Below are 70,133 nucleotides of genomic sequence, written 5' to 3' on the forward strand. Positions count from 1 at the left end.
CGTATTGGATTTTGAAAGTGATCATGGGACAGTTTGGAACCTGATCATTATGGCAAAGTTTTCAAGTTGAACGAGACTTGGGCTCCAATCACCTGACAACTGGGCATTAGTTGCCAATGTCCAAATTAAAGTTAGTTTTAATTTGCAATTAGTAATTTTTTTTTTTTAAAAAAAATCGGGTCTTGATTTAAGAGGCACGTCCCATTTTAGGCTTGATGTTATGTAACCAGCTTTGCATTTCAATCCTCCAAAATAAATAAATAAAAAAATAAATAAAACAAAAATAAAAAGAGTAACGGGAAAACCTTTAAAATAGTGCTAAGAATTAATTTATAAGAAAAATAGGACACCCCGTAAAAAAACTTTTAACTTTTAAAACAACTAGAACCCTAGAAGCATGTTCCTTTTTGGCTCCAATTTTGGGCATGCATCAATTGTGAGTAACCTGACAAGAATTGATGGTTTGACTAACGAATTGCACCTGTGAATTTGAAGAAAGCTAAAAGTTTGCAGATTAAATTACAATACAGATAAAGATCAAGAAGTAAGATATTGAATATTTGGCGTAGAAGGAAAAAAGACTGAAAATTGACAAAGAAATATTGGGGACCATCAAAACGCTAATCAGAACAGATAAAAGTATTAAAGAAAACATTTTTCATCACCTGTATGCAAATCTTATCCAACTTGCATTACTCACCTCACCCATAAAATTTAACATGAAAATCTTATCCTTTTTTTATTTCCGTTTAGCCTGTTACATCTAGAAGCCATTTGCATGGCCTGCACCAATTTATTGTCTGAAATTATTTGCATGCTAATTCCTACCCTTCTTAAATTTTCTCCCTTCTTTTTTGTCGGAATTTTTTTATATTGCATCAGAGGTTTGTACCATCATGTACTATAAAACCAATTCCCCAAATTTCTAATGTGCAACTTTAATATCTCACAAATTAGCTTTTGATGCATAATTTCATAGCTTGGGTTTGGTTGAATTTTGTATCTTTCATCGCATAGATATTTATGGAACTGCCCGTACATGTAATCAAATATGAACCGATGGTTCGTGATTCACAGTGTAATCTTTCTTATTTTGTAACACTGTTAAATCTAAGGATTTTTCATATGAGATTTACCGTGGTATGTTCTATATAATTTCTGTCATTAGTGCAGCTTTTTTTGTCAAGTAAATCGTGCTTGACGATTTCCGGCTACTTTACTTCTGTTTTACAAAATTAACTTCCATGATTCGCCTTCGCTCAATATAAAAGTTATAATTAAAAACAAAGTTGTTTAGTTAAAGATAACGTGATGGTTTATTCGCCACACCTAACTGTCAAACTATGTTTAATTTTCCAATTCATAACCGCCGTTCTAATGCCTGCCTCAATCCTACATTAGTTTATCTTTGTTAAAAGTTCCAAGTCGGGATTTCAGAGAAGTATATCCTTAATTCCTCATCAGACAGAACCTCAGTGGAACAACAATTCCAACTGCTCTGATTATTTATAACGATACTGGATTAGTTGGTCTTCGTATTGGAGGTTTTTTTTTTTTTTTTTTTTTTAATTTAAAAAAAGGTCACTCCAGAGTCTAGGGTTTGGTTTCGTTAAGCTGCTAAATCACACATACCACACAACGGGTCTCAAAGTATTCCATACCATTCCTCATATGTACATGTCAGGTTTCTTGATGAAAATCTTGAAGATAGATAATATTAAATGCTTAGGAGGGCAAATTTGATGTATCGTATTTTTTTTTTAACAAAATATATTTTAACGGGAGAAGAGTAAAATTTAAGAAGCAAGAGAAGGAGAGTGGAGAATTAGAATTCAGGTTCTCGAAATGAATTATGAATCCACGCATCGTGTATCAAGCAAAACTTTTAAGCATCAATTGCAAAAATCCACCTTGCTTGAGAATCACATTTGATGAAAACAAATACTTACAAGTCATTATAAAAAAGTTAGTCTTGGAAGCAAACATCTAGAAAGCTATTACTTAGCACACAAGTTGCCAAAAAACGATTTAGTACAATTGAATATTAGGTCTACATGGTAGCAATGTTGATACGAGAACTCCTTTCAGAATCACATCAACTTCTCAAACTTCCAAGTCCCTAACACAAATGTGGAATTAAAATTCCCTATTCTAGCAACTTCTAGCTATCACTTCTTACACCTTGAGCGTTTCTCAATTTGTACTTTGAGCTTAGCGTTCAACTTTTCATATGACTTGGTTGGTAAAAAGCAAATAAGAGAGATCTCTCCACTTTAAAATCCATAAAAGCAATTAAGATTTCATTAAAGAGTGCTAGGTGGGACTTAGGAAGTTAGGTTAAGGAAGTACTCTAAAAGCAAGACAGAATAATAAATGTAAAAAAAAATGTGCAATTTATTTGTAATTCACACATAAAATCACTAGTGTTAAATAAGATTGAGATTCCAAGAGTTCAATTAACTATCATCCACTACGAGTCTATGCTACCTATGTTTTAATTTTCATCATATTATTAGTGACTTATTAGGTATAATGTTGTTGTTTAGTTATAATCTATCTTCATCTATTGATCCCAATATGATTTTGTGTACTCAAATTTTTTTTAAAAAAATTAGTGCCTAGTGAACAGCCCTGTTTGGATTGCCATTTTCTGCCAGAAAATTGCGTTGTTTTTCGTGATCACATTTCCCTATTACCTTTTTCTTTCATATACATTAAATCGCTACAGTAATTTTTCCATGAAAAATGATGGAAAATGCAATCCAAACGGGCCGACGGAAATTTTTTTTTGATACACTACTTAGAAAAAGGAAAGATGAAATAAGATCAAAGGCAAAATCAAATTAATTACCTAAAATTTCTTGCCTACTAGTCCTGGAACGAAAAAAGAAACCATACATTTTCTTTTTTGTGAAGCCATACTTAAGGGAAGTGTTCTCGTCGTCGTCACAATTCAGTTGAGAAAATCTCGGCCCGACCCGCCTGCCGGCCCAGCCACACTTTCCCCCTTTTGTAGTCTCGCCGGTCTCCCTCTCTTAAACCTTTTCCTCACCCCTTCCTTCTTTCGTCTAAATTTTCTCTCACTATACAACGTTTCTCCCTCTAGAAATATATTATAGATTGTGGGTGTGAATTGACAAAATTCAAAATAAATTCTGAAAAATGGCGGAGTCTTCAACCTTGGCATCGACGGCGGCAGCTGCACCGGAGGAGCAAAAAGGCGGCGATAATGAAGAAATGATGCATAAAACTAAAGTCATTCAATTCTTGGGCCGAACAACTCCCATCATTCTTCAAAACGACAATGGCCCCTGCCCTCTGCTTGCCATCTGTAAATTTCTTTATCTCGATTATATATATATATATTTTATTGTTTTTGTGTTTTTTGGGTTAATTCTTCTCCCTCTGTTCACAGAGGGTTTTAGGCTTTACATATTTTTGTGAATTTTATTGGTAATTGTTGCAAGAATATGTTTTTTTTTTGTTCTTTTTCCCGTTTTAGAATGCTGTGTTGTCAAAATTGTGGAACATAGGTCTGAACAATAAGTATGGAATTAATTTTGTTGTTTTCTTCTTCTTTAGAATTTTAACATGTTTGAACTTTAGCTTGGAATTTTTTATTTTTGCCTCAAATGAAATGCATATTTCAAGATTTTGAGATCTTGGTTTACTCGCTGAGTGAGGAAATAATTAGGTTGAATGATAAGTTGCATTATCAATGAAAAAGATTTGGAATTGTATGTGGATAAGTATCAGCTGAGTTGTAGGTTAGTAATTATGGATGCCACTCGTTTTTTGACAGAAGCAACTTATAGGTTACATATAGTTGAAGCAAGAAAAAAATTTTCCCGTTTAGTTGGGTCAAGAATGGCATGTAAGTTTCAAGACTTTGAGACATAGGCATAGGGTTTGAACAAGGAGTTAATTTGATCAATAATATTTCCAGTTTGATTTCTTAACTTGACTTGATGATAGAGGTATTTCTATTTAATTGTAGCTGGAAATAATAGGCCATTGTCTCTATAACTGGAGCCAAGCCTTCCTTTTTTGGTGGAAGAAGAAGATTTTTGGTTCATGTTATCATGAATAAAAATTTTTTGGTGAAAAGTTTTGTAGCATGTCGTTAAGGCGTTTTTTATTTTTTGCTTTTGCATAGCGGTTTCTTTGTGAATGGTCAGTTCTTCTGCGCTGCTATTTTTTATTTGCTTTATGCCATGGTTTCTATTGCACTTCTGTTGGTTAAGTACATGGTTAAGGTGATAAATAAAAAATAGAGCTTGTTCCTATTTTTCAGCCTTTGACAATAGATCCGTGGTTTACTGGTTAGTTATTTTAATCAAGAAAGGTTAGGATACTAAGTCTGTGGATATTCATGATTCTGCCATGAGATTTGAGCAACTTCTTTATAGTGATTCCATGTGTTACATGATTTTCTTCATAGGAGTTAATTTTAGAATGTCTAGCAACTACATCATTCTACTTCTTTGTTGGTTTTTTTCTCCCTTGTTTTTAAAATTTTTTTTTTTAATTTGGGGGAGGGGTGCTTTTGCTTGGAATGTCTTTTTGGTTTTAATGGTTAATTACAAGTTTTGCTGATATAATCTGTATGGCTTGTGTGGTAGGTAATGTTCTTCTCTTAAAGAATAACTTGAGCTTGAGTCCAGATATTCCAGAGGTTTCACAGGAGAAATTGCTTTCGCTTGTTGCTGAGCGATTAATCGACTCAAATTCCAATATCAAAGTAACTTCTTTCTGTTTCATTACATTAATTGCTATTTGTTTACTTTTTAATTGTAACAGCTCCATTACTGTATGATTATGGATAAAAAATTTGGAAATAAATAACTTGACTGAAAAGAATTTTGTGTTCTCTATTTATTGAAGGTTGTTTGTTCTTTTTGTTTCTTATTCTTTATAATCCAAGTGAAACCATACAAATGTAAGTTCTCTCTGTTGGTTTTGGTTCAATTTTTCAGGACAAAGATGCAGGATACGTTGAAAATCAGCAACAAAACATTGCTGATGCCATTGATTTGCTTCCTAGACTAGCAACTGGGATTGATGTAAATATAAAATTCAGGAGGTAAATGATGGCCTTTTTTATGTCTATGTAGGTTTACTTACCTTCTTCTTAATTTTTTTTTTTTAAAAGTTGCACTGTTGTGTAACTAATGCATTTTTATCATTCAGAATTGCTGATTTTGAATTTACTCGGGAATGTGCAATATTTGATCTACTGGACATTCCACTCTACCATGGTTGGATAGTTGATGCCCAGGTATTTGTAGGTGAACTTAAAGCACTTTTTCCTTATATAATTTAAATGTGTATTGTGTGTAATTTGGAAATGCAAAGAGCAGTTTTCATTAGTTTGATTCAAGATAGATTAAAACCTGAAAGTGAGTTTAGACATCAAACTGCTGTTTTGTTAAGAATTTCGGTATATTTGGTACCAATTACATTGAGTGATTAGCTTTAGCGCTAAAGTTAGAAGGTGAAACTTTCCATTAAGTATTCTCCCATGCTGGACATATCTTCTCCTGAAGATTTGGAAACTTTCCAGCCTTCTGTACAAAAAAAAAATGTATGTTTGGAGTTAATTCATTGGAATTGCTGATTCATTTTCTCACATGTACAATCATGGATTGACTGTCACTGTAATACTGATTTCTAAAGTGATTGCACCAATACATTGTAAGATAACTTTGCAAGTATTCAGGGCAAGGAAACTTGATTAATTGTGTCCACATTGCTCCAGGAATGAGCTATGAACAGCAGGGTATTTGTATTATGTGCTTAATCTTTTGAATTATTGCCTTGATCTAGGCTTCTGCTTCTGATTAGTGTAGAAATGGTAGTGTAAGCTTCGTGGATGAGATTTTCTTGCAGATGCTTTTCAATTTTTGAAAAAGGGAAATTAAGAACTTGCTGGATACTAGTTTTCAGTATCAGCACAAAAAATTAATGGTTACTGTACTCAAGGTTATCTTAGTCCAGACATTTATTTCTTTATGGCACTCAAAGTGGACAAAAAGGGCTAGTTGTTCTCTTGGCATGCATTTACCTTTATTCACATCTCGATTTGCTATTAAGCGTGTCTCTGCTCGCTTAATTTTTACATTAAGCTTCTCAATTTTTGCTAACATATTACCCATACTTTCTTTCCTGTCGCTTGTCAGATTGTCTCCTTTCTTTTTAATGCCTTTTGTTTCTGCAGTAACTTACTCCTTTCTATCCTTTCTGGAAGGATTTGTTAAATTAATATCTATGTGAGCTTGAAGCATTGTTTGTTCATGTCTACCAGGATGTTGATACTGCAAATGCAATTGGCTCCAAGTCATATAATACGCTTATGGGGGAGCTTGTTGCCCTTGAGACGCAAAATATGGAGACGCAACATAAGAAAAATTCTGAAGAAGATTGTGTTGATTTTGCTGCTGCGACAACTGCAACTCTTGGAGTTCCATCTCCATGCCTCTCAAGAGGTAGATCATTTGATGATGCTCCTATTTCTCTTCCTGATCACCTCATAGGAAGAAAAGGAGACATTGAAGAAGAACAAGAACTGATGAGAGTCTTGAAATTGTCAGTGTCAGAAGTGCCTACTTCATCAGCTGATGTTCCATCTGCTAATAAGCCAAATTCATCTATTGTTACAGAAGCGAGTTCAGATTTCAAGCAGTCTGGACCAGTTTCTTTAATTGGAACATTAGAAGAAAATGTGTTTGATGGAAGTAAAATGTCTTGTCCTGATGAAGTGACAGTTTCTAGCAATTTTGAGACCTCAAGCAATCACGACTTTGACCCAAGAGGTTCTGAAACAGTTTGGCAGGATGCTGTATGTTTGCCCTCAAAGACAGAGCCGGAGAGATCTTGTATCAAATCAATTTCAGGAGAATCTGAATATAATACTGTGGTTAAAGTTGTTGAAGATTGTGGTAGTAATACCTTGGTCAATATTGGAAGTGAAGCTAATCAATCTTCTTCAAGGGATGCTTCTTCTGCCGCTGGAACTAATGTACATAAACCTGGAAAAGATGAAGACAATCAGACCTTGTCATGTTCCATTTATGAAGTTGATGAAGTAGAAAATGAGCGAAATGGTCGTGAAACTTTTGATCCCTTCAGTTCATTGACTCATGCTCCCTGTACTGATTCATTAAATGACAGAACAGATAATGTAGATGAACATCAAGTTTTTATTTCCAATGTTGATACCAGTGAACCTATTTACGAAGGTGAGGAGAGCATATTGGAGTCAACAGATACAACCCATCAAAACCGAGAACCTATGTACGAGGGTGAGGTGGTCCTTGCAGAACAAGGAGACAGAAGTTCTATAGAAGTTTGTGATGCAAAGAAAGATCAAATTACTACTAAAGAAGGTAATGGAATGCTCCTGACAGATGGAGTGGTCTCAATTTTTATTGCACCACTAAGACATGCATTCTTGTTTCCCTGTTTTGCTTCTGCTCTCCATCCCCTCCCTCTCTCTGTTATGGTGCAGAATATATTTACTTAAGCTCTAATTAATTTTCTTTAGGGGAACTGATTCAGAATTTTTTGAAGAACAGTGCTAGTCAGTTGACTATATATGGGTATGTTGGTTTTGTGGTTTTTTTTTTTAACAGATAATCAATATGTTTTACTTCAATGGAGGTAAGAATTGGAACTTAACTTTGGTCTGATGCATTTTGTGTCTCCTGCAGCCTGTTTTGCTTGCAAGAGGGATTAAAAGAACGTGAGCTTTGTGTTTTCTTCCGGAATAATCATTTCAATACCATGTTCAAGGTCAGTCTTTGATGTTTTTATTGTAATGTCTTTCACTATTACCAATTTCAGCGTACAACAACTTTTATGTGATACTGGAATATAGTTTCCCCTATATAAGTAAATTTGACTATGCTTCTTGACAGTGACATCAGTTGCTCTTGTACCTATAATGATGTAATGTGCAGTTTGAAGGGGAATTATATATTTTGGCTACAGACCAAGGTTACATCAATCAGCCTGATTTGGTTTGGGAAAAGCTGAATGAGGTAGGGGGCTGAGACTGTTAGTAATAAATTTCTTTTTATCTGACTTCATGTCTCATTCTAATCATAGCCTCAAAGATGTAAACGTAAGATAATATTGAATTGAAGTGAACCTTCTTTTGTAATAAAACATTACCTGCTGAGTGACTAGAATACACATAAAATTAACATGCATTAAAATTTTAATTGATTTTTCTTTGTTTTTTAAGACTTGATTTCTAGAATAGCAAATAATACCCTTGTCCTAAAAAGCCGCAAAAATGACCAGATCCCATTCTATTGTTAGTGTTATACTGTAATGTGAGTGAAATAGAACCTGAGTTTGTTATGCCATTACCATATCAAATCTTTTGGTTGACATTGATATGCAAACTGCCATCTAGATGTACCTGCTCCAGTTGCTTTTTAAAGTTACTTGGGCATTGTATCTAGGGTGGAGTACATTTGTTAGTTCTTTTAAGTTGTTCCTAGGAAATAACTTTAGAGCTCTCCTAGATGTATGTAGTGTCTGTGCTTGTGACTAGGAGGAGATCTAATGTCCAGTTTTATACTGGGGAAAGTAGTCAATTATGTCATCATAGTCTCCTCCACCGTCGAGGAAAGCAAAGGATTGAATGTCCTGCAAGCCACCTTCAAGATTAATTCTAATTTTGAGATTAAAGCCTTTACACTCTAAACTGTTCTCTCATGAGATGCATGTGTGCAATAGAAGCAGAAAATAGAGTAATTCATTCTGTGCAAGTACTGGAACTTTTGTCAATTTGCATGTTGTATTTGTATCTTTTCTGAGTTCCAAGTGTTGATTCGATTAGAAACTCTCGAGAGTCCTGACCAAGCTTTTCCTTTTGAGCTTTTATCTGAAAGATCTGTCTGTGCAAAAATCTTTTCACAGAAGCATCACTTGTTTGGTTGTCTGTGATTCCATTATTTAGGTAAATGGGGACACAGTGTACATGACTGGTAACTTCAAGGAGTTCAAGGTGGAGAATCATGGCAACAACTCATGGGATGAACAGAATGCTATGGCCAGTACTGCTGTATGTAGTTTTGCATTCTTGTTCTGTTGATATAGCTTTTGTAGATTGCTGGTGTTTCCTCTATTGACTTCTTTCATCCCTTTCTTTTTCCTAAACTGAATTGTGAATTCTTTTGCAGGACTACCTAGCAAGCATGGACAATTCCATGCAGGCAGATTCAAGTTTCAAGTAATTATCTGAACACCGTACACTTTTTACCTTTTTCCTTCAGAATTCTTAATCATACTTTTGTAGAATAGGTTTAAGTGGACCTTTCACTTGGATGATCTGTCTGTGTGAATATGTGCGAGAGTGGGTATGGTTTGATGGTTGTGTTCTGTATATTTGTGTTTAATTATGCATCTCCTGGGTGATGCTGGACCTTTGCTCCACTTATTTATGCTGATGAATTTGATTGCCATTCCTTTTTCGTTCTTCTATGGTTGTGCCTTAGTTGATTACTACTGTGACTTGATGTTTATCAATTTTGTCCATCCTTGAATTTGGACTTTGAGAATATTGCTTTAAAGGTTTTAGTAATCATGGGACCATTTCTATTTTCCTTGGGAACAACTATAGCAGCATCAAGATTAGGAATTGGTTGACTTTGTGGCATTTTTTTTTTTTTGGGACTAGCGGCTTGAATCTTTTATTGCAGTTGTCATCTTATTTTTCCTGAAATGAAAGGCTTACTGGATTTCTGTAGTGTCTTCTCAAACATGTTGTGGTTAATTGGCTCATGTATCTATTTACTAGGTAAAAGAATTTGTGAGGGTGATATCTTGATCTCAAGGTATATATTTTGCTTTTGACAGTTCCGATTTGCAACTGGCAATTGCCCTCCAGCAACAGGAATTTGAGCAACAGACATCACAGCGGCAAAATAATTCACAACCACCCTCTGTGGGTGGTGGTAGGTTGGTTACTGGACCTCAGGTACATTATGAAATTCTCCTCCTATTTCCTACTCTGAAAAATTTTTTGAAAGAGTTTGTGGTGATTAAGAACTTCTATCTGCTGTTCTAGATTGTGTTGACATGATTTAGCTCAAGTTAATGCTTTGACTTGTGGTCTTCAACTTGTGCCAAAAAGTAAAACAAGCTGCAATAATATGGATTACTGGATTTCCTGCTTCTCCTAGGATTGGAAAACTACTCAGATAATTATGAAGGGATTTGCAGCTATACTTGTCATTTGTTTTTTCACATTTTTGCGCCTTTTCCTTCGTTTTCCTTCTGATCTTATTGGCAGTAATTACCAAATTTTCTAATGAGCTTTGTCCAAAATGTCTCACAAGGTTGTCTTTAACTTCCCTACATGGATCCTCTCTTGCATATTTGCTCTAATTAATGAGTATGTTGATGATTAGATATGAAATCACTTGGTAAAAGGAACTGTTACATGTGGATGGATGATTGTGTCTTGTAGGTTCCAAGGAACAGTGGGAAGTATGCATCTCAATCTCAATCTCAATCTCAATCTCAATCTTCCAGGCAGCAGGAGACAAAGTCATCCAAAGACAAGTGTGTTGTGATGTGAAAATTTGCTAACCGCAGACGACAAGACACTCGTAAATATTTTGTTTTGTAAATACTATAAAAACATGTATTGTCCTTTCAGGTCTAGCTTCTCTCTGTGTCTCTCTCTCTCTCTCTCTCTCTCTCTCCCTTTGTAAGTAAAGTACATGACACCACATTTTTGGTCTCGGCAAACAGAAAATTATTTTTTCTTTTTCTTTTTCTTTTTTTGGGGGGTGGGACCTAAGCAGAACTTCTGTAGAATCCTATTGGCAGATTTACTTTAGATTGAGATTTAGTTAGTTTCATCTGTTACGTATGTTTTGCTGAACCATTCTAATTGCTTTATTAGACTAAACAGATATGTTACTATTTACTGGCTTGCTTACTAGTAATCAAATCCAACTTGCTAGCATCCGGAAAAACAATAAAAAAAAAAAATTCAATGGCTAGTAAAATTAGCCATAAGCAACTAACCCAAGATAATTGTCTGAATTTGGTATCGTCGGTTCCAAAAATCCAATAATAGTTGGGTACAAGTCCATTGCTGAAGAAAAACTTTTTACAGTCAAATCAAAATTTCTTTGAGAAGAAACATAAAATTTTTTTTTTTACACATCTATTTTGAGAGTTTTCAAGAATTTGATCAACCAAAACTTAGGCAAAACACGATTCTAATTCATGTCATCGTGACATAATAATTATGGTATGAGTGCACGGTAAAGTTTTAAGTTTTGCAAACCAATAATATAATGGTTCAATTCATCGAGAGACATAATTGGATGCTAAATTTGAACATCCCAAAACATTGATTCATTGCATCACGACATAATTTTGGATAGAGCTTTTGCATAGATATCGTATTTATTGGAAATTTGCATATTAGGCAATACTATATTATTGTCCCTAATAGGAGTACAGGTTCACTTTCCATATTTGATGAAATTTTCTCAAGGGGGAAAAGATGTTAAAAAGGAAAGGAAGATAAAAAGACAATCTCTTCTTACGGTTGTACCTATATATATATATAGGAGTTGAAGGGTATAATTCTTTCATAACCAAAGATTTTGGACTAGAAAATTCTTGAGGGATTATATAGTATCCCATTTGAAAATGGAAAAACATTTGCCAAGTTTTTGCTTAGTTTTTTTCCTCATATTTTCATCAGGTAAATGTGTTGCTTTCAAAGTTAGAAAACCAACCATTTTTGGTGATAATAGTGAACTCTCTGCAAATATACTTAATGCTCTTTTTTTTTTTTCTTTATAGATATAAGAATTACTTAAATCTGATTAGCTAATATGTCTATTGCTCCGTACTCGAAAAATGTTGCAGTTAGTGGAAGTGTGGAACGCTGGCCATGGAATCAAGTTCTCCAATTACACAAGCAAGAAGATGCAGTTCTGTGGTGGGCATATGCAACTGGGAGTCTGGGAAGGATGCAATTGGACGCGTTGCAATGAGCAATGTAATAATGCATATTCCGGCCGCAATCCCAAAGCTTTTTGCCAACCAGGAGTATGCAGTTGCGAATATGATTGCTGGGATAGTATTCCTCGGATACGACGGGTTTTCGGGTTAGCGGATAATTTTGTCCACCCCTAGTATCCTATATGTAAAATAAAGATGCACTTCTGGTCTGAGGTGCTATCTGCAATGACCAATGTAAGAGTACATGCAGTTGCGAATGTGATTGCTAGGATCGTATTCTTATATGCGCATGAAGATAGAGTATAGATAATATTTATGATTTATTTTGCAAGACAAAGGGTCTATCTCTAACAGTTTTCTCATGTCTTATTTTAAACATCCACAATAAATTGAAAAATACCCAAAATGCATAAAAATACCTTAAGAAATACCTAAATTTAAAACACACCAAACAAACATTGGTGTATCAGAAATGCAATATTTCCCTCATAAAAACAGGCTCTTCCATCCAAAACTGCACCAAGACGACTCCCAAAATCTCAGCCACAAATAACAGAATTATCAAAATCATGCCAACATAAGCGACACCAAGAAAACCAAGAATCACCTTCTTCAGCAAGACACAGATTCAATCGACCACCTTGTAAAACATATCAGCTTGCAATATTATCAGCTTTGTGAACCAGTCTAACGTAGAATTTTCGACTGGAAAACAATCCTTCACCGATACATACTCTTCCTTTTCCATCATTGATTTCTTTGCTGTGGTAGAAATATTATTAGCCATCCCAGCTGCAAGTTGGAATCTTGCTTTATAGTTTGCTGCATACATTTAAAATATGGCCCTGGTATGCAAAATTATTCATTCTAAGTGAGTTGCATTACACGTGAACTATTATAGTGTCATGATTATCAACTGCGTTATTAGTATTCCTGAAGATTGCTCTTGGACATAGTGGAAAATGCTTAAGATTAACACATTATTCACCCCACATAGATTCAATGTACTATGATTCATTTCTGGAATTGAACCTTGTTTTTTGATGCTTCAGGGTCATAAGTTGTATCAATTGAGTAAAAAATGACATTCTATAAGATGTTTATGGTGGGGGCTTCTGCAGTATTGCTACTCCTCATCATTCTGGGAATCATTCCGAAGCATCATCACCAATCTTTTCCACCATCATCGCTGGAAAAACCACGATTGCTGGATAATTATACCATGGCATTAAATAAGGCCCTCTTGTTTTTTGATTCACAACGCTGCAAGTGAATTCTACCTTTTACTTTCTTATCATGTAAAATATTCAATTAAAAATTCCCCTTAGTGCTTCAGTTTTTTATGACAGCTAGTGCTTCCACGCGACAATAACATATCATGGAGGGGGAACTCTTGCACACGGGATGGCCTTACAAGTTACAACAGCTCATAAAAATTTGGTCGGGGGATACTATGATGCAGGTGATGCTGTAAAATTTAATTTTCCTGCATCATTTGCGATGACGATGTTGAGTTGGAGTGTCATCGAGTACAGAGCACAGTATGAGGCTGCTGGTGAGCTTGACCACGTCAAAAACATTATCAAGTGGGGGATTGATTACTTCCTCAAGTGCTTTGCTTCAGAATCTCCTATAGATCATATAGTAGCACAGGTAACTTAGTTTAATTACAGAATTATACACGATAAGGAATATGAATATGAACCGATTCTATTTCTTTGGATTGTATTATCTCTATAAATTTGTCATTTTTTGTTTTACTTTTTCTTTTCCTAACAGGTAGGACTTGGTGGTTTCCCAATGGCACAGCCAATCCCCAATGATCACTACTGCTGGATGCGTCCGGAGGATATCGACTATCCTCGACCAGTCAGTACGTGCCAGAGTTGCTCAGACCTTCCAGCAGAAATGGCAGCTGCATTGGCTTCTGCATCATTGGTTTTCGGGGACAACGTGACATATAGTGAGAAACTCGTTCATGCAGCAAAATCGTTGTTCCAATTCTCCATGGACCATCCTGGAACATACAGTATCCTAGGCTCTGATGCTGCTAAATACTATGATTCTACAAATTTCCATGATGAGTATGTCTGGGGTGCAGCTTGGATGTATTATGCGACAGGTGACCCTTCATACATTGAGTTTGCAACAAAGAAAGACAACGCTGATTTTTCTGGAGAGTTTGGAAGGGTCACAGACTATGCTGGACTTAGCTGGGACAACAAGATTGCCGGGGCTTTAGTAAGTAGATAAATTATTTTTTGTTGCTTTGAAAGATGATGTGCCGAACTGTTATTAAAATGATGTTTTTCTCTTTCTAGGTGCTTCTTAGCCGTTTGAGAATATTTTTGGGCCGTAGTTATAAAGAAGTTCTCAAGGTATATCATGAGCAAGCAAACTTGTTTAATTATGTGCTCATATCTGCCACTCTCTTCCCAGTTTAGTAGAACAAGAGGTATTACAGTCTTACCATTAAACTCGTTCACTTTTTAAAATCATATTTGGATGTTTGACTTAGTTTTATCCATATGTTATTAAGGGGGCCTGATCTTAATTAACCAAGAAGATCCCCATCGTCTTCAGTATGTCGTGAATGCTGCCTTCTTGGCAGCTTTGTATAGTGACTACTTAAAAGTTTCAGAGACACCAGGAATTTTGTGCGGTTCAGATTTTGTCGCCAGCGGGTGTCTTGAGAAACTTCTCCAAAAACCAGGTCAGAATAACTTTGTTTTCTTTTTGTGAGATTCAATGCTTCATACATGTATTAGTAATCAAAGGAGGAGAGTATGGATCCCAAGAAAAAATTTCCTACAACCTCCCAATTTTGTATGTAAAAATCAACAAAAACCCATTTGGTTGATAATGTGCTCCATTATTTATTTGAACAGGTTGATTATATCCTTGGAAAGAATCCTCAGAACATGAGCTATGTTGTTGGTTACGGCATTAAATATCCTTTGCATGTCCATCATAGAGGTGCATCCATCCCTCATAACGGCATTAAGTACAGTTGCACTGGAGGATGGAAATGGAGGGATACACCAAAGGCAAATCCAAATACCATTGTTGGAGCTCTGGTGGCTGGTCCTGACGAGAATGATGGCTTTAAGGACAACCGGAGGATGATGAACTACACGCAGCCCAGACTGGCAGGGAATGCTGGTTTGGTGGGTGCTCTTGTTGCCCTATCGGGTGATGGGAGCATACGAATCAACAAAAGTAGTATGTTCTCATTTGTGCCAGCAGCAAAGTTTCCACCTCCACCACCGCCCCCAACTCCTTGGATTCACTAATAAGTTTAGTGTTGCATTTGTGAAATTGAAGGTCACATTTTATTGGTTTTTGGACTGACCGACCCAATATCATGAAAATCGCAAGCAATTGTTCAATCTTTTTGCCATCACTTTCTTGATATTGCTCCATTAGGATACTATATCTCTAGGATGAAAGAGAAATTACTGCCCGTCACCATTTTTCGACTTAGAAAATTTCTGAAAATAAATTTAGAAAAGGAAGGTTAGTAAAATGTTCTAAACTATAAACCATCCAGATCTGCCAAAGTTCCCAAAATATTGTCTGAAACAAAACGGAAAATGGACAAACTTACACCATTTATATTACTTCTATACTTTTGTCAGTAACCAAAACACTGCAGAAGCTCAACCTATAATTACTCAACAACGCCAGCAAGAATATATGGCACTGGGAAGCAAAAAAATTGTAAACCTAAGGAAACAGCATGAGAAAATGGAAAATGTAATGAAGATTCTCGTTTTATGAAACCAAAAAGAATTATATAAACGTGAAGAAGAAGACTTTGAATAGTCTAAGTACTTGTCTTGAATGATCAAGCACAAAGAATTTGTAGTTCATGTTGATCTCCCATCCCAACCAAGAAGCAGATCTTTAGTCTCTGGAATAGCTGAGTAAAGAGATACATAACATCTTCCATTTCTTTCTTCGTCTGCATATGGGTAGAGGGATAATTTTGTTCAAGTGTGTGTGTGTGTGTGTTGTGTTGCAGGAGGGGGGGCCAGTCATATGAGCTTTAGAATTTAGGTATTACCCACATGTATACATACTGAACAAAAAATGGGGAGAGAAATTAGTAAATGCTAATGACTTCATCCTGAAGCATTTTCAGCAGTTTAATAAGATCATATATTTCACCATAAAGGAATGTGGAATTCAATCTTTAGAAAAGGGGTAATGAACTCAAGCCATTTCTTACCTTCCAAAGTTTCAGAGTCATAATTTATTTGTCCTATTTTTCCCACATTTCACGAAGAAAGGAGAATGATTCAATCTTCAATATGTAATGAGAAGGTGGTTTGTCTTTAAATGATCCCAGAATGCCTGCAAAATAAGCTATCTAAGGCTGCATTGGCAAGACTTGTGGGGTAGAGAAAGGAGCGGAGTAAGGGAGAATTCAGTGAGGAGGACTGGGTGGGACAACAGGCGGATGAAATTTGGTAGGAAGAATTGGAAGAATTCGATGTTTTTGCGGTGGAAGAGAGAAAAAACTATCGCATCTGAACGGAGAACGAGAGGCAGGCCAACCACTATATGGGCCTGAGAAGGATATGTAGCACAAAGGTCACCAAAGTTAGATTGTTCTTGGGCTCGCTACAATTTATTTGTAGTCAATACTAAGCGTTCCGGTGAATGGAATGTTGTGTGTAGAGGATGATATCTGCCTCACCATGTGTATATAGGCCTGTTATTAGAGCCCCTTACATGTCTAGCCTCGTTTACAATTTCTGGTGTTTGCATTGAATAAGAGTGTAAACGAGTCTAATCAAGTCGAACCCTCTAATATTCAAACTTATTTGATTATTTTGATCAATTTCAAATTTTATTCAAATTTGACTTATTTATTTGTTGAACCGAACTAGAACTAGCTTGTTATCGACTTTGATAGGGCTGCAATCGAACTGAACTACTGGCAAATAGCTCGTGAGCAGCTCGGTCAAAAACTTGACTTGAACTCGGGTTAATCGAGTTCGAGTGCCTCGATAAAGTAAGCAAGTCGAGTTCAAGTATCCAGAAGGATTGCTCGAAAGCTCGTCGAGGCTTATCGAGTTTTTTAATTTTAATTCTTTAATATATTATTATTATAAAATTACTCTTATACTCAAAAGAGTTGTTGAATTTACGAAATGTTGCAGGTCGTATAAAAATTTTTAAAGGGAAATAATGTCTTTTCGCTCAAAAATTGTCAAAAAAAATGAAATTTTCTAACTCAAACTCGATAAGGCTCGCATTGACTCGAACCCATGCGTGTCGAGCTCGAGCTCCAATAATACTCGAGCACGTTTCTTGCATGTTGAGTCGAGCTCGAGTATGGCAATATTCGAGCTCGATTCGATTCGATTCGATTACATCTCTAGATTTTGAATATTATCAAACATAAAACGCTGTTCAATCTTTATTTGACTAGTTGACAAATCAAATTTGAACAAATTCTAGTATCAAGTAGTTTGATTCATCTTTCATCCCTGTTATTGAATTATGAAAGGCCAACAACTGTAGGATTGAGTTTCTCCACAATTTCAGTAGTGATACCATGATTGCAGAATAAGGTTAACGGCGATAGATAGTAGTACTGTGTTTTCAAATTAAAGGGAGGAGATTTAATGGATATTGGACGCAAATTTTAACGTGTCAAAATATTTGTGGTTTTGTACATATATTGTTATAACAGTGACTGCACAGACTGCAGTTGAAACCCATAATTGCAGAAGCCCTAGATTCGTAGCACCAGCACAAGAAATAGAAGGAATGTAAACATGTTACCCGCTCTCAACATTTTGTGGAAAACTTATATACAAGTCTAATTTTGTAACAATCAAGGCATGAACGTGTTGTTACCTCGTCTAACTAGAAATGATTCTCTAGTGCCATCCTTTCTGATGGATCTATCTCAGCAAAACTATTGGCACTGTTTACATATTGATATGAAAATGGATGTCGTGACGATGTAATTTGCATTTTTCGTCCAAAATTACAGTAATTTGAGCAAGACAAGGGTATGCCGCCATCTTCCCTTTCTGTGTTGGAAACATGACATGTTCTGGATTTGCGTTATCATACGAATGTGGTGTATTATAAATTAAAAAGGTAGTAACATGTTTTTTGGTATATATAACAGGGAAAAAAAATCCCATTTTAAAAATCCTAAGTATATTGGACTGTTGTGATATTGCATGATCGATCTTACTCTGCTTATATTGGTTGCGATTGTGTTTAATGTTGATTAGTTGGTGTATTGACTTTTTGGCAAGCAAGAAAATACTAGTAAATGAAGAAAGGAGGAAGGAAAAGGAAAAGTCGGGATGGATGAAAGGGACACGAGACGACCCGCTCTTTTTCTTTCTTTGTCCTGTTTCCATGCAAAATTTCCCCCCATCTTTCTTTCTTTCTTTCGGAGTCTCTAATGCTTGCTTGTTTTTTGGGTTTGGGGACCGCTCCGAACCCGTCTCAATCTTGAACGCTAAGGCTCGGGAATAAATATGACAAGCCTACAGCAATGATGTTGACCCTACTGCGTCCACGCGCCATTGCCTTAGTGGTTAGTTAGTGCTAGTGTACTATCCGGCTCGGCTCAGCTCGGCTGTTTTCATCTTGGTTTAAGCTTTGCTAGCCTCCTGGCTCTTGTTCCGTGCGTCTCTATAACAGTTTGGATTGCCCATTTTTTTAACAACAAATTTTCCGTATACAATGTTACAGTAATACAGACTATGCAGTAACAAAAATAACTTTAAAAACATCACATCTATACAATATATCAAAAACAACTATAACTATTAAAAAAAATTAAAAATTAAATATACACTATTTTTTTCTTCCATCTATCACCTCCACCCACCACTCCCTCCCTTCTTCTCTCTCTTCTCCCACCCTCTTTTTCCTCCTCTTCTCCTTCCCTCATTTCTCTTTCTTCTGCCATTTTCCTTTCCTTCCCCTTTTCCACCACAATTCCCACCCCTCTCGTCTCCCCCTCCCCGAGTTGTCCACGACTAGATCGAGGAGGGGGGGAGGACTGAGAAGGGAAGGGGTGGAGTTATGGCCGAGAAATGGAGGGGAAAGGGAAGGGAGGAGAAGGAAGAGGGAGGACGAAGAAGAAAGAGGGGAGGAGGAGGAAGAAAGAGAAGGAGGGAGGGGCTGGTGACGGTGACGGTAGCGGTGGTGGGTGGCGACGGTGAGTGATAGACTGTGAAGGGCTGTTTCCAACTACAGTGTTAATTTTTAAAAAATACACTAAAAGGTTTTTAAACTTTAAAAATATCCCAAAATATATTTCAAAAACACTACAAAAAACATTAACAATAAAAGTTTATCATATATACTGTTACAGTAAAATATTTTAAAAACAACCCTGAAAACAATTAATCCAAATGGAGCCGTTGCACTAATATATGAGAAATTTAGAATTATAGGCGTTTGTTCATAGCACAAACTAAGAATGGCTCTTAGTCTCTTATTAATAGCATATTGAATCGCTCTTCTATATGCTATCAAGGGATTTTCTATTTGGATTTTAAGGGCACACGATATAGACGCTAAAAGAAGATGGTGGATTTCACTGTTAATGCTTCAAAATTACTACTACTATTTACTCCTTAAATTGTAATACTTTTGCCAAAAAAAGAAAAACACTAGACCTACTTCTTATCGCGTGCTTGGCACCAAATCAACAAACTTTGCTGGTATTAATTATCTTAATACTGCCAAAGAAAAGGTTCACTAAAGTTGCCCAAGAAATAGAGGTTAACCCATTTTGCGTGTTTGAACTGTTTTCCAATTATCACTTTAATTCCTAAACTAAAGTTTAGGACATTTTATCCTAAAGTCTTAAATTGTCTAATTCTAGTATAATCGGTAATGAAATATACAAAACTAACATATTCACTGTTGCTCTTGTTTAGTAAATAAGGTAACCAATGTTTTTAAATTTGGACCGAAGAGCGAATCGAAAATCCTTTCGTTTTGCAATTCGATCCTCAGTTCAAAGGTTTAATAAATTTATTTATTTATTTTAGCATTAAAAAATTTGAATAAAACTAAAATATTTATTTTAGAAAATAAAAATTTAATAAAAACCGATTGAAAAACCCTATTTTTTTTTTTTTTTACTGCTTATCATCAGTTTAACCGATTGTTGATCGGATTTGACCGGTTTAATTGATTCTTTGGATTATTCGTTGAATCAAACCGACGGCACGATGATTTGCAATTTGACCGGCCAAATAGCCTAGTCCAATCTAGTCCTGAAAACATTGAAGGTAGCTGAGAGTAGTAACTATTCCGGTAGTCTTTAGCATTCTATCAACAATTGGATTAAAGTAGGATGAGTTTAAGATTTTCAAAGAGTAAAGTGTTCTTAATGAAAGTTTAAGAATCAAAATAAGAACTGAGGTATGTATAGTAATCCTTTGAATAATAATATCAACTCAACTTTAGTCTAACCCAACCATCAGCATTATTAAAAAAAAAAACCAAAATTATAAGGAAACAATCAAGTGGTGACTGCTTGAGAATGAAACAAAAAAAAAAAAACAAAAAAGAAAGGGGGAAAAAAGAATATAATCATAACATACTTTTAAATGACCTATTCATTTTTTGTTACGGGAGTGGAATTAAAGGTCCATGGCGGGGGATGTTATTGTGCTAGAGATAAAACATAAAATAAAATAAAATGGGTAGGTATGTTTCAGTTGTCATCAATTATGTACAACCAACTAAATACCAGTACAATCTTTAGAAAATACCAAAAAAATTATGCCAAATATTCCTACTTGTTAAACCATATTTTGGATAGTGCAAGGAAATTGGAAGGTGTCGTCGTGATCAATAGCTAAGTTACTAAGATGTTCTTGCAATGTTTAACACATGAGAAATTGACACTGCTATCACAACAAATTAAGAGGATAACTATTCCCTTCAAAGAAATTATAAATAAAAAAAAAAAACACACACACACACACTACTAATTTTAATAATATTCTTCAGAAAACAACCACTTCCCAAACCCAACAAATTAATATCCTGGCCTTTCCTTCCAGCTCCAACGCGACGTTCCCACCTAAAACAAGAGGAAGAAGAAGGTTTTTATTTTCCTAAATAAGCACTCGACCAATATTTCTCCATGGATGGGACCCGCCGTACCTGATAATTATCTCTGGGTTTGGTGGTCCCTCAACGGACCTCGCGAGTGGAACCCTTTTCCAAGTATGCACAACCTTACACTACTATCTATCCTCAATAAAGTCGCATTTTCCACACCAGTCCCCTATTGCTCTATATATTTTTTTAATTCCCTTCATATATAACATATTGAACTTGCTCCACACCAGCCCCCTACCTACCTTATTTATGTGATATAACCGTAATTTTATCCCATTAACTTGTTCTTGAAAATCATATAATTAATTTGAGAACGCTTTATCAAATTGACATTCATAAGTTGGGGAAGGGGGTTTTGCTTAATTGTTAATACTAGAACAGGAATAACTTTTAAGTTAATACAAGGACAGCATATATTAATCCTCGACCTGTCCACATAGGACCAACTTCAATGTCAAATGCGAATAATTTAAGTCATATTTCACCAACAATGCTTAATTGTTAATACTTGAAAATCTGTTGCTTATTATTTTTTGAGCCAATGCAATGCTTGCTAGCATTGTCCTATTATTGGATGTTAGTTTTCTAAAATTTGAGTCCCAAAATTAGGTTTTTTTTTAGGGTAAATAGGAAGGTTTGAATCCGAGATATCTCACTTACACTCACTTCCGCCGAGCCACCCGATCCATCCCTTTTCCGGAATGGTTATAAATATTCACGTATCAGCACATTATAGGAAAATCTTTTGTCAGGTGAAGAAAGAAAGCGAGAAGTTTTATTGGTCATGCTGGATATAAATATAAAAAAAAAATAGAAAGCAACCCTCTAAACAGAAAATCGAAAGAGACAAAAAAAAAAAAGAAGTAATACAACTAAAATTATACGCAAGATACATACCATTATCAGCCATGGAAGGTCGACAGCTAAATCGTAAGCCGACATTCTTAAGTAACGTAGTTGTAGGCTGTCTCTTAACTAATGGGGGCTCCCACAATAATTGGATACTTTAGTTTTCGTCTCAGCTCAACTAATTGAACAACTGAGTCAAATTAATTGTGTTTCTAGATGGCCGAATTGCTTGATAGCTAGGAATAAAAGCATACGGGTCATGGTTGTTTTTGCTTATCATCCAAAACAAAAAGGAAAAGTAAATGAAGAAAGATTAGTTTTACCCTTAAGTTTGCTGAGGAGATGTTTTCATCAACTTAAGCAACAGTTTGTTGCATGTTTTTCTTCCTTGGGATGGAAGACAAAGGGAGTTTTCATGAATAAACAAGGTCGAGGAAAACTAGTTGTTACTTTCTTAGGTATTTCCTTTGCTTGAAATTTTCACTGTCTGTTGTTAGTTCTCTCTAACAAAAACATGATGATCTCTATAAAATTAACATGTGAAGGCGTAAAACCTGTTTTTTTTTTTTTTTCTTCAAAGAAAAATGATACTACTAGATTTCTATGTGATGCAACACTAGAATATGAGGAATTTATTTTGGCCCAAATAATTTCGAAAAAATTACTTGGTAACCACTAGTTCAATCAGGATTTGAGAGATTGTTTAAAAGAAGGGTTGAAACTTGAAAGATTATCTCAGAGTTTCCAAGCATACATGATTTGTGTCACGTAAGAACAGGAAAAAAAGAAGGCAAAAAACTAACTTCTTTATTAAATGCCCCCAAAAGGTTAAAGTGGAACAACATCAAGATTAACGTGAAATCGCCCTATATTCTCCATGTCGAGTAAAATAAATCTAATTCTAACTTTGAAAAAAAATTAAAATAGATTCCAAGACGGAAGATGATCACATTGACATTACAATTTATCGAATTTAAGAAAATATCACAAACAAGAAAATTCCTCTTATAATTCTAATTACCTAGTACAGTTCCTTTTTTTTTTTTTTTTTGAAGGATAGTTCTTTCAATATTACTGTAACAACATAAGAATGTACTATATACATACACATACATACATACGCTAAAAAGGAAAAAAAGATGAATATTGCGTATGCACCAAAATAAAAGAAGAAGAAGAAGAAGAAAATATTACATAATTGAAAAGGCCAAAAAATCAGGTCGGGCCATAGATAATTTCTAGATAGCACAGCAGCTTTATCTATCAATTATGTTCTCATTAGTGCACCTCTCTCCTCCTTCTTCCCTTATATGGTAATGATTCTACAGCTCCAAGTGACTTCTCCCTTCCCTCTCTTTCCCTCTCCTTCCCTCCGTCCCTCTCAACTCTGAACCCTTTTCTTTTCAAACAACTCAAAAAAAAAAAAAAACAGAAACAAAAGCAATCAGAAGTTGATAACATGATAACACCGGCCCTCTATCCATCCATGAATCCATCTCTCTCATCTGTTGCTACAGTCTAAAATAGGGATAGCATCTTTCTTTTTCTCTGTATCTGTTAAAATCTGCAACTCTACACTACAGCACAGGTGCAGAAAGTTTTGTGTATCAGATCCCAATTTTAGGACTTCTCTACTACCAATAACAGCATAACTCTGTCCCCCTCCCCCCTCTCCCTTTTTCCTTTTTTTATCTGAACTCTCGTCCTCCTTTGTGGTCCTAAAACTCAACCCCACTTTTTCCATCTTTTTTACTTTCATCAGAAACCCTTTTTCCTCATGATGCTCTTTCTCATGACTTCAAAGTTGTGTATGTGACAGCATACATAAAGAGAAGAGAAAAGAAAAGAACATTTCTTCGGGTGGAAAAAGATGCAGGAACAGGGTTTAGGCATGATGGCTGGGAGTGGAAGCGGAGGACTAGGTGGTTTGGGTGATGTTTCAGTGGCAATCCCAGCTGGTGATTATCAAAATAGACAACTTAAGGCTGAGATTGCTACTCATCCTTTGTATGAACAGCTGCTTTCAGCCCATGTAGCATGTCTTCGTGTAGCAACTCCTATTGATCACTTACCTCTTATTGATGCTCAGCTTTCTCAATCTCACCATATTTTAAGATCTTATGCTTCTCAGCAGCATCTTTCCCACTCCTTATCTCCCCATGAAAGGCAAGACCTTGATAATTTCTTGGTAGGTCTCTGGCTTTTTCCTGCTTCTCAATAAAGTTGTGATCTTTTTTGGGGTTTTTGTAATAAAAATCTTTTCTTTATGACGCATTTCATCTTTAAAGGCTTAAAATGATAATCGGTTTTGGTGACCAACGCGACAAAGATAGTACCAGGGTTTTCTTTTATCAAAAAAAAAAAAAAATTCTTTGTTCCTTTTTTATTTCAGTAACAAAAATCTTCTCTTCCTTTCCTTTCTATGCATTTCAGCTGAAAAGAATGAAATAGAAATGGTTTGGGTGATTAGATTCAACAAGGACAGTATTACATGTTCTTCTGTTTCTTTTTTTTTCTTCTGGATTTTATGTGTTTTTCATTTTCAATAAAATCTTGTGGAAAAAACAACTCGTCTTTTTTTTTAATGTATTTCATCCTAAAAAAGTTGAAATAGTTATGGGTTCTTTTCATTGTTCCTTAAATGCAACAGGGGCAGTACTTGTTAGTTTTGTGCTCCTTTAAAGAGCAGCTTCAACAACATGTCAGAGTCCATGCAGTTGAAGCAGTCATGGCCTGCCGTGAAATTGAGCAGAACTTACAAGCTCTGACGGGTAAAGCAGAAGCAATAATAGTTAATCTTCTTTTGTGCAGCATAATATGAGAATACACTACCATAAATGATTATCCGCACAATTTTACTCATCAAGGCCAGTTTTTGTTGCATGGATTATTGGACTTTGATATATATATATATATCAGCTGTTTTCTTTAATCTTTCCTCTTGTGATTTCTTGAATCAATAATTAATGCTGCTGTAGTTTTGTTTTTTTGGGGGATGGTGATGGGATGTGCTGATCTTTTGATTTTGAGATTATTGGTTTGATGATGAGTTTGGTGGGCAGAAGGGATAAGAAAGTTCAATTTGGGGTTCTTAGACTTCTAGCAAGTTTATTTTGAAGGTACAACTAAAGGTGGGTGGGGTGGGGACCTCTCTAAATTTTTAGATTAAAGTTAGGTTAGGAAGGGATTTAGTTGGTTGTCCTTGTAACAAGTAAGCATAACAGCAAGGGTGGCAACAACCGATAGGTCCAATATACCACCATCAAGGCACCAACCGATGAGGGGCTGCATTTGAAAGGAATGGTTAGGTCTTCTACATTTCTTGCCTTGTGTGTTTACTCCCCAATTTGGAAACCTATCCATACGATATACAATGACTAGAGGATCAAATTGATAATCATTTTTTTTTTCTTCTTTTTGGTTTTGGTTTTGATTGACTTCAATATATATGGTATCAGTTTAAGTTTTGACTACTACTAAAACTTCTGAACTAAATCCTTCTCTACTGACTTTCTTGATCTGTGGTGCATGCTTGTGTATAGTGCGGGTAGATAGTCATACTTTTTAGTGCATCAATTTCTTAAGAAATGGAGAAACTTTGGACTTTAAAGTGAGAGGACTGTTTTCGTTGCATGTTTATCTACCTAACAAATTTGTAAGTGAAAGGGTTGGTATAAAATTTGATATACTCAAAGGAGTACTCACTTTTATTATATTTCCTTATTTTTCCTGATTGAAATGCAAACACTTAATTGGTTTTGCCCCTTAATATTTTTTCCTTTGTCTCACCTATACTAGTGGCATCAGAAATAAGTAATTTCTCGCTAGATCTACATAGCTTTATTGGTAGTGATTTATGTGTTGCGTTGCACCATGCAACTCCATGCTTTCTTTAGGTTCATCGTTAGGTTTAGGTAAATTATTCTTAAGGCATACCTAAATATATTTTTTCGAGTTGTTCGGAACATGAACTTCAAGAAATGAGAAAGATAACAGCCCTTCTTCTTCTTTTTTCATAATTCAAATTAGTTTAAGCATTCAATAATTTATCCAGAAGAATTCAAGTGGTTTAATATTTATAAATTCTTCAAAATATTTTTACTTTCTTCTTGTGGTAGTTGGTACTGTTTAATCGGAACTCTGCACATAAATGATCCTACTAAAATCAGTTTCATTTTTATTAAAATAAGTATTCTTAATATATTTTAGTAGAGATAGAAGGTTTCTATATAAATTTTTTTGGTGCTGTCATACGAACCTCCAGTTACAGCTTGTATTTTTCATTTCTTCTTGCCAAACATAAATAAGACTGGCTGCAGCCGCCCTGAGAAATGAGTGGAAACAAGCCATATTTACTTGTGTAGGGTACATTTTCCATCGGAGAAATTTGAGGCAAAAAAACTAATAAGATATATTTCATGATTGTCAATGTCGACGAAAAGAATTATTCAATTTTCCAAGCATAGTTCAATCTAAAAGCTTCAGTCTATAACGAAAGGACCATTCATATCAAGAAAGATCTTGATTAACACAATGGAAGAATAAAACAAAAGGTGAAGCAGTGAGAAAGGAGTCCATTATATCTAGTCACAAATCACTAGTTTATAAATTTTGTCAACATGGATGATGCTACTAAATCCTCTCGCTGTCTAGAGCTCTCGAGACACATGCATGTCAAGGATTAATCACTATCATAAAGGTCACATTCTGGACCAGTCAATTTCCAATGATGTTTGTATCTGTACAGGACTTTTTAGAGGGTTATATCCTTGAAAAGTTAATTAGAAACTCATGGAATCATTTTGCTTTGTCTTTTTTTTTTTTTTTAAAGAAGTTCGTTGAATCATAAAGCATGCCATTCTTGTAGATCTTCAATCCGTTTTGATGTTTTGATTATTAGTAATCCCACTTGATATATTTAGATACTTCTTCGGTGAACTCTTAAGGTTTCAATCTCTATTGGTATTACGCTGAATCCTTGCAGCAGTAAAAGTAGGTTCCCTTGTGTCTTTCTTTTGCCCCTTGATACATTCAGAAGTCGGGGGTTTAACTCTCCTTGCCTTTCTTTTAACAATGAAGGACACATGTAGCCAAAATGGCCACTGGAAAAAACTTTGCCAAACTGGTTGGCTTTTTTTTTTCTTTTTTTTTTATAAAGGTTTTAGAGTAAGCTTGCATCATTATTTTAATTTTCTTGCAATGAACCTGGGGAACCTAGCAATTGTAAATGGTTTTTGTTTCGACAATCAGAAAGTTATGAACTTGAGAATTTGTGAAAGAAAATACAAGAGAAAGGAAAAGGTATGTGTTCAAATTAGAAAGCGTTTCGTAGACAATGTGGCCATCCAGTTACTTGGGGCAGAGCAGAGGGAAACTGCTTAATGGGCTGCAAAACAAAGGTGTTTCGTTCGAAATCAACAAGAATCCGCATTTAAATGAAAACTAGCTTTGGTTGGATACAACTAGACTTGGTTTTTTCTAACTCAAAAACTGATCACGCGTGCTATATACGGGCCTGGTCTGGATGGACTTTAAGCTTCCAGGCTTGTAATTTATGTCAGTGGAACAAATTCTTGATGGTTAATGCTGAATTATAGCAATATAATTAAATACTAATTAAAGTTGCTTTTGGTCATGATATCTTTAATTTCAAAAGTAATAAAAGAATCAGTAACAAACTTCTAGCATCATATGGTCATGCAAGAGTCCATAGTTTGATAATGGTCTTTGTTTGTCAGCATCAGACATGAACATCAGGACAGGTATAGACTAAGACTACCATCTTGAATATAGATGCATGCAATGGGGAAGCTTTATGGTTCCATAATATTGCTAGCGAGATTGATGAATATACAAGTTGTTTGCCAATTATTTGATGAGTGGAAGTTTAACGTAAAAGAATAGGAAATAGAAGATGGCATGTCACGACTTTCCCAATTGCAAGCAGGTAAGTTCTTTAATTGTTTGACTGATAATCTTTCTGTGTAACCTCAGGCATAAGTATTGGTGAAGGAAGTGGTGCAACGATGTCAGATGATGAGGATGAGCTGCAGATGGATTTCTCGTTAGATCAATCAGGAGCTGATGGACATGACATGATGGGATTTGGCCCCCTTCTTCCAACAGAATCAGAAAGGTCTCTGATGGAGAGAGTTCGCCAGGAGCTAAAGCTTGAGTTGAAACAGGTGAATTTTGGGAACTGTCCCTAACCTCAACAACTATCTCTGTGATTGACCTGGAAAATTAACCAGAACTGTGGAACACTACCAGAGACTTTTGCATTGCCTAAAGAGACTCCATCACATGGAAATCTTCAATTGTATCTGTCTTCTATATTCTGATTTCTTGTTGGCAAAAGCTTGCATCAGTGTGAAATTGCAGTCGTTGCATTAAGTACATCCACAACTTTGCAGGGATTCAGATCAAGAATTGAGGATGTAAGAGAGGAAATATTAAGAAAAAGGAGGGCTGGAAAATTACCAGGTGACACTACGTCGGTGCTGAAGAATTGGTGGCAGCAACACTCAAAGTGGCCTTACCCAACTGTAAGTCCAATCTGACGAATATACAATAAGCTAAATCCAGACATCTGTTTACTTAATATTGCCCTAGCAAACTGATTGGGGCTGATTAATCCACACCAAGGAATCAAAGTGGAGACTATACTATTATGTACCATGAATCAAATAAACTCTCCAATACTTCATCTAGGAGCTAGGTCAAAGTTTTAGCATGGAGATTAGTTTTCGTTAAACCTTGTTCTTGAATTCCTTAACCATATGCAGTTGAAAGAGTCTAAGAGTATCGAATTGTTCCTCCTTTTCTGTTTCTAATCCAGGAGCCTAGGGATTAATTATATTACAAAATTTTATGGGCTTAGGTAGAATCTACAGAACTTTGGTTTTCTTGGTTTAATTACAGTAGGAACTATGTCAAATTAACCAAATATGAGTACTTTAGGGGCCTTCCAACTATGGGCATGCCTGTGATTTTAGAGGTGGTATGATGGAAACTTAGATAGGAGTGTCCAATGTTTCTCAGAACTTTATATGTGATCAAGATGCAAGTCTATGCTGCCCTTTCTTGGACTTTGATTTCAAAAAGGCATGAGGAGGTTGGGTGGAAAGAGAGCTTCTTTCAGAAATCAGTGATCCCCTCCCAACTCTATTCTTGCTTTTGCATTCAGGAACACAATTAGTAGCTTGTATCTACTTCTAGTCACTGGTTGAAAGCTAAGTTAAAACCAATAATCCCAATCAAATAGAACTTGATAGAGACTATTCAGTGCTGCCTCATGCTTAGTGATGTAAAATAAGCATGCTCTCTTTGCATTACAGGAAGATGACAAGGCAAAACTTGTAGAAGAGACAGGGTTGCAGCTCAAGCAAATTAACAATTGGTTCATCAACCAGAGGAAGCGCAATTGGCACAGCAGCTCTCAATCTGTTACGTCCCTGAAGTCCAAGCGCAAGAGATAGATACATTTTGACTGGGAAACAAGCGATGCATTTAAATCCATGCTGATATTAGATCACTACTAAGCCAGAGATCCGGACAACAACTTGTGCAAAAACTAAGAAACTGGTAGATAGAGAAGTCATACATCAGGTGAGAGTGTATAATAGCTTTAACATGGTGCCGCACATACATGACTTTAGATTGCTGGGAATTAAGAAAAACTGTCTAACAGATTTCTTTTGTAATTCTGGAATTCATGTGATGGGTATAGCAAGCAATTTCATCTGTTCCAAAAGTAGAAATAAAGTTTGACACTCATGCAATGCAATCAATGCACAAGGACCAGCAAAAGAAAAAAAAAGAGGGGGGGGGGGGGGACAAAATGTCTGCAGAGTTCTTCCTCTTCTCATAATTATAAACTTCAGCTTCATGATTAGCATTTTTTCTCCTTGGTTTCCACGGTCGCTCTAGATGAAATTTTTTTAATAAACAGAATCCCGTTTGTTTGCGTGCATCATTACCGGAAAAGATTATTTGACCTGATAGGAATATAATAGCATTAGCATGAAGTTCATTGGTATCACAGTCTGATTGAAGACCAGCCTGGCAAGAATATTCAAACAAAATCAATCTTTGGCTGGTATCTTGAAGTCATTCAACATTGTACACCTTATTAAAAATAAACAGACCAACCACCTTTAAACAATACCAACCTGTAGTTTCTAATTTAATATTTCTTGCATAGTTTAGGATACTAAAATACTCTAATGGCAATCGATTGTGGATTATCACCAAATGATGTCTTATTATCAGTCCAAAGCGTCATAAACAAGCAAGTCGAAATCGTGTGAAGGTGAGCTAGCTATGGGATTAAATCACTTATATGGTAGTAACAGAAAAGTGAACTTTATATCAAAATAAATTAAAGCAAAATAAAATCTGGAAGCTGTGAAGAAGAGGGACTTTTTTTTTTTTTTTTTTTTTATGATTAAGATTCCAAGGATTACAGCCCATGAATTTAAATTCTCCTTTCTCATTTTCGTTTCTTAAATTCAACCGTTCCCCCTGCTAACAACGCAGGTAAATAATGCGCAGTCTTTGGCCCAAAATTCTTTTCCAGCATAAATTGATGCTGGAAATAAATGTGTGTATATAAGTTTAACTTTCTGACAGAAACTTGCATGACGATTATATTTGATTGTTGGAAATGTGATATAAATATGCAACATTACTTAAAGTTATTATAACTTAATTTCAGTATATGTCGTAATTCGTTCGATCACAAATATGGAGCTACAAAGGGTAGATTATGCTGATCTTCTTCTTTATCTTAATTGACGAAAACTTGCATTGAAAGCAAGATAACTTCTAAACTCGGGGCTTTTAACACATATGAATCGGTAAAAAATTAAGCACAGACCAGTGGTAGAACTTTTTTATCCACATACCTTGTAGTTAAATCTTTCTCCACATCAGTATAATTAATAGCATGTTCACTACTTTCCTATGAATAACTTATTTCATTTTATGTTTGGTCAATAGCTCATTAATGCATTGCACCTAGTCTTTATGATGTTAACCACGTAGGTAAGTATGTATTTTATTAGAGGTGAGGGTTGGATTGGAATGGGTAATATAGTGGGAGGGATTGTGAGCACGGGATCACGAGTTTAAAACCTCTCACGTACAAAAAAAAAAAAAAGGATAAAAGTCTATATTTTATTATTCCTTAATACCTCGACGCTTAAAAAGATCAAGTTAGAACTGGTTTCCTAGAAATAGAGGGACGGGTTTGTTAAAAATTGTATTACGAAATGGAGAGGAAGTGGAAAATGAATAATCTTACTTCTAATTTTGCTTTTCAAATGCCAACTTTACACGATCAATTGAAATCATTTCAATTCTTTATTCTTAACTTGACGATTGTCTTTATTCACGTTAACTTGACGATTGCTTTAGAGACGTCTCAACAATCTTTATCCTTAACTTGACAAAGCTATTGCTCACTTTGCACTCTTTAACTATTCTTAGACCGCATTTCATTTTACGTGATATACTAACTTCAATTTCTAACATTTTGCAATCTACTGCAGTTAACTAGATTTCAATAAATTGGAGTAGATTTCATCCAACCCGTGAGTGGTAAAGAGACCCTTTCAACACTTTCTATTATTTTTTTTCAATATCAAGAAATTAAGATGCCAAATTGCCCTTCAGGTCAAAGCTAATAATAGTTCTAACTACTCAACGGATGGATGAGAGAGAGGGAGAGAGGGAGAGAGAGAGAGAGAGCTGTGTCAATTTTTTTATAATTGAAAAAGAATAAGGCTTTTATTAAATCGAACGAAAAGAAAAAAAAAACATAATTTGATGCCTTTCTTGATTTGAAAAAAAAAAAAAAAAAGGCATTTGGTGGACATTGAAAACAAGGGCTGTAAGGATCTTCTTACCAGCCACCGGCCACATAAAATCTGATCCAATTTGCAAGAATTTACTTAATTGTAGTGAATAGTTTTTTGGGGTGCGCAAGCTGCAATTTCAACCCATTTTCTTATTCTTAATTTGAGGACCGTCTTTCATCATCTTCCTAAATCCAAAGTTGCCTTCTGATAGCAACTTTTTATACTGACGAAAAAAGGACTTTGGTAATTCCGTTTACCCTATCCACGAGTTAGAATTTAGAAAGACTTTGGGATTTACTTCCCAGCAGTCTGTTTTGAAATTTTCTCCTCGGTCTTTCCTCCCCGGTCCTCACTCCTTACCAACAAGTCTTCAGAATCTTTTTGCCCGCTTCCATTTCCCGTCTATAACTCTCTATTTGTGCCAAAAGAAACAAAAAAACTAGAAAAATGAATGTTGACAATTTTTAATATGGGACTTTAATAAGCAGATTAAATTTGAGCCCAATTCATTAAAATTAACGGCAAAGAACCGATTGCAATCTTTGTGGCTTTTCTTGTTTTCGTTTAGGAGGTTGTTTACCATTAATATCTCCACCTGAGAATTGAGATCCTTCCACTCGTTTGATTTTTTAATTACACATGGAGGCTGTTTCACCAATGTGGACCTTTCTTCTGCTTACTTGTTCAACGTCAAAGCCGTCTTCTTTCTTGATTTTTCTTCTTCTTCCAATTCACATCTGCACAAGACTTTTACCCAATCCTCAATTCTTTCTTCACTTTCAAACAGAACCCACATTGCCATTTTCTGAAACAATCCTCACACGTTGTCTCTGTCTATAAAAGAGACAACTTGTGAGGATCGGTTTCATATTTACCATCCCAATTGCGATATAATGCAGAACCTTGATTAGACCAGGTGTTCATTTTTCGATACTGATAATCATTCAAGAAGGAATTTGATACCTCGATCAAGTAAGCACCCCTTTTCTATTTTTGACAGATTATTGCTGATATTTCAGAAATTTAAGTCAAAGTTGACTTTTATTTTTGGGTGATTTCAGATGATCAGAAGATAGTAGTCAGTAAGCATTGTTGATGTCAGCATTGGTCAAAATTTGAACTTTTGAAGTTTGGTTACATTTACCTTCCGGTGGTGCCGTTGGGAAAGTGCTAAAATGTCTCATTTTACTCATTCTGATTCATTGTCTGATGATATCTCAGGGCACGGGCAGGGCGTACAAGTTGTGCCGTTCAAGACCTCTCAGGGGTCATTGAAGGTGTTACTGTTGCATGGGAATTTGGATATTTGGGTGAAAGATGCCAAGAATCTTCCAAACTTGGATCAGTTTCATAAAAATTTTATTGATAGGTTTAAACTGGGAGGCAAAACTGAAGGAAGTTCATCGAAAGGGAATACAAGTGATCCTTATGTAACAATTTCAATCTCTAATGCAGTTATTGGTAGAACTTTTGTGATTAGAAATAGTGAGAACCCTGTTTGGATGCAGCACTTTTATGTCCCTGTTGCACATCATGCAGCAGAAGTGCATTTTGTTGTTAAAGATGATGATGTTGTAGGGTCGCAAATCATGGGGGCAGTTGGGATTCCAGTGGAACAAATATTCTCTGGTGCAAAAGTTGAGGGTACATTTCCAGTTCTTAATGCTAGTGGAAAATCATGTAAACAAGGAGCAGTCTTGACTTTATCAATTCAGTACACCCCAATGGAGAAAGTGCCTCTTTATCATGGTGGAGTTGGATCAGGTCCTTATCAGGGTGTCCCTGGTACTTATTTTCCCCTTAGGAGGGGCGGAAATGTTCAGCTTTATCAAGATGCTCATGTACATGAAGGTAGCCTTCCAAGTTCAATGCTTGATAATGGTTTGCAGTACCAGCATGGACGTTGCTGGCATGACATCTTCAATGCCATAAGTCAGGCTCAACGTCTGGTCTACATCACTGGATGGTCTGTCCACCACCTAGTTTCACTTGTTCGAGATACTGGCAACCCAACGAAAAGTATTCTGGGAGACCTTCTAAAAGAAAAGTCTCAGGAAGGTGTAAGAGTCTTGCTTCTAGTTTGGGATGATCCCACTTCCAGGAGCATTTTGGGCTTTAAAACTGTAAGAAATCATATCACTTCTTCTTACGCATTTAGTGCAGAATTTCTGGTTTGTTTCCCCTTACCTTTCTTTTGTTATGTTCTCAACCTTAAAGAAATTAGCACTTGGCATATGTCTGAACCACTTAAAAGTGCATTTATAAATATAAACTAGGATGTAAATTGATTAGTTCATAGAGTAAACAACCAGAAAGAGGTTGCAACTTTGGATATTATTTTAGATATCAGAAAGAAAGCGGAAATGGCTTAATTCATGTAGTGGTGATTATGTTACATCTTTTGAAAAATGTTTGGGTGGGGTTAATGGCTTTTATTTTTTCCCTAGAGCTTTAGACTGATAACTTCATTTCATCTTCTAACCCGTCATAGATGCCTAATAGAATTTCCTCACACCATTTTCCTAAGTCCTAACATTGCCTGCTTTCGCAACATACTTTGATTTGAGGAGTTCTTTGGTATTGATAGGGAGGTCTATGTCCCATAGGCAATGCTAGCAGTATCTACTAATATTTCTCATTGGAAGTACGGTATTGTTTTGTATAGATCAAACCTTATCTTTTGGCTTGAGGACACGTAATGAATTGGTAGTGAAAGATGTTATTATCTCTGCTGCTTTATTCATCCTGCAGTGTTGTAGCTAAATTTTAGCTTTTGCATTCCTTTGCAGTTAGAATTAGCTATGTAATAGTTTTCATTATTGCTGATTTTCAGGAGGGGGTCATGGGTACCAGTGATGAGGAGACTCGTAGATTCTTTAAGCATTCTTCAGTTCAAGTTCTGCTCTGTCCCCGTTCTGCTGGAAAAGGGCATAGCTGGGCCAAAAAAAAGGTTTATTGATATATACATATATATTCTTTTACATCATTATATATTTCCCAGACCTAAATCTACTGTATGAAACGAAGAACTGCCTCTATCTATAACAGCAATAGCATAAAACTTTTGTTGCAGGTCTACAGTGTTAATCGGGTAAAGAATAGGAAAGAATGTATGCATTTTGGTATAGTCATATGGATTCAAATGAAAATTTTCTTACCCAAGCAATTGATACATTCTTTTTGGTCCTATCATGATTCTTTATCAAGCTCTAAGTCTCTAACTATGTATCTATTAATGCTTCTGGATTAGCCATCACTGTCTACACCATCCTTCCTTTTCCATTTGCTATTACACAATTTAACTTTTCAGTTTTAACATTAGACTTATTTTGGTTTTTATCAGGAGGTGGGAACAATCTACACTCACCATCAGAAGAGTGTAATTGTAGATGCTGATGCAGGTAACTATAAGAGAAAAATCATAGCGTTTATTGGAGGACTTGACTTAACCACAGGGAGATATGATACTCCAGAACACCCCATTTTTCGAACTTTGCAGACTGTACACAAAGAGGACTATCATAATCCTAATTATACGGTAATCCCTGATTTTGTTAAGTACTATTTGATTATCTGACCTATGATATTGCCTTCTTCCTCTTTCCTGTTTTGATAAGCATACGACATAATGACACCCTCAGATTTAGTGGTGTTAGATTCACATATTTTAGTGCATCTCAAATTTAGTAGTGTTAGATTCACATATTTTAGTGAACCATCCAGGCACATTAGTGAAATTTGATGGGTCAAGTTCTTCAATTACTGTTTGGTCTCCTGAATATTGTTTGCAATTTACTGCTTCATTCTGATATTTGGGAATTGTATTTAAAATTGCTATGCTTTGTAGAGATGCTTAACTTTTTATGAATAAAAGCTTATGCAATTATACTAAAGAAATTACTAGCGAAGACAACTTTCTAAACAATTACTCAGGATTCAATGTGATTATACTGATAAAGTTTAAACTGGTAAGTCTGGTCAAAATAATCCCTGAACATTGGTTCTGCAGCATGGAGCTAAGTTTCTGCAACGGAGACAAAATGTACTTAATTTTTCTCTTTTCCTGTTCTTATATGCTTTACAGGGTTCTACAGCAGGGTGTCCCAGAGAAGCATGGCATGATTTGCATTGTCGAATTGATGGCCCAGCTGCTTACGATATCTTAACCAACTTTGAAGAGCGCTGGTTGAGGGCTTCAAAGCGTCATGGGCTTCAGAAAATGAAATCGTCATTTGATGATTCACTGCTCAAGCTTGAAAGGATTCCTGAAATATTAGGAATACATGATGTGTCCATTCAACATGATGATAATCCAGAGGCTTGGCATGTGCAGGTATAAGATGATTGCAGTTCTGAATTAGTTGTTCACATTTTTGTTTTGGCTATTTAATGATACAATTACTTTCTTATGTAGGTTTTTCGTTCAATCGATTCAAGCTCTGTTAAAGGCTTTCCAAAAGATCCAAAAGATGCTACAGACAAGGTGAGGCAACTTTTAGCTCTTACCCGATTCTCAAGGCTGTGAATCCACGCTCTCTTCCACGATTGAGAAATTTTTTTCACTGAATGATGACAGAACCTCTTGTGTGGGAAGAATGTTCTCATAGACATGAGTATACATACTGCATATGTAAAGGCAATCCGTGCTGCCCAACATTTCATTTACATCGAGAATCAGTACTTCCTTGGGTCATCCTACAATTGGAATAACTATAAAGATCTAGGTAAGGATTCTTAGATTGTATTGCTGATGGAAAATCACTATTGCTATATTTATAGTCTTTTGGCAGCAATTTTTTTGTACTTGCACTGTAAAACTATATAGAGTAGATACAAATTATCACAATTCAGTTTCATATACATCAGAATTTTAAAGTGTTCTATAGATGCATTCAAGCCCTCAATTCCAATTGCAATCCTGTTGCTTATGATAGTTCATAGATGTGTAAGGAGGTAAAAAGAAGTATAATATCTTGTGCAAGCTATGCTTCCGGTGGTGACAATGGGACCTTAAACTTACTTTGGTCATCTAAATTCTGATAGGCCTTGAAAAAGCTAGAGATATTCTGGGACTAATTATGAGATTTTTTCTACCTGCAGGTGCAAACAATTTGATTCCGATGGAAATTGCACTCAAAATTGCAAATAAAATTAGAGCACATGAGAGGTTTTCAGCATATATTGTTCTCCCCATGTGGCCAGAAGGTGCTCCTACTAGTACTGCAACTCAGAGAATTTTATTTTGGCAGGTAGATTCCAACTATTTTTATCCTGTTCAGTTCGTTGTTGTCAGATGGAACATGTCATTTTTAGCATTATGTTATATGCCATTTATCCCGCGATTTAGGACTCTATGCCATGGTAGTCAAAGGGAACAATTGGTTTATAATATCAGTGTGTAGCATTGTGATTTCTGCTATTGCATTGATATCTCTTGCTGTTTTTTTATTGCTGACATCTGCACAAGTTTTGAACGTCCTCCTCCTAAAATTTCCATGGCTATGACGGCACTTGTTAAGTTTTGCAATACAACTACTTATTTCCTAAGTATGCTTGTATTAACTCATTATTCTATTGGTCTATACTATGTTGATTGCCCCTTACATTCAGAACTTTCATTAGTCTACATGTGCTTCTTTAATCTCGTGAACCAAGCATTACTTCAGTAGCTGGTTCTTGATCTCATTAAAATTTGATTATCACAGTGCGCATGCAAGCATAGATGTAAACCGACTAAAAGAATTATCAACTACATTTACTTCCCCAGTTTCTCTTGATTGCACATAGCCACTCGTGTTTGGCCAAGATAATTAGTTAATTACCCCAAACCCTCCTTTCGTTTTCTATCCATTTCATATGCATGGATGTTTTTTTGGGGGGTTGGGGGGGTGTTTATACATAACTTCTAATTGCAAGATAGTCAAGTAAAAGGAACTCAAGTTTTAGTGCAGATGCTTACACATTATCTTAACAGCGACAAAAGTTTTGTAAAGTGCTTATGGCTTGGATCCACAAAGATAGTCTTAGAGCTCTATCTTCTGTTTGATGACCTTTTGTTTGAGTAATATCTGAACATGTTTATTGGTCAACAAGGGGAGAGAATAATGTTTAGGTGCCTTTAGTAAATGAAACAATGTTGGTTTTTGCCATGTGCCTCCATGTTCTGATTTAACCAGTATGTGGTATGCTGCTTGGAAGATGCTAATCAAGGTACTTTATGAAAAGTGCTAGAAGCATGCCTATAAATATTTTCATGTCACTTATGTGGATAAATTCTCTTTCTATTAGTCTTATTTCTTTTGGAATCACATGCTATTGCAATAATAATCACTCTGGAGCTCTATCCTCTTCTAGCTGCTCTAGAATTTTGATTTAGTTAATCACAACTAAGTCAAAGGGATTGAATGTGAATGATGACATGGCTTGTTCTCCATCTAATGAGATGAATGATGTTTTCATTTCTTCTCCAGCATAATACAATGCAAATGATGTATGACACCATCTACAAAGCTTTAGTTGAAGTAGGGCTTGAGAGGACGTGCGAACCTCAAGACTTTTTGAATTTCTTTTGCCTTGGAAATCGTGAGGCTGAAGGGTATGGAGGCATTTCAGATGCCAAGAGCAGTGCTGCCGCAAACACTCCTCAAGTACATATTCTTCACACCTTATCTACTTTCTAGGTTGCATCCAAAATAAATTTATTTCTTGATTTTTGGTCTGTCGCATATCACATCAGGTACGCAGTCGGAAGAGCCGCCGGTTCATGATTTATGTCCACTCAAAAGGGATGATAGTTGATGATGAGTATGTAATCCTTGGATCTGCAAACATTAACCAGCGCTCTTTGGAAGGTACTAGAGACACTGAAATTGCAATGGGTGCATATCAACCTTATAATACATTGGCAAGGAAACACACCAGACCGCGTGGACAGGTACATACTTTGAGGTCTAACTAATTCTCAAATCATGTCTGAAACTGATGCTATATGATCATGATTTTGAATTCATTGGTTGGAGATAGGGGCTTCTTTTGAGTACTGATCTAAGCTTAAATATCACATTTCTAATGGATCATACAAGGCAATTATTTATCTTCGGGGCCTAGATATTGATAAGCTTCGCTAGATGCTAAATGTATGTTTTAAACAAAATTCTTTTGCATATTTGAATGCAGATATTTGGCTACAGAATGTCGCTGTGGGCAGAGCACATTGGGTTTCTGGAGAGATGCTTTGAGCGACCAGAAAGCCTTGAGTGTGTTAGACGTGTAAGAGCACTAGGTGAGCTGAATTGGTCTCAATATGCATCTGAAGAAGTAACTGACATGAGGGGTCACCTTGTCAAGTATCCTGTTGGGGTGGATGCTATGGGGAAAGTTACGCCTCTTCGAGGTTGTGAAACATTCCCGGACATGGGTGGAAACATAGTAGGAACATTTGTTGCCATTCAAGAAAATCTTACCATCTGATCAAATGCATCCCTCAAGTTCTAACTCCATCAGCGTAGTCGTATTAGTTCTCTGGCTTTGGAGCAGTTTCAGATGAGTAGACATTTTTGGCTATAATGAATCCCTCCTTAGATCTTCTTCTTCTCTTCCTTTTCTCCCTTTCTTATAGATGGGTGCTTGGCAGATGTTGGGGGGTTTTTTAGTATAGATTTAATCAGCTGTAATCTTCGATGATTGTCATCTTTTGTAATTTTTGCAGATAATTTTAGTCTGCGGTTTTCTTTTTAAGTCAAAAATTTCTTCTGAGGGAAAAGAATTCTGTAAAAATCTTCTGGTTTACCAGAACCTATTCGTTCTGCATTTTTTTTTTTCAATGCATGTCCTGTGGAATTTTGGTCATGTATAGTATAGCACTCTATCTCACCAAGCATATATAGCTCTGAGGCTAGACATGCTAACATGGCAATACACATTTAGACGAGGTTCATTGGAGATTTTCCACCAACTTATATCATGCATAATCAGCCAGATTAATTTTTATCATACATATTATTATTATACATAAACAAACTAAAATTTCAAGTAGTTACTTGCGATACAAGCGAAGGTATTGACTCATTTAAACGCTCATTTAATTTTACGGTATATTGTCAGGATTGATGCAATTGACAAACGAACTTGTTCAGGCTTTTCGCTTAAACGACTCATCACCAGATGCAATTGACAAACTACTTTCCCCAGATAAAATTAATGTACTGTGTTTTAGTGTTGCGATCGAGATCCAAAATTCATGTTGAAACCCCACTACCCACATCGATCCACAACCTCAATTCTCTCGGTACCCTCACTTGGCAGCTTTGTGAATTGTATAATGAACAATGATCTAATAGAAAACGTACAACTGCATTCACTTCCACATGCTCCCTTATAGATTACCATTTTCTGGATCTACCATACGCATTGATCCTGCATTAGTTATTTACACCTTGGTAACAAGTAGAATATATGGCAATTGAATATTTGGAGTTTAATGTAATGTTTGTTTGTCTAACGAGTGCTCGTATTCGTGTTAGCGTGTCAGTTCAAATGTTGAATTTATGAAAAGTAAAAATTAAACAAAAAAGTAAATAAATGCAAAAGAAGGTAATAATTGATAATGCATGTATTCACAGGATAGGTTTGAATGTGATTCAGATGCGTTAACACGTACCCATTCTTTTTTTTTTAAAAAAAAAAAACCCCCTTTGAGATTGAGAGGGAGTGTTGAACTTGAAATGCTCACTGAGAAATAAGTACTAGTAGTATTTACTAGTAGTACCATATAAAGATGCTACCTCCATTGGGATCTGGATTTTTGTTGCTAATCTATCTGGAATTAAAGTATTTTTAAGATCTAATTTACCATTAAAAAAATAAAAGCATATTAAAAGGCCTGAGATGTGCCCCTCCCTATAATCGCCCATTATTTCGTCAGCCACACGTCCGTGTGTTCCCTCGCTTGTCCAAGCGTTGCACAACTACCATGCACAGTCACAAATTGCCCCCCCCCCCCCCCCCCATCCCCATGTACTAAACTAAACAGCCACAAATAATTCCCACTTGAAAATAAAATTTTGGTAAAAGAATAAAAAGATGGAATTGGGATTAAAAAGATTCTAAATTTATTTTTAAATTACAAAAAGTTAATTTGTAAAAAAATTATGAACGGGCAGCCGTAAAATTGAAATGTAGAGGTTCGAAAATTTCTATTGAATTGCATTGGAAATACTTTTGGGACAGAATAATCGTAGCGTCAAAAATGTCTATTGAATTGTACGCAATTTTCTAAGAATTATTGCTTCTTTTCGAGAAAATTACAGAGCAAATTTCGTATTTTATTTGGTGACATAGATGCATTATACAAGCGTGGAATTTTACAACAACTTTTACGTACCGTATTTATGGGTGAGTAATTGTTGAATGTGTAAAAATAGATAGTATTAATCTTTAAATAATTTAAAAAACTTAAATTATTAAACCACGTAACAAGAGTTTATTGTCGAAGGCATATTTATATGCATATCTTTGCTCAAGTCACACTAAAACACACAATAGATCCAAATGTATTCTAAAAAACCCCTCTCGTCCCACAAATAAAAAAAACCAAAAGATATTACCCAAAAGAGAAAATAAAAAAAGAAAATAAAAAATAAACGTCACTTTATAAAGGTAAGCGGTACTTGCTGTCTGTGTATATACCACAGTCTCATTTGGATTCCGTCCTCCTTCTCAGCTTAAAACAAAGCTCAGATTTTTATTCCGAGCTTTTCAGACATGGGTTTCCCAGCTAACGGCTCAGCTGAAACCAAGCCCCTCAAGTTTCTGATCTACGGCAGAACTGGCTGGATAGGCGGCTTGCTGGGAAAGCTATGCGAAGCTCAAGGGATCAATTACACATATGGGTCAGGTCGGCTCGAGAGCCGGGAATCATTGGAATCCGATATTGCTAGTGTTAACCCGACCCATGTCTTCAATGCCGCCGGCGTCACGGGTCGTCCCAACGTCGACTGGTGCGAGTCCCACAAAGTTGAGACCATCCGGACCAACGTTGTCGGCACGCTGACGTTGGCTGACGTGTGCAGGGAGAAAGGTTTGATCTTGATTAATTATGCTACCGGCTGCATTTTTGAGTATGATGCGGCTCATCTACTCGGGTCGGGTGTTGGATTCAAGGAGGAGGATACTCCCAACTTTATTGGATCTTTCTATTCCAAGACCAAAGCCATGGTGGGTTCCCTTTCCTTTTATCTTTTCATTCATTTTTGGTTTCCTATATGAAATTCTAATAATTTATGTTTTTTTTTTTTTTGGAAATTGTGATTAACTGAGCTCAAGTTGTTATTTGGGTGTTTTCTTTTCTTAATATGGGATATTATTAATCTGTATCATTAGATACTGGTTAGGCTGAATGGTTGTCAACTGAAGATGAGCATTTATGGAGTATTTTGGATGCAGATATTTAAAAATTTTGGAATTTGACCTTTTTCTCATGGGCCACTGCATTAGACTACTGCAGAATTTTGGGCATGGATTTCTAGGGTGGGGTGTGCGTATATATTATATTATTGTTGGATCTGGAATCTTGGAGGGTGGATCTTGTAGTGATTTTGGTTTTCTTTTACCAAGATTCTGTAGATAAGCTGAAGAGTAAATGGTCTATTTGGGAATAAAGTCTCTGTTTAGGTCATTTGTTTGAAGTAGGGAGGATTATGTGAACCAAAAGCAAAAACGATCAAATTGGAGAATTCTGCAATTCTAAATCTAGAGCTGCTTGAAATTCGCCCATGGTAGCATAATTACTTAAAGAAAGAAAAAAGAGGAGAAAAGGTAAGTCAAAGATACTTGATGGGGAAATTTAGATGAGAACTCATACTGTGGTGTTTTCCCAGTCATTACACCGATTCATTTGTTAAATGCAATTTGCCCGAGTTGAAGCTAATGGGATGAATTCTCTAATTTGAAGAGAAATTTATGTGGTTCATGAAGTTTTAGGAGAGTGAACTGAGTCTCCTCATGACCAAACATTAGAGTATCTCAATTATAGACACGTTAGCTGCACGTTTACATGAACTTTTAGATGTTTATTCATATTATATGTTGAGTACTGGTCACCAAATGCTCTTGCTTTGGGTTGAAATTGGTGGCCTTCTTCTGAAACTTGTTCTTTAAGGTGGTCTCAAACTGTCAACAAGTTTGATTTTATTTATTTCCAAACTGGTTCAGTGGTTGTATTCCTGACAGCTGGTGTTCAAGCTGGCCTATAGCAGAATTTTTTTGTTGTCATTTTAATTCATGATGGAGTATGCAATTCTATTTTTTAAGTCCTAAAATGAAAATTTTCAATGAAAAGGGGATATATTTGAAAGAATAATGACATTTAACAATTCACTAACAATTCTGATAGTGAATCCTTATCGCCGTTTCTTTTTTGGCAGGTTGAAGATTTGCTTAAGAACTATGAGAATGTCTGCACATTGCGTGTACGGATGCCCATCTCATCTGATTTGGCCAATCCTCGTAATTTCATTACCAAGATCACTAGATATGAGAAGGTGGTAAATATACCAAACTCGATGACAATCTTGGATGAACTCCTTCCCATTTCCATTGAAATGGCAAAAAGGGACCTCACCGGCATATGGAACTTCACAAATCCTGGAGTTGTCAGCCACAATGAAATCCTGGAGATGTACAAAGAATATATTGACCCAAAGTTTACATGGAAGAATTTTACCCTTGACGAGCAAGCAAAGGTGATAGTTGCCCCACGGAGCAATAATGAGCTCGATGCGACAAAACTAAAAAATGAATTTCCTGAACTCTTATCCATTAAGGAATCCCTCTTAAAGTACGTGTTCAAGCCAAATCAAAAGACCGCTGCTTGAAACTTAGAGATATGAAGTTTGTTGTCCAATATTTTTTATTTCAGGGAGGTTCAAGATGATCTCTCCATTATATGGTTGCTCTTCCTAAACAGGCATGTATGATTAGCCCTTCTCTGTACCCAATATGTTGTTGCATTTGTATTTTCTCCATGATGAATAAATCAGTTTCAATGTTTTGAGCTTTACACTATACACAATTCGGAATTCTTCCGTTCTGTGATGATTATGTTAGGAAAAGTAGACATGCAAGATACAGGTTTGCTACTTCATTATTGTGCTTCATCGAATGTTAACAAGAAGCTGATTTTGAGGATCCTAGAGTATAGTTTTATCACTGCTGGAGTGGCAAATGTTTTTGCTATTTATCTGCAGTCAACCTTTGATTCTGGCCAAGTTTCATCCTGCGTAACTGACACATGCAGAATCAATGAACCAAATGATGGCGAATGCAAAAGTAGGACGTTGCAAACACGGAGTCATGTAGCAAAATCCCTTGGTTACAAGGACGGGAAAACAGGTTCTTGTTTAGTCCTGCACTTGCTCTGCAGTTGACGTCCTTGCTGAGAGCGAAAGAACTTTGCAAAATTACTGAGAGGGAAGAAAAGTCGTACAAATCTGAGAACTGTAGAAGAATTAAATTTGTAAAACTAATCTGCTCAGTCCACAAAGATAGCAGAACAAATGATCCAAATAATGATAGAGGATCCTAAAATCAGTGACTCGTCGGACTAATTAATAGATTGACATCACTGTTTGCCCTTCTCTTTTGCTGTTGATATCTCAATACTGTAGTGTTGCTGTCAAAGGGGTGTAGTTAATTATGCTCTAATAACATTTTTCTCCCATGTTTTTTAACCTTTTTTCACTTATAAGATCATAGCCCGTCTCATTATGATAACAGCACAACCATTTGCTTTCTGCTGTCAGAAGAAAGGAAAAGAAAATTTGAGAGTGGATGATTAAATTAAATACAGGAAGACACTTAGCAGACAACAACTATTTTTGTTTTGCGGAGAACAGATCCCAGCCAAATCATTGCTCCACTCCTTTAAGGAGATTCTCAGCCACGGCATGCAATATTAATCCTTTTTTTTTCTGCAATGCAGGGAAATTACTGCTGGAGTCTTCGTGATCAGGCAACATCATAAGGAGCACCAGGTCTGTAGTTGTACACCGCCAGAGGCATCTTCACCTGATGAACACCATCTGCCCAAACCACAGCACCTGACGTGATTGGCTGCTGCGTAATCTTCGGTCCAGTGACTCTAACGGTGAAGGATTTTTCCCCCCAACAGAAGAGAATGTAAGGGTGGATGGTTTCACCGTAGCATTATATATGCTTGACTGCAGTAAGCGTAGGGCAGCATGGTAGGTTGATGGTTTGCCAACATTGGTCACTGTTCTGGTGAAAATGGCATTGATTTCCTGTCCATCACCAAGGTACAATGCCATGGTAGGATAGTTGAGATCCCAGCCTCTTCCGGGAGTTATACCTTTACAAGTGCTATTTTCTCCAGTGATCTGTCTGAGATTGTCGATGTTGTGTTTGCATAGGAACTTCACATAATCTTCCTCGTCAGCAGCAAAAATTAGTCCCTGCTTGATTGCACGTGTAGGGTTGATGTGACCAGCACCATATGAAAATTCAAGATCGGGATGCTTCCTTGGATCCACATCGAAAGAAGTGGTCATGAGGGCAGATTTGATGGCAGCAGGGGACCAATCGGGGTGAGCAGCCTTGACATAAGCAGCTGCAGCGCTAGCATGAGGGGTCGCCATGGATGTCCCAGAGATTACATTGTACATGAGACTTCTTGTGTCACTGGCATAGGGAGTAGGTGGTGCGATTGGAGACCAGGCAGCGAGGATGTCCATCCCTGGGGCGGTGATGTCAGGCTGGTAGTAAGTAGTATCAATGAATAAATGAAACATAGCATATGTTGGACTACTGAATACAAAATTGTGCTATGAATAGAGACACATAATGTATCACTTTGAGAATGTCTGCAGAGATGGGGTTTGGTCCTCTTGAAGAGAAAGAAGCCACAATTGGAGCCGAGATGTCCTTAAAGCTGGTTTCAGCAACCATGATACTTGCAACTGGACTTCTGCATGCATTTTAAGTAATGTTTGGATCGAAGATCAGAATTTAAGTCAAGATGGTATTTAGAAAATATAGAAGTATACTAATTTCGTACTCTCTGTTTTTGATATAATCCAAAACTTCGACACCATCTTCTGCGCTGATCGCTAAAGCTGGAAATGGGTAATTGTAGGCAACGTCATATCCTGTGGAATGCGCGATGATGGTACCCAGCAGTAGGAACCAGAATGTTAGTAGTTGAAGGGGGAACACTGCAGAAGACAATCTTTCCTTTCACTTTTGCAGCATTCAATGCACCAGGTAAGCAATAACCTGCATCATATGGACCATAACTACCACTAGAGTTGGGTGCATCTCCGCCCCAGATTAATGGGTATGTACATGTCCCATTTCCTGTGATGTCGAAGTTATTGATGGCAAGTCCCTGCATTATTGGTGCACCAAAGTTAGGAAGAAAAAAAATCTTAATTCCCTTCGTCACAACCCAAAAATCTCATATTGATTCTTACATTGAGAACTAGTTCATTACCCAAGACTACTGGGGTGATGAATTTGCGGTCAATAGTGCTAGCAGCAACCGTCAGCGACCATGGTTAGTAGTTGGAGAGATACAGGAAGAGGACCAGAGTTTCCTCCTGCATTTGAGGCTAAAATGCCCATGTTTCATAGCATGAAAAGACCCAATTGCAATGGCGCTTTCAAAGTAGTCATATGGATCACTAGCTGCTATGGAAACTGATATAATATCAACACCATCAGCAATTGCATTATCAGAAGCTTTGAGGATATCTGTCTCAGAAGATCCTTCGTGCCAGGAGACTTTGTACACCGCAATTCTGGCATTGGGAACTCCACCTCTTGCAACACCCTCTGCAAGACCGAAATAGCTTGCTCCCTTAATCCTTCGACCTGCAATAGTCGAGGAAACATGAGTACCACGTCCCATTGTAGCTCTTGGTGGTGTGATATCTGTTTTATGGTATGTTTTGTCGCTTTTATAATAACGAGCCCCAATGATCTTCCTGCATTACCAATATGACTTATATTAATCGGCCACATTTTTTTTTTAAAAAAAAAAGAAGAAGAATCTGAAAAATTTTGCTAGTACATGAACCTATTATGATGTCTCCATATATAAAAATGGTTACCTGTTGCATGTGAAATTAGTAGCTTTGCAAGTTCCCTTCCATTTAGCTGGTGGAGGGCCAAGATTTGCATCGTCGAAGCTTTCATGTTCGGGCCAGATGCCTAAAAGCGAAGCAGATCAAAAGTACAACTAATTATCCTGATAAATAAGCTCAAACTGAAGAATTGAGAAGGAATGAACAATTGATACAGGAGTGAGAAGTTCATTTACCAGAGTCCACAACTCCAACGATCACGTCTGCTTCATAACTCATAAGAAGGTCCATCCTGGATCTTGTCAGTGCTAAGACCCATGAAATCCCAAGAACTTGCAGTTTGCAGGTGGGAAATTCGGTTAGGGAAAACCGAGCTCACTCCTTTCATCTCTGCACCAAAGGGATAAACTCAAAGCTTTTTTTTTTTCAATATCTTTCTGGGGCAATCTACAAATGATTTCTTACTTCAAATTGTCACAGCTTCTGCTGCGGTTAACATTGCAGCAAATCCATTGAAACTTCTGCAGTAACTATGAACTATTGACTGCTAGGCAAATGAAGCACTGAAGTTGAGCAAACGAATAAGAAGGATCAATGTAGTGACTAAGAATTCAACTCTTGTTTCTTAAATACAATGCAGGAGGATAGTTACGAGAAATTAAGGGTAAAACAATAACTAATACTAACTAATGATTTCGGAAACAGCAGGAATTACTTGTCCAAGAAACTAGTAACTGAGTCACTAATCCCTTCCTAAAACACACACACACAAGGTCTTTTCATGCATTACCTCTATTTTTCCTTGCACACTTGTTCAGCAAAGCATGCTAACAAATGAACAATCCAGTTTTGTCATACTACCCCAGCAATTTTTTCCTCATTTTCTTCTCGTTGCTTATCCGCGAGAAAGAATAAAACTACTAATTCTACTTTCTATTGTTGGTTTGTAGTTAGTATTAGAAGCAGTATCAAAAAAGTGCATTAAAAACCTTCCAAGCACATTTCTCAGAATTGAGTGGTGTCCAGAAATAACTGATGCTTTCCCTCGATCATGAGGAGGCAGGTTTCCCAAGTAAACAATGTGAAGCTGCATGAACTTAGCAAGTGTTAGAATAATCAGTAGTACTGAAAAGAAAACCTTCATTAATACATAACATTTTTTTTGGTTACTTGATAGAGAGACAGAAGTTGGTGGGAATTTGTTTTACCTTTCTCTCTGGACATTGGCAGTTTAAAATAAGAGCAGTAAGTAAGAAAGGACAGAGAAGAGCGAAAGGCTTCCCTGCCAAAGCCATTTAGGGCTATCGGCTTTGATTGTTAATAAAGACTTTTTAAGTTGACAACTCAAATGAGATAGAAACTTCAGGTGTGTTTGTAGGCTATTAACTTGCGTTATAGTTGGGATCTACGATTTGGTTCTCATCCTAATAGAGTTGCTATATTTTTTAGATTGGGCTATAAATCTTTTCATTTAGCTCACCCAAAAGAAAAATAATAATTTCATTCAGGTGTATATTATATTCTAGTTTATATGTATATCTATAACCATGCGTCTTTACTAATTTTCGTATAAGAGTATGAAATAGAAGTAGATTTGATATGAATTTATGTTGGTGTTGATTTCTAGGGTGACAAGGACACTAAACAAGAAGAAAATTAACAAACAGAAATGAGTAAGCTAAGTTGACGTTAACTTCTCAAGAAAGAAGTAAGCTAAACAAAACAAAAACATTTAAGGGAAAAAAAATTAAGAACTAAAACTCTTTCTTATTCCAAGGAGGAGCACTCAAAGCCAAAACTAAAGTAACTCCAATAGGTATCTTATTTGATCCTTTCTTGTTGCGTTGAGTCGATTAGAACAATAAGATGCGTGCCATGTAGAATTTCAACATCACGATGAAGATTTCTTCAGTTTTTAGTGATCCGTAGATGCATACAAACATTTTTTTTTAGTTATATATGTATACAATATATATATATATATATTTTTTTTTTGATTATATAACAAGTATACTGGAAACACTCGTTTTCCATCTAATTTATTATGTGAATATATACATTCACATTTAGTTGGGTTGAGCCTGATGAACTCTAGAATAAGTTCACTATTGAATTAGACCTTATATTTAAGTCTAAACTCTACCTAGTCTAGTTTCACATTGAGCATTAGCCCCATCTTTTAGTTGAGTAGGCTGAGCTTCCACCATATTGATGCTATACTATACTGGATGAGCAAATCATTGCCCCAAATAAAATTTCAAAGAAAAAGGGTGGAGAGGGGGTAGGGTGGAAGTTGGGGGGCTTTTTAGAAACTTTAGTTGGTTGACAATAATTCCACTGATTACTAATTTAATCAGGTCGGAAGAACATAACACCTAGGAGAATGCATAAACAAAATGTACAAACATAACATAGAAGCACGATGAAATGAATAGGGCATGTGATTCTCAGCCGCGGAGTGCATTAATCCTACTTTTCTGCAACTTAGAAGAAATTGGGAAATTGGGTTTTCCCCCACTGAGTTTTGCACTGGAGTCAGTAGACTGATGATCACCAAGACCATAAGGTGCTCGGGGAATATAGTTGTAGACCACCAGAGGCATCTTCACCTCATGAACACCATCTTCCCAAACCACAGCACCTGACATGATTGGCTGCTGTGTAATCTTCGGTCCAGTTACTTTAACGGTGAACGATTTCTTCTCCCCAGCAGAAGAGAATAGAAGGGTGGATGGCTCCAGTGTAACCTCAAATATAGTTGATTGCGATAAGTACACGAAGGAATGGTAGGTCGACGGTTTGCCAACATTAGTCACTGTTCTCGTGAAAACTGCATTGATTTCCTGACCATCTTCCAGGAACAATGCCATGGTGGGATAGTTGAGATCCCAGCCTCTTCCAGGAACTATACCTGTACAAGTATTATTATCCCCTGTGACAAGTTTCAGAGTGGTGCTGTTGTACCCCTGTTTGCATAGGAAATTTACATAATCTTCCTCGTCAGCCTCAAAGATTAGTCCAGGGTTGATTGCACCTGCAGGGTTGATGTGACCAGCACCATATGCAAATTCAAGATCAGCTTGCTGCCTTGGATCCATAGAAAAAGATGTGGTCATGAGGGCGGATTTGATGGCAGCAGGGGACCAATCCGGGTGAGCAGCCTTGACATAGGCAGCTGCACCGCTAGCATGAGGGGTTGCCATGGATGTCCCGGAGATCACATTGTAGTAAAGACTTCTCTTATCGCCGGTATAGACCGAAGGTGGAGCAATTGGAGACCAAGCAGCAAGGATGTCCACTCCAGGGGCAGTGACATCAGGCTAGTTATAGTGATGAATAAATGGAACGGAACACATGTTAAGACTACTGTGTAACTAATTGAGCAATCTATGATTCTATTCTATGAAAATAGACACATTTCTTAGTCGATGATTACCTTGAGAATGTCTGGAGAGATGGGATTTGGTCCTCTTGAAGAGAACGACGCCACGAGTGGAGCCGAGACGTCCTTAAATGTATCAGCAACCAAGATAGTTGCAAGTGGATTTCTGCAAGCATTTTAAGTAAGTTTGGACCCAAGAACAGAATTAAGTATCAAGTCAAGAGGGTAATTACATATGTTATAAAGTATAAAGATGCTAATTTCGTACACTGTATTTTTTATATAATCCAAAACTTTTACACCGTCTTCTGGACTGATTGCTGATGTTGGTAGTGGGAAATTGAAGGCAACATCGGATGATGCATAATCCGTCAATATGGCACCCACACCATCAGCAAGCAGAATGCCAGAACCATCAACTAAGGCACTGCAGAAGACGATCTTTCCTTTCACCTTCTCAGAATTCACGGCACCAGGTAAGCAATAGCTTCCATACAATGGACCATAACCACCAGTGTAGTTGGCTACATCTCCTCCCCAGATTAAAGGATATGTATACGTCCCATTACCGGTGATGTTGAAGTTATTAATGGCGAGTCCCTTCATAATTTGTGCAGTAGAATTAAAAAAAAAAAAAAAAAATCCAAATTTCCCTAGTCACAACCAACATGTTTAAACTTGAAACTGAGACTTACATTGAAAACTTGTCCATTACCCAGGACTACTTGAGTAATGAATTTACGGTCAATAGTGCTAGCCGCAACCGTTAGCGACCATGGTGAGTAGTTGGAGACGGATACAGGATTTGGACCAGAATTTCCTGCTGCATTTGAGGTCAGAATGCCATGTTTCATAGCATGAAAGGACCCAATTGCAATGGGCTCTTGAAAATAGTCTAGCACACCAGTAGCTCCCAAGGAAACAGATATGATATCAACACCATCTGCAATTGCGTCATCAAAAGCTTTGAGGATATCTGCAGCAAAACATCCATAGGACCAGCAGACTTTGTACATTGCAATCCTGGCATTGGGAACTCCACCTCTTGCAACACCCTCTGCAAGGCCTAAATAGCTTGCTCCCTCAATCTTTCGGCCTGCAGCAGTCGAGGAAGTGTGGGTACCATGTCCAATCGTGTCTCTTGGTGATTTGATGTCGGATTTATCATAGATCTTCTCGCTATTATAATAACGAGCTCCAATCAGTTTCCTGCATCACCAACACAATTTACTTGGATCAGCTAGCCAACCCCCCCCCCCCAAAAAAAAAGAACTAATGTCACTGGAGGAATGGATACTTGTTGCAAGTGAAATTAGTAGCTTTGCATGTTCCCTTCCATGTTCTCTGGCCAGATGCCTACAAAAAGAAGCCCACCAAAATTGCACCTCAGAAAAATGAGCGAACGATTAATTCAAATTACAAGAATCATAAGCTTGAGAAGATCATTTACCAGTGTCCAGAAGTGCAACAATCACGTCTTCTTCTTGTGCAGGTCCAAATTTGTCAGTGCCGAAATCCATGAAATTCCAGGACCTCGTTGTTTGAAGGTTGAAAATTCGGTTTGGAAAGACCGATGCCACTCCATCCATTTCTGCGATCACATGATTTATAGGTATGTATTTTAACTATATAACCATATACATAAGCTCTAATGCTTTTTCTTTTTCCATTTCTTTTTTAGGTTATAGTAATATAAATGATATCTTACTCGAAACTCTCGCAGCTTCTTCTGGGGTTAACTTTGCAGCAAATCCATTAAAACTTCTGTGGTAACTATGAACCAGTGACTGCTTGGCTAATGAGGCACTGGAGTTAAACAAATTTAACAGTCAGTAATTCTCTGGAAAACAATTAATTGACTAATTAATAACATTTTAACATAACAGGGATCAATGCAGTGATTAAGAATCCAATTATTTCTGTTATTAAATGCAATGCATGATGAGAGTTACGAAAAATGGGCATCAAATGATATAAATCATGCCTACCATTTCGAACACATTGCATGTTCTTTTTATGCATTAATTTTTTTTTTGTGTTGGAATAGTTTGTAACGAAGCATACAACCGAACTCTTCTTCTCTGGCTAGTTTGTGGCATTAAGATGCTATTATTATTATTGGAGTGTTCTACGATCCCTTTTCGGTACTGTATCGATGACATTAAATTCACTGTTACATATAGAATAAGAATTACCAATCCTTAGATTATTTTCAAAGTTTAAATCACTAAAAGATGTGATAAGATATACTGAGGTGGCAATATGGATAAATGGTTCATAATTGGTTTTGACTTAATGGATGGTGGATTAAATTTATCCAATCCATTTAGATCCATTTATTAAATGGATCTAAATGGATGGATCTAAATGGATTAAATAAAAACCAATTATCCATTTATAATCCATTTAAATATTTTGATTACTTTTTTTGTATTACCATTTCTTGTAATATGAAGATACTTTTTTATGTACTTGTAAATTTTAGGTGTTGAAAATGACAAAAATCAATAAATTACAAAAATAATTGGAACTAACCATGAAGATTGTTGTACAAATAACCATATGGTAATTAATGGGGGATTAATGGGGACTGAATCACATCATAATCAAAGGAGGGAGGTCATATAATTTATATTTTATATAATTTTATTTTAAACAAGGGATATAATAGACATTTTATAATAATAAATAATATATATATATATATATATATACACGTGTGCGTGTGTGTATGAAGTTCGATTAAATTCGACGAACTTTCAAACTTCACATGCTAGGCTGAAACTAAATTCGTGAAGCAGTTCGAGCTGTTCAAACTCAAGTTTGAACTCCATGAACACAAGTACTACTAGTGTTTCGTTTTCTTTTTCTTGATAAACAAAAGTACTAATTAATACTATATAAGAGCTCTGCAATTCCATGACGTGATATTTGTAAAACAGCAATGTTGATTTCTGTTCCCTTGCGTGATCATTTACGAATCAACGTTGCAACATTTTTGTTCCAACACAGGAGCAACGGTAAATCTGTTGCGCTAGAGTTAACTCTTCCATGACTGTCGAATATGAGGATTGCCCTGTGATTTTCGTAGGCTACGGCCTCTGCAAGGAACTCACAAAAGTGAAATGTTGCCCACGTTGAACCACCACTAGAAAACACATGACAGGAAATGAAAAATGTAGCCGAGAACATTTTTCAAGTTGGAGGAGCGATGTTGATAATTTTGAATCTGTACGCGTATGGACAAGGAAGAATGAAGAAAGATAAACAAACCTTTGATTTGGGGGATTAATGGGGACTGAAAGTCCATTTCTTTTATTTGGTTTTAAGTAAATGGATATATATGGTTTATGTGGATAATCCATATAAATCCATTTAATTTAATGGTTTTACTTTGATGAACCATTTAAAACCAACACTATAAATGGATAATCCAAATCCATTTAATTATGGATTATATGGATGGATAAATGGATTTCAATCCAAATTGCCACCTCTAAGATATAGTAAATAAATTAGAATCATGGATTTCGTACCCAAAAGAAACTATAGCATTTTTCATTATTATCAAGAGTTCAGCTATGAAAAAACAACTAAAAATATGGATACAAATACGTGAACCTTTAAAATTAAGAAGTAAGTCATCTGTTATACAAGTCATATGTTGTTTTTAGAGTAGGATTTCCCTATTATTATTAATTAGACATATCCTTTTAACACTTGAAGGCTGCAATTTTATGTGAAGGAAAAACCAATCCATATTAGTCATATTATACTAAGCCAGCATTGTTTTGTTATTGCTGATCTACCAGAGCACACGAATAAAAGCAATTCCAATTTCTGTAGTTGGTTAGTATTAGAGATACTACTATTTTTAGTTAGTGCTTAAAAAAAAACCTTCCAAGCACATTTGTCAAAATGGCGTAGTGCCCAGAAACGACTGAAGCTTGCCCTCGACCATGTGGCAGGTCTCCCAAGTAAACAATATGAACCTGTATAAACCATTTAAAATCAGGCTTACGAAAAACCCAACATGAAACTACATATATATATATATATTAAATTGTAAATACATCCATAATAGTTTTCGTCTAACCTTTCCTTCTTGACATTGGCAGCTCAAAATAAGAGCAGAAAGCAAGAAATAATAGAGAAGAACGAGATGGCTTCCTGCCTTGGCCATTAGGGGGTCTCAGCTTTGATTGTTAAACACTAAGTTGACAACTCAATCATTCAAACTTTAGATATATGCATGTATATATAGCCATAGGATTTTTGCTTAGTTGGTAAGTCCAATCTATTTTGCCGTGGAGGCTAATTGACATTTTTTTTTTTGGTTTTTTTTTGGGGGGGGGGGGGGGGGTTCATTTTTTTTATTGTACCGCCAAGTCACACGGAAAAAAAAAAAAAAAACACCATACACAGTAAAATAAGGATCAGAGGAATGATTAATCAAGAGGATAGGAGCGTGAAATTATGATGGATATAAAAAGAAATTGTATGTTTATGCAACAAATTTAACTCTACGGCAAGTTATGCAACAGGCATAATTCTACGGTACACCTAAAGCGTGTTCTTGGAAAGGTCTGGTGATATGTGGACAATTTAGAATTCTATCCTTTTACCCCAAAGAAAAAATGCAAATCCTGAAAATCAATCAACTAAAAAAATAGTATGCATATATTTTTTTTAAAAAAAAAAATCTTGCATGGTAAAATCAGTACGAACTGCAACTGTTCAAGATAATTAAGAGGCTAACAATATCAAGCTCAATCCGCAATTTGTGATCTCATTGAGAGCAAATGTTTGAATAACAAAAGCTTTCTTCAATTAAACACCAAAAATACTATAGTGGAACCGCCTCCAGTTTCCATCTATATATATATATATATATATATATATATATATATATATATATTTTTCCTCCCACCCTTTCTTATATCCATTCCACCGTAGACATGGGATTCAAATTCTGAGGACATTTTGGTGAATGACAAGGATAGTTTTATGTACGAGGTTGATCTATACTCTCTACTAATTACTTCTGTCTGCTGCCAATTTGCCTTTTTTTTCCTGAGTAAATTTACACTAAAAAAAGCTCAATTGTAAAACCACCTGCATGTCATATTATGGCACCAGTATCCCCGACTAGGAGTTGTGAGTTAAACTTTTCTTTCATGAATTCAGTACGAAAACGGGTTTCTTGTGGAAAACCCAAGGATACTGCATTGGCTTAATCTGTTTCGACATACTAAATCACGAAGAAACATTTGTAACTTATCATACTAATTACTGATTATTTATGCTGATTCTTGCAAACAGCATATCAGCCAGACAATTCATTTTAAGATAAAATCCAGAATTAAGGACAAATAACTTTGAACTCCCTCTGAATTTTCTTAGAAACATCAAGACTTGTCATGTGTCTTTATAATTACAATTTTCGCTTGTCAATATTTGATAGTATTTTTTCCAAATCTTTTTGATTTCATCTACAAACACTGTACATTTTAATTCTCCTTCCAATGAATATCGACAAGTTAAGTTGTTTTTGGTGATTAAAAGCTTAATTAACTTACTAAAACTTAGGAAATATACAAACACTACGATATTGTCCCAAAAAAAGCAACTAAATAAATAGAAATCGCGATTCATATGTAGCACAGTTCAGAAAACGTGAATCAAGTAACTGGCTTAAAAAGGATAACTAATGAGTTAAGAAGATTTATAATCACATTCCAGTTATGATCAAGGAGATGGTGAAGACGTACTGAAACCTATAAAGCATTTGCATTTTATTTCATGTATCATAATTGTATCCTTTTGCAACTCCAGGTCCTGGTTTGTATATTCAACCATATGCATGGTGAGTTTGATTTTCCCAAGTACACTGGCTCTAAAATTGTGGGTCAACTTCAGTAGGTCCGTATTTGCTTGAAGAATTCGTCAAGTTTTAGGTGAAACGTTTATCTAAGGTTTTTTGTATATTGAACCATGAACTTTTTCTTTCTTTTTCTTTTTTCAATTTAGTGTCAAATTAACCTATTCATTTCTTAACTTTAATCTAGTAGGGTAATTGCTCATGACCTTCTTGTAGTTTCATCTATTGTCACATGATCCCATAATATTCTAAAATATCCACTTCACTCATCTACAATTTCATCTAATGTGAAAACTTGACGAGAAATAACTCATGTGACATCATTAGTTGAAATACTAGTAGTGCCCTTATTTGTTTACTAAGTCGAATAATGGTTTAACTGTCTAGCATAATACTGTTAGGAAAATATATGGACAAATAAAAATATCATAGGATGAAAAATAGATGTCCATTGTAAAGCATACGGGAATTAAGTGGATATTATGATTCCATTACACGTACTATTTTCAAACTTTAGAGAGGTTATATGACATTATATAAAACTACAAGGCTGATTATATATAATATATCCTTTTTTTTTTCTAAAAAGGATAACAATTGTATAACCTATTCTATTCTAAATTAGATGGAAAGGGGAGCTTAAGAGACTTGTGTTAGGAACTAATAGATATACAGACCTTACTAAATCAAAAGGGTATTTTGACACCACCCTTAAATTTGTTCGCTGCAGGTGGACTTAAGTCCCTTCTTTGATTATACTCCCTCAGTCCCATTTATTTAGTCGTGTTTGAAAAATTCAACTTTTTAAGAATAGTGATTTGATTGTGATGTTTGTACTTTTCTTTCCAATTTTATCCCTATAAATTCAAATTTTAAATTTGAATGGTAACATGCATATGATTAGAAAGAATAATTATATTGAAAAGAGAGATCAAAAAATGCTTTGACTATTCTAACATGACAATTATTTTGAGACACTCTAAAATGAAAAGTATAATAGTTTCAATGAAACGAGGGAGTATATAATACGTCCAATCCGGCGGCGATTGTTGCTACTGGCCAAAAGTTGACGAGTTGATAAAAGTTGGTATGGAAAATGGGCGCCAATTGGGAGTTGGCACCTTAATAAAAGTTGGAACTGGGGACAATCGAAAAATGGGCCGTCCAACTGGGATTCCGCGAACCAATAATGGGTTGGCCCTGTTTCATCCGGGAGTAGATGTCATCATCTAAAGGGTTCCTATTTCCTAAGATTCATTATTTCATTTGAACGGTTGGGATGTGAAGTCTCTGGTTTCACTTTCAAAACCTCCCCTATTTTTCCTTGCCTTTACAAGGATTAAAATCTCCGGGAACCGAAAAAAAGGAAAAACAAAAAAATAAACTTTTTATACAGTGACGTTGACAGTGTAATGATTTTTTGTTGACACTAACAGTTTTGAATGAATGCTAACAGTGTATAAATTTAAAATCATGTTATTTGAAATAATCTAAACTTGCTAATATTAAAATAAATTATATATTAACTGTGTATAAAAATGTTATTCGAAAAAAATGTCGTCTAAAGAGAGACAGTCGTTGCTATAACCCGCAATAACCCTCCAACATTTTCTTTTAAAGGTTAATGCTTATGGTTTACCCAGATTTACCTTCACGAATGACTTTCGTCAGCCCAACAAAGCTACATATTGCATACAAATATACTGTCATCCTATGCTAAATTTAGCCTTTCAAGATTTAACAACTAAATTAACCTTGGCGAATGAGGAAAGACCGATTGGAATTAGAGCTGTTAATCGAGCCGAGTATTTGGCTGCCGAGCTCGACTCGAGTTTAATTCGAGCCGAGCTCGACTCAAGCTCGTCAGGAAAACGAGCTTTAAAATGTGTTCGAACTCGACTCGTTAAATGTATATGTGGCTGGAGCTCGAGCTCGAGCTCAACTTATTTATCACAAACGAGTCGAGCTTCACGAGCTCGAGTTCGTGCAAATTAACCTTAATAAAAATTTATAATTTTTAATTTTTATAATTTTGATTTCTAAAATGACAAATATGCCCTTCATTAACGAGTTCTAACGAGCTACTCAAGTATCAAACGAGCCGACTCGGCTCGTTTACTAAACGAGCATGTTTCGAGCTCGAGCTCGACTCGTTAACCAAAATTAACGAGCCGAGCTCGAGCCTTAACGAGTCGAGCTCTAACGAACTTTCGAGCTACTCGATTGACTTAACAGCTCTAATTGGAATTTTGTTTCTCTGTGGAAGGTGCGGTTGCGGTAGATGTTTCTCGTATGCTCATAAATTTCTTTTGCCCTCAATAGATCACCGAGGTGCAAATTTAAGCATCATTTACATGTAAAACCAAGAATTCGAAGTCGCAGGAACCCAGAAGGCAATAATATTTGCTCGTTGTGACTCATTAAATTGGCTCAACGAATTCACTAAAATCAATAATACATTGATGATCTCTTGATCATCGTCAGCTCAAGAACTGTGCTAAGGCGAGAAAACAAGGGGAGCTGGAATTCCATCAGCATTAACTTACAAATAAATATCTCCTAAGATTATTATTATTATTATTATTATTATACTATACTACAACTGAAAACATAATAGTTATTCTTCCATGTGCAAACAACCACAGAAACAGGAGGCAGCTTCATGGCATCTCCACTCTGCTCAGACCATCCTCAATGACCATTGGCCAGTGATCCATTCTCACAAGCCTTCTTGGCATAGGATCTACGATACATGGAATCAACTTCAAGGAGATAATAGGTGCCTGGGGCTAGGAGGCTGCAGTCCTTGCTAGTCACAATGTCCTTTGCCCCATACCTGTGCTCCATCAGATGCATGGTTTCGACAAATTTTTCGGGAGAGAACTGCATGGTTTCGACAAACATCTACAATTTATTCTACTGGAATAGAGATCAATGCTGACATGACTATTCTTAAAAATTCTTCCACAGTGACCATGATGTTTCAGTTTGAACAGAACCCAATCATCAAGAGCTAATGACAGTCGAGAGAAAACTATACCTCGTGTCTTGACTTCAGTTTCTCAGCCACATTCATCACACTTGCAATGTTTGACAAGCTAAATGGGTGTTGACCCTCACGGAGACGGAGTGAAAACATGGTAGAAGTCAAGCCACTTCCGTATGAGAACAATATCACCCGCTGTCCATCCTGAGGAAACGAGTAGGACGAGATTAATTACTGCAAGTGGAAAACAATAAAACATCATAATCGAAATATTTTGAAGCTTTACCAAGGTCTTATGCTTGTTGTGAATCAGAGATGCAAATGCAGCATAGAGCGATGCCGTGTACATGTTTCCGACTTGCTTTGGAATTAAAGTTGTTGGTTGCACCTTTGCATCATAGAATGGCTTTGCAACTTGCTGGGATGCCTGCACATAAGTTTGACATTAGTTCACTACCGTGCTCATTTGTACAAAAATAGGTATGGGGAGCTGAGTTTAACCCTAAGACTATCTACTCAAGCTGAACATGGAGTAGTTTTAAGCAGTAAACCAGTAGAGCACAACACCCTTAAACAAAGAGACTAAAGGTAAAAGAAGAGACATGCACACTGAAAAATTACAAACCTTCTCAAGGTCACGGCTTTGGTAACTTTCATCTCCATTTAAAGATGAAAAAGGTGCAAGCTTTTCTTTTGCAGCCTCATCAATGGAACTGTAATTAGAAAAACAAATATATGATAAGCTATATCGAACCTTTCTAACAAGTGTCACTACCATTTTCATATAGACATGAATCATATACCTTGCGTTCCTCAAGGAATCATTGAACAGCAACCTAGCAAAGCTCTTCTGTACAAGCTGCAGATTAACACATACGTTAACATTTTCAGCTACATTATTGCTTCCACAATATAAATATAACTGAGAGAGATCTAAAAACATCAACTTGAGAGTTACCTTGTTATATGGAGAATGAAACACAAAATATTCAGCATCAAGAATCGAGAACTTCTTACCCTCCAACTTCTCATATCTACAGGGCAAAAGACACAAAAGGAACTAGAATAAATAAAACATCATACCATCATTTGAATATTTAAGAGTAGAAAGGACACTTATTTTCATAAATACTTACTTGTGACAGAAAGTCTTGTAGCATGAATCGAGAGCCATGAGGTAACAAGTTTGTGAAAGCTTGCCATCCACAACCTGCAAGCAGAAACCTTGAGTGAAACAAAGCGAGAATGTAGTTTGTACATGCATGCATGCATACGTATTTAGAATATAATTGTATGACAGTGAGGAAAGCAGCAATCTTCATTAGTCGTAGATGCCAATCTTCATTTGCAAAATATTATTAAGTAGTTGCATTTCAATTGTAATCTGTTTCACCTTAAAATCCTTGCAGATTAGTCATCTGCTATGCACTGCCTAGTGACATCCCTGACTAATTATAGCTTCAAGCACACCATCCTTATGTTTTCTTGCTTCTTTTCCACTATGCTTATCTACAACGAACTTACAAACTCTTAGGTCAAGAGCCACTTCATGACATGACACGTCTACCCCATCAAGTCAGCCCGTGCATCCAGACATGGCCCTCTTTATATTACCACGGGTCCAATGCATTCAAGGACTAACTTCTAAACAACAAGTGGGCAGCCAAGGAGACCCCCTCCACCAACATATCTAAGAAGTATAACTTCGGTTGCTGATTACATTTAAAAAATATTTGCTCTACCCTTACAATCATTCTGCATTGGCTCCCATACAGATTTTGTTCTTTGTTATCTACTGGCCCCGTAGTGTAATCTCCCCTTTATATACTTTTATCGAAAACAAAAACAAAAAATAAGCATGATGTGACAACAAAACTCGGAAGTGATGAACGGGAAAATTACAGGGTATTCACTGGCAAGGTTAGGCTTGTAAAAGTCATAGGCATGAGCCATATGACTACCCCTGAGCTTGCTTTCAAATGCAATAGGAGCATCAGGTCCTATTAGCATTGCAATGGCTGCAGCTCCTCCAGTAGGTCTGGCCGGTCCTGCAGCGTAGACCTGTAATACATAGATTTCCAATTGTTAAAATGCAATCTGGATCAACAAATGAACTCTATAATCAGCAAAATAATACATGTTTACGATTCTAAGCTCCCTCTCCACAACAATATTGACCAAATTTTCAGGACCATCAATAATAATTGCAATCCAAGAAAAAATTCACATTCTTCCAGGTAGTTTGAAAAGGAAGAGTGCTCATTGAAATACATAAAACAACAAAACGAACTCCATTTAGTAAGAAGGTTTTGTTTGTACCGCACTATCTGTGCAAACAACAAGTCCATAACGTCCATCCCATGAACTACTCTCAACCCAGTTGACGCAGTTGAACAAAGCTGCAGTTCCACCATAGCATGCGTTCGACGAGTCAACGCCTTCAATATCAGTATTTCCACATCCCTGAATATTTAACACAGAGCAGTACAAATCTTAGATGGCTCAAAGTATATGGTTAACCAACTTGTGTAAACCTACTATTACTACTTATGTCATTCAGTCCCACAGTTTGGTGAATGATAATTCACTACCTATGGCCATAATGCATGATTTCAGCCATGCCATACACAAGCAGAGAACACAAGATAATTCCATTTGAACCAGAAGTAACAAAAAGGCTGGTTGTTACCTCAAAGATTTGCATCAAGAATGTCTTGATGGATTTGCTCTTGTCTAAAACAGTCTCGCTTCCAACTTCTAGCCTACCAATTTGCTTTGGATCAACATTGTACTTCTCAAGAAGAGAAGTCACGGCTGTCAAACTGAAGATTCAGATAGTTAATTAGAAAGGACTGCAAGCATGTCATTACTGAAGTTTTTAAAAGTAATTAGATATTTACAGATATAGCAAGAAAATTTGACTAAACATAGGAAATTTGAGCTGCTACTGGCATCATGGGCGATTAATCAGCATATCAAAAATAGAAAAGTGATTAATTAGCAGAAGACTCATTATTTTTGAGGATCAATGCAAACCATGTTAAAAAATGAATCATATATGTCATCTGTTTTGTAAGCTATCCTTTCCAAAAGATTTGTTTTATATGATTCTCATCAATATAAAGTTGTACAAAAAAATCAAGTTACAAACCACGATCCAACTTAACAACAACAAACTACTGATAATTTACCAGTATCTGATTTTCAACCTGCCACTGGAATTTACCATCAACACACCACGGTGCAAGCAGCAACAAGTGTATTAATCAACAATCATAAGCAGACTCTTTTAGTACCTCATGGAGATAACATCTTCTACCTCAGTGCAAAATCCCATGCAATCTTGTCCAAGCCCGATTGTGTACTTCCCTTTGCTTGCTCCATCATGAGCCTCCAAAATTTCCTGCAGCACAAATAAAATATCAACAGTGCAATCTTCAAAGGAAATCAAATCCACATTAAGTTCCATCATAGATCTTGAAACAACAAATCTATTGATGAAAGCAAGGGTTGGTCCGAGAGATAACCGTTCCCCAGCCCATTTACCAGGGTTGGACTCGCACCATGCTGCAGTTTGCAGCATAGATGTTCCCATCCCCTTGATGTACCCAAAAACAACAAATTAGCAATAACAACTATAAAGTTAGAATTTTTTTCTTGTATAAATGATATAACAACTGCGAAAGAAAGTAAAATGACAGGAAGTTGAAAGAAAACATGCTTATAGATCTCCAGTCAAACAGAGGAAGCTCCAAGAAAATCAAGCCATGCCCATCAAAAACCATAGTGAAGTCAAGAAATTACAAAAACGATGGCCGAAAACACGTACTACTAGTGATTACAAAAAACTGTCAAAGCCCCACATATCCAATTGAAAACCATAGTGAAGTCAAGAAATTACAAAAACGATGGCCGAAAACACGTACTACTAGTGATTACAAAAAACTGTCAAAGCCCCACATATCCAATTGAAAAACCCAGCAAAAATTAGCTTTTCTTTCTCAAGGGAAAAAACGAAGACATTTTTCACAAAAATGTATGACTTAACTTGTAGTATACCCGAAATGATAAAGCAAGAAACATATTACTATTTCCACGTCAATTTTCCTTCTCTACAAAATTACAGAGAAACCCAACATCCAAAAAGGTAATTTAAAAAAGCACTTGAATCATATCAGAAGATAAAAAAAATTTCCCCCTCTGTACAAAAATTAAAAAAGAACCGCTACCCATAAAAGCCTTTTAACCAAAAAACCAATCTAATTAAACCATACATAAAAATAAGTAATAAAAATCAAAACTCGGGTTTGGTTTGTTTTTACCTGCTGGATGCAAGTGGGAGGGAAGTAAATTTCCATAGCCAGAATTCCAACATTTTTGTTGTTGTGGGCAGCCATTTCTTTGTTTTCTGCTTCAATCTACTTTGGCCAAAAAAAGGTGGCGATGATTCCAAAGAAACACAAGCAACCAAGAAGAACAGAGAAGATTTACAAATAGATAGAAAGAGGGGTCCTCTGTCTAACACTAGTATTTCTATTCTCTGTCTCTCTCTCTCTCTCTTACTAGCTCTGCTCAAGAAAGAAGGAAGGGAGGGGAGGGGAGGAGAGTGAATGGAATCCTGGAAAGTCGCTAATAAGAGGAGAGTGAAATCTGTTCTGTTGAGGCTCACATGGTTCCGTTGTGGTGGGTGTGTGGGGTTTATATAGTGCGAGGGAATTGCTAATGCAGACTTCGTGATTCTTGTTTTGTACCTTTTCCATTCCTGTTCCCATTTCCCACCCAACAAACCAATTTTTTTAACTACTAGTATTAATTACTGCTATTTGGCAACAATTTTCTTCATTAGGAAGTTTATTTACTAATTACTATTATTTTGCAAATGACTTTTTCCAAATCTGTATGTGTGTGTTATAATTATGTAAATGATTCTTCCTATTTGGTGCTCTAAAGTCTAAAGGCACCACGGATAAGTACCAAAAATAAGAAGTTAGTTCCAATATTAAACATTTAAAATTTTTATTTACCTCCTAAATTGTAGTAATACTTTGCAAACAAATTTTTTTATCCTTCCAAAAAAGGAAAAAAAGGGTGCCCACTTCTTGTTAGGACGCCAATTAAATGAATGCTTCAAAAATTGATTAATGTTAATTAGGAAAGCGGGTGGATTACTCTCAGGAATAGAGTCAGATTCCAATTCTTAAGGATTTTGGGTAACTTATCACAGGGTTTGCCATTATGTCAAGTTGAAGAAGGGCATCAAAGATGGTTGATATATTTGCTTTCTCACTCCTCTCCCATGTCCCAAGTCTCACCTGTAAGTGCGCTGACCTGGGCACCTTGGCTTAGCAAACCACCAACCCTAGTCACACACTGACATGTGCACACTTGGTCACAGCCACCTTTACAATAAACATGGGCTGGCTACTATGCTATTGACTTTGACCTCCATCATCCCATGTAAGATTGTGAATAGGGTTGGATGGGTTAGGACTCATGCCTAACAATTTTCATATAGGACTGTTAATAGGATCGAATCAATCAGGACTCAGCCTAAAAAATAAGAAAGAGTTTCTTTTAATTATTAGATTCGAATTAATTGTAAGTCAAGTTTGAGCTTTATTAGCCTTACTCGAATTAAAGCCTAGTCGAGCTAATTGTACTTTTAAGTATATATGAATAATGTGTGTAATTTATAATTTTGCATATTATAACTTAAAAAATTAATAGGTTATACATAATTATATAATAATACACAAATATTAAATTAGATTGTGAGTTTGGGATGATCCGATTTAAACCCAAAACTTTAATAATTTTGTGAGTCGATATGAATCTTATAATAGTGAGTCCAAACCCCAAACTTGAAAACTTAAAACCCTATTTTTTTTGTGAGTCGAATTTGGATTTGCCAAAGCTTGATTCATTAATCCAATCGGCAACCCTAATCCCATGGATTGTGTAACATTTTATATCTTTTTTCAAATATTTTTTACTATTTTAATGCATAAAATTTTCACTTAGATGGAATATATGTAGTGAGCAAAAATTTGTAATTTGACTGCAATTCAAAACTAAAGGAAAAAAAAAGATTGAGATCGATTGTGGATTTATTGTCCAACAATACATAGAGGTTTGGATTCGACCTTTACCAATCTCTATCTTTTTTCATATTTTCTCCCTTTCTCCCTATAGGAATTTTTTAAAAATTTTTAGTACACTCGTGGGTATGCACGTGTTTATATTTTAGCATTCAAATTGAAGAATAAAAATTTGAAGCAAAAGAAAAAATTCTCATAACTTGCAATTTTGTTTTACACTTTGTAAAATATACTTGCATTTGTCTAATGAATATTATTCCTTTTTATGCTTTATATAGTTTGTCCTTTTAGTTAGAATTACTAAGTTGAAAGGCAAAATATTATCTTTTATTTTTTTTACTTTTAGTAGAACTTATGATGTTTCATCTTTATTTATCCTCTCATGAATAAACTTCAACTCAATTTCATGGAGGAACTTCTGACATTTTAAATTCAAAAAGCATGAAGAGACATTTAATAATTAAAATTTTTCAAAATTATGTAAAAAAAGAAAAGAATATAGAGTTGGAAGCATTATGATTTGACCATCCTAAAAACCATTCTGCAATTTATATAGACAAGTGTTTAAGGCACACAGAAACGTGTGTTCCACTAATAGGAAAAATATTTGTAAAATTTTTTGAGTACATTTGTAAAAAATTTACCAAAATAAAATGTATACAAATAGTTATTTGCTAGTGATTCAAAACCACAATTGGTAATTGCAAATGAAAATTAAGATTAATTAAATAAGTTGAGAATTAAAATAAGAAAAAATCATATTATTTAGTTAAAAACCATATTAGTAGTGGGTAGTTATCAAGGGTGGTTTACAATGTATATAATATGAAATATTTTGTTTACACTAAAACCCCTTCTCCCTTTATATGTAGTGTAAATATAGATATTTGCTGGGTTGGAAGAGTTCATTTAAAATTTCCTTTTGCAATGTGGAATTTTTTTTAATGTTTTCTAATTTTATGTTGGTTAGTTAATTCCCTTTTATATTTGTCATTTGTAATTAAAACTGTTTGAGTTCAAACAGGGATTAGAGTAGATAGCCCATCTTGTGAATTTATATGCACTTTTACCCTACCCCCCCCCCCCCCCCCCCTACGTCTCTTTGAACTATATATATATATATATATAGCAAGGGCTTGCAAACAAGATTTGAGGCTTACAAGTTGAGTTATGTCTAGCTTAAGTTGATTTGTGTAAAAAATTCTTACCGCATTTGATGTAAACGGTACAGTTTTGGTATAACCATCAATTTAATTATATGAGTTGATAAATTCAAATTACACTTATTAGATTATATGCGTTTACACACAAAAAAAAAAATTCTAAGAATTATACCGACCAATTTGAATTAAGTACAACTCAAATTGTGAGGCCCTCATCCTTGCAAACGTATTACCTCATAGCATCTCCTTTCCAACTTGGAAGTTCACTTTTTGAAGTTCTCAGTTCACAGATCTATGAGCAACCACCGTCAGTAGGGACAAATGAGCTTTAAACTTTGTCCAACAAAAAAAAACCTATTATACTACTGACATGACCATCACCAAAACCCACCTCCCAAATCTGGGATCGCTGGAACGCATTAGCATAAGAATCTAACCGGATCTTTTAGCTTTTAGTTTGTTGTTAACCCTGGTGGTCCTTTAAGTTTTAACTACAGGGGTCTACAACCATTCTACTACAACCCAAAACCCTAAAGTAGTGAGTGATTCCTGATATGCTTTCTCATTATTAATGTTCTTTACAATCTCTTTCTTTTTCTATGACTGTTTGTTACTGACAATTCAGGGCTGCACATTTTGGGTCTTTAATTTCCACTCTGATAGTTGATTAATGAACACATTTTAGGTCAATTACACAGTGCACCATTTCTGTGTACATGTAATTATTGCAGAGGATTAAGTCAAGAAAGGTGATGGTAAGAAAAGCGATTCCGAACCACTTTTTTTTTTTTTTTTTGGTGGCCATTGACAACTTCATTTTGGATGCTGGAGCAGTGAGTCCATGACAGACGCAGAGCGGAGAAGTCTTGATGCGGCTTACTCAGTTGCAGGGAAAAAAAAAATTTGCATGAACTGATTTCAGTCAAAACGTAGACAGAGTCCTGGGTGGTTGGCGAAGTGTAAATTTAGTGATAAGTTTATTCTACGTGCCTAAAAGGGGAATGATTTAAGTCCTAAGTGGTGAGCTCCAGAGTCAAGAATATTGCGCCACGACGGTCCATTCCAGTTTTCTTGATTAAAAAAAATTTTTTAAAAAAAAAGAAAATAAAAGGGTTCCAAGCCTCCAACTATACACAGAAATGAGTTAGGCCGACCTAAAATACATGGCATTTAAGTAAGTGAACATTTTCGCATTACAGAAAATTGACCCATTAATTAATGGATTGGCAACACATTAAAAACTTGACCTGGCGTATTCTTGGTGGGGTGGATGCTAACCAACTGTTAATATTTCTTTCCATTCTCTCTTTTATTGTTCGTGCATCAAGGAGGACATTTGGGTTTAGAACGGCAACGGCTAGCCATTTGTTATATTCCGACCATGGAAAATTGGATCCCCCACGGCCCACTCCCTCCCGGCTCCCCACTCGCAAAAAGGAAAGAAAAAAAAAATCCGAGCGGTGCTTTTAAAGAATTTTTGGAGAAAAATTTCTATCACAATTTTTTAAAATGTGATGTATATGAAATAAAAAATATGTAAAAATATTTATAGAAAACATAAAAATTTCTTCAAAAAAAATTGCAATCCAAGCAGGATTTAAGATTTTTCTACGCTTAAAAGGTAACAGCTGATAGGTTTTCTACCCTTAAAAATTGCAATCCAAACTTACAACGTAATTTTGTGTACTTATTTACCCAGTGACATGTACGTAAATATTTGGGCATTCGTGAGAAAAAGTGTTTTGTCAATGCTTTTTGAGGGTACAAATGGAAAGAAAAACCATACATATTTTGAAAGTTACATGTAAAGAAAAGCTATATTTTGGCCCACCATAGCACTCTTATCACTTGACAGATTCAACTTTTCTGAAAAAATGCAATTAGGTTCCGCATTGTATGAAAATGACTTGAAGGTAACCTTTTTTTTTTTTTTTGGTTGTGTCTGAGTTACAAAAGCACCCGGCTAACATCACAGAATAAAATCAAATTCTTCGGACGGGAATATTGTGAGTGTTTATATTAGTTCTTTAACCATTTGGTCTGTCTCTAGATTATATTAACTATTAATTAACTTGTCATGAGTAATCAAATAAATAAAAAAAGCTAGCACTAGCAGGCCATTAAAAGTTACTTCATACATGAAACAAAATGACATCACCGAGAATTCCCACTGGATGCCAAAGTGAAATTCTTTTGGTGAGTAAACAAACAATAATGGAATTAGCTCCTGTTTGATAATTAAATTCAACACTTAAATTTAATGTATTTAAATCTTAACATGTTCAACGTATTTGATAACTAAAAATTGAACATTTGAATTAATTAAGTGGTATCAAATTTTTTAGATAAAACTTGCTTCCAAAAATAAGTGATAAATTATTCATTTATTACTTAATATGATATATATTTAAATATAATACTTAACAATTCAATAAATTAATAAATTTTAAATTTAGATTTTAAATTTTAATTTTCAAACTTCAGTTTTACTGAATGCACGAAAAATGACGACACTTCATTGCTCCCATGGTGCCAAAGGCAGTTTTGTAGCAGCCCTCTAATTAATGCTAGCAGGTTTTATTTGGTGAACCTTTTTCTTCCTTTAACTGCACAATTAAATATGCGAAATTTCTCGCATATGCGAAATCCTAAGATGTTGCTAGGACGTTGACTTAGCGATTTAACACCAACAAAACTTGGTATAAAGATGAATTAAACGGTCAAAATTGTTGTCCAGATCAACAGCGATACCAAGAATCAACCTTTCTTGATTTACTTCAAGGCCAGCGGCCCGCGTTTGGCAATTTCTTAGACAAATTCAATACTAGTATCTGTTTTCCTTGTTTTGCCCCTCCGAACTTTTTGGATAAGTCTGAGGTAGACGGTTTAAACGTCCACATGCAACTTTAACATTGTTCTCTTTTGGTTTTTCATTCCAAATTCCAAACCGTAACCTACCTCTAAACCGTAATCTTTTTTTTTTTTTTTGGAAGTATGTGAGATTAAAAAAGTAGTTAAGAAAATAAAAATTCATCAGAAAACATTTGTATGATCTAAAAAATTAGGTCTAAACCGATCGAGTGAATCCAAACGCAGAACAAGTACTGTACTCTTTTTTTTTTTTTTTAATTTGTTGGCAGTCTTCCAGTACTTTAAGTTAGGCCACAACTGAACACCGATAAAGTCATGCATTAAATTAGGACATTATCAACTTAATTGGCAACCATTGCAGACCATCCAACTTTCCAACTATTAAGTCAAGATCTTGGAAAGACCCTCAAAAAAAAAAATATCTTGGAAAGGATTTTTTTTTTCTTTTAAGAATCTTGGAAAGGACCTATTTACCTTTATTCAGGACTATTTCTTTATTATCTTTTTTTATGTGATTTTTTTTTTCTTATTTCTGTTGGGTTAGGAATAGAAATGGAGAATTTTGACTCCTCACCCCACTATTATTTTTATTTGGTTTTCTGCATCCTATTAAGTAAATTTTTTAATATAGCACTATTCTCAGAGTTCCAATGTTGGATAAGGTAGATAGATAGTATACTACTTATTTTCCCTCTTATAAAGTGGATATCTACTCTTTTTTGTTAGCTGCAGAAATTCAATTGTCCAAATACTTGTAAGAAGTTCAAAAAAAATCTTATACAATATACACCCTCTATATTTTCCATCACATATTTTAAA

General features: G+C 35.8%; 8 protein-coding genes and 2 pseudogenes across 9 annotated transcripts; 6 read left to right on the forward strand and 4 right to left on the reverse strand.

Annotated features, from left to right (window-relative positions):
- The first annotated feature begins 2,979 nt into the window (after positions 1–2,979).
- LOC113781694 (ubiquitin carboxyl-terminal hydrolase MINDY-1) lies at positions 2,980–10,888 on the forward strand. 2 transcript variants are annotated; one of them, XM_027327665.1, is made up of 13 exons: positions 2,980–3,331; positions 4,623–4,741; positions 4,977–5,083; positions 5,191–5,278; positions 6,305–7,103; positions 7,239–7,385; positions 7,544–7,598; positions 7,710–7,791; positions 7,959–8,039; positions 8,969–9,073; positions 9,192–9,241; positions 9,868–9,988; positions 10,481–10,888. In XM_027327665.1, exons 1-13 carry the CDS (start codon positions 3,163–3,165, stop codon positions 10,589–10,591), a joined length of 2,034 nt encoding a protein of 677 aa, XP_027183466.1. In that variant the 5' UTR covers positions 2,980–3,162; the 3' UTR covers positions 10,592–10,888. The 2 variants fall into 2 exon arrangements, with proteins under 2 accessions (XP_027183466.1, XP_027183465.1); XM_027327664.1 differs by having other exon boundaries at positions 6,305–7,385.
- A 1,041-nt stretch (positions 10,889–11,929) lies between these two features.
- LOC113780873 lies at positions 11,930–15,293 on the forward strand (annotated as a pseudogene).
- An 8,003-nt stretch (positions 15,294–23,296) lies between these two features.
- LOC113780981 (homeobox protein knotted-1-like 7) lies at positions 23,297–29,761 on the forward strand. Its single transcript, XM_027326788.1, has 5 exons — positions 23,297–24,163; positions 24,626–24,746; positions 27,970–28,160; positions 28,389–28,520; positions 29,313–29,761. Exons 1-5 carry the CDS (start codon positions 23,846–23,848, stop codon positions 29,451–29,453), a joined length of 903 nt encoding a protein of 300 aa, XP_027182589.1. The 5' UTR covers positions 23,297–23,845; the 3' UTR covers positions 29,454–29,761.
- Positions 29,762–32,596: 2,835 nt separating this feature from the next.
- On the forward strand, positions 32,597–39,683 carry LOC113779065 (phospholipase D beta 1-like). The gene is made up of 10 exons (XM_027324487.1): positions 32,597–33,958; positions 34,669–34,785; positions 35,179–35,373; positions 35,920–36,168; positions 36,250–36,318; positions 36,412–36,559; positions 36,936–37,084; positions 38,306–38,482; positions 38,572–38,769; positions 39,012–39,683. The coding sequence occupies exons 1-10, from the start codon at positions 33,011–33,013 to the stop codon at positions 39,303–39,305; spliced, it is 2,544 nt and encodes an 847-aa protein (XP_027180288.1). The 5' UTR covers positions 32,597–33,010; the 3' UTR covers positions 39,306–39,683.
- A 1,820-nt stretch (positions 39,684–41,503) lies between these two features.
- LOC113779216 (bifunctional dTDP-4-dehydrorhamnose 3,5-epimerase/dTDP-4-dehydrorhamnose reductase) lies at positions 41,504–43,898 on the forward strand. Its single transcript, XM_027324739.1, has 2 exons — positions 41,504–42,050; positions 43,259–43,898. The coding sequence occupies exons 1-2, from the start codon at positions 41,598–41,600 to the stop codon at positions 43,706–43,708; spliced, it is 903 nt and encodes a 300-aa protein (XP_027180540.1). The 5' UTR covers positions 41,504–41,597; the 3' UTR covers positions 43,709–43,898.
- Positions 43,899–43,911: 13 nt separating this feature from the next.
- LOC113779219 lies at positions 43,912–44,899 on the forward strand. Its single transcript, XM_027324741.1, has 2 exons — positions 43,912–44,225; positions 44,815–44,899. Exons 1-2 carry the CDS (start codon positions 43,928–43,930, stop codon positions 44,838–44,840), a joined length of 324 nt encoding a protein of 107 aa, XP_027180542.1. The 5' UTR covers positions 43,912–43,927; the 3' UTR covers positions 44,841–44,899.
- LOC113780874 lies at positions 44,686–46,242 on the reverse strand (annotated as a pseudogene).
- A 136-nt stretch (positions 46,243–46,378) lies between these two features.
- Positions 46,379–46,769, reverse strand: LOC113779218 (cucumisin-like). Its single transcript, XM_027324740.1, has one exon. The coding sequence runs from the start codon at positions 46,756–46,758 to the stop codon at positions 46,393–46,395; it is 366 nt and encodes a 121-aa protein (XP_027180541.1). The 5' UTR covers positions 46,759–46,769; the 3' UTR covers positions 46,379–46,392.
- Positions 46,770–49,380: 2,611 nt separating this feature from the next.
- LOC113780875 (subtilisin-like protease SBT4.3) lies at positions 49,381–54,498 on the reverse strand. The gene is made up of 9 exons (XM_027326656.1): positions 54,412–54,498; positions 54,213–54,307; positions 52,024–52,121; positions 51,766–51,906; positions 51,641–51,671; positions 51,011–51,524; positions 50,584–50,915; positions 50,370–50,481; positions 49,381–50,253 (listed from the first exon to the last, which is right to left on the reverse strand). Exons 1-9 carry the CDS (start codon positions 54,496–54,498, stop codon positions 49,381–49,383), a joined length of 2,283 nt encoding a protein of 760 aa, XP_027182457.1.
- Positions 54,499–58,583: 4,085 nt separating this feature from the next.
- LOC113779595 (hydroxymethylglutaryl-CoA synthase) lies at positions 58,584–63,840 on the reverse strand. Its single transcript, XM_027325230.1, has 12 exons — positions 63,505–63,840; positions 62,479–62,585; positions 61,872–62,004; positions 61,502–61,645; positions 61,085–61,243; positions 60,319–60,392; positions 60,141–60,216; positions 59,986–60,041; positions 59,808–59,895; positions 59,469–59,609; positions 59,237–59,386; positions 58,584–59,079 (listed from the first exon to the last, which is right to left on the reverse strand). The coding sequence occupies exons 1-12, from the start codon at positions 63,577–63,579 to the stop codon at positions 58,888–58,890; spliced, it is 1,395 nt and encodes a 464-aa protein (XP_027181031.1). The 5' UTR covers positions 63,580–63,840; the 3' UTR covers positions 58,584–58,887.
- Between the last annotated feature and the right edge of the window lie 6,293 nt (positions 63,841–70,133).

The sequence above is a fragment of the Coffea eugenioides genome, chromosome 8 (assembly GCF_003713205.1).
Source record: "Coffea eugenioides isolate CCC68of chromosome 8, Ceug_1.0, whole genome shotgun sequence".
Taxonomy (NCBI): domain Eukaryota; kingdom Viridiplantae; phylum Streptophyta; class Magnoliopsida; order Gentianales; family Rubiaceae; genus Coffea; species Coffea eugenioides.

Coding starts and splice junctions, on each gene's coding strand:
- LOC113780875 (XM_027326656.1), bottom strand. CDS start 54,498: ATGGCCAAGGCAGGAAGCCATCTCGTTCTTCTCTATTATTTCTTGCTT. Junction 52,122..54,212: donor TTGACAAATGTGCTTGGAAG/GTTTTTTTTTAA, acceptor GTTTAACTCCAG/TGCCTCATTAGCCAAGCAGT. Junction 51,672..51,765: donor TGTTGCACTTCTGGACACTG/GTAAATGATCTT, acceptor TTCTTTTTGTAG/GCATCTGGCCAGAGAACATG.
- LOC113779216 (XM_027324739.1), top strand. CDS start 41,598: ATGGGTTTCCCAGCTAACGGCTCAGCTGAAACCAAGCCCCTCAAGTTT. Junction 42,051..43,258: donor ATTCCAAGACCAAAGCCATG/GTGGGTTCCCTT, acceptor CTTTTTTGGCAG/GTTGAAGATTTGCTTAAGAA.
- LOC113779595 (XM_027325230.1), bottom strand. CDS start 63,579: ATGGCTGCCCACAACAACAAAAATGTTGGAATTCTGGCTATGGAAATT. Junction 60,393..61,084: donor ACCTTGCCAGTGAATACCCT/GTAATTTTCCCG, acceptor TTCTGCTTGCAG/GTTGTGGATGGCAAGCTTTC. Junction 59,896..59,985: donor GATTCCTTGAGGAACGCAAG/GTATATGATTCA, acceptor TTCTAATTACAG/TTCCATTGATGAGGCTGCAA.
- LOC113779065 (XM_027324487.1), top strand. CDS start 33,011: ATGTCTCATTTTACTCATTCTGATTCATTGTCTGATGATATCTCAGGG. Junction 35,374..35,919: donor ATCATAATCCTAATTATACG/GTAATCCCTGAT, acceptor TATGCTTTACAG/GGTTCTACAGCAGGGTGTCC. Junction 36,169..36,249: donor CAGAGGCTTGGCATGTGCAG/GTATAAGATGAT, acceptor TTTCTTATGTAG/GTTTTTCGTTCAATCGATTC.
- LOC113780981 (XM_027326788.1), top strand. CDS start 23,846: ATGCAGGAACAGGGTTTAGGCATGATGGCTGGGAGTGGAAGCGGAGGA. Junction 24,164..24,625: donor AAGACCTTGATAATTTCTTG/GTAGGTCTCTGG, acceptor TAAATGCAACAG/GGGCAGTACTTGTTAGTTTT. Junction 24,747..27,969: donor GAACTTACAAGCTCTGACGG/GTAAAGCAGAAG, acceptor GTGTAACCTCAG/GCATAAGTATTGGTGAAGGA.
- LOC113779218 (XM_027324740.1), bottom strand. CDS start 46,758: ATGGGACGTGGTACTCATGTTTCCTCGACTATTGCAGGTCGAAGGATT.
- LOC113781694 (XM_027327664.1), top strand. CDS start 3,163: ATGGCGGAGTCTTCAACCTTGGCATCGACGGCGGCAGCTGCACCGGAG. Junction 5,279..6,304: donor GTTGGATAGTTGATGCCCAG/GTATTTGTAGGT, acceptor CATGTCTACCAG/GATGTTGATACTGCAAATGC. Junction 8,040..8,968: donor TTTGGGAAAAGCTGAATGAG/GTAGGGGGCTGA, acceptor TCCATTATTTAG/GTAAATGGGGACACAGTGTA.
- LOC113779219 (XM_027324741.1), top strand. CDS start 43,928: ATGATTATGTTAGGAAAAGTAGACATGCAAGATACAGGTTTGCTACTT. Junction 44,226..44,814: donor TTACAAGGACGGGAAAACAG/GTTCTTGTTTAG, acceptor TCTGCAATGCAG/GGAAATTACTGCTGGAGTCT.